Genomic DNA, 72,089 nt, shown 5'->3' with positions numbered 1-72,089 from the left:
AGAACAGAGCAGTGGTTGTCAAGGGTTAGGTCTGAAGAAAGAGTTTGACAACTGTTGAGAGTTTAGTTAAACTACTCCATAATATTGCAGCCTCTGCATTCTTTTTGTGTGGCTAAGGGGCCTGCAGGGGCCTTGGGTGGACAGACACCTAACCTCAAGGGCATGCCCTGGATGACAGCCAGCAAAGTCACAAGAAAGTGTAACTGATATGAGTTCCCCAAAGCCCCTGGTGATAAAACAGTCTCTTCCGCCTCCCAGCTCCTTCCCCTTGTGGGTCCCTTAGATAGGACTCCCACAGAGCTTACCAAAACCCTGCTCTTTTTTTGGTTTTGAATTGCCAATCTGGCCTTATCCAGGGAACCTCAGAAACACGTCACCTATGGACCCTAATAAAGGCATAAGCCGCAGGTCCTGCTGCTTGCCCTCTGCCTGTACCCTGCCTTGACCTCCTGTGTGGCCCTCCAGGCGTGCTGTGTACCTCATCCAGGACCTGTGAGTACAGTAATAAACTTCTCTATTTCACTTTCCCTTGTGGTCTTTGTTGAATCTTGGCTCACCATCCAACTCCCCACCCAGGACTCTACTTAACAAACGTTATTTTAGCAAAAATCAAGCACTTAAACAGGGCCAGCAGTACCAGACCAGGGACTTTCCTGGGTTGCTGGAGCTGTTCCATGGCCTGAATGTGGTGGTGGATACACACATATATACATGTGCTAAATTCATAGAACTGGGCTCCAAAAGAGGGTGATTTTCTTGCATAATATATTAAAAAAAAAGAAATAACAGAGTGCCATGGACTGCATGCAGTACTATCCCCACTACTTGGTAAATTCTTATTTTAGCACAACTATATTTTTATATATTTTAAAAATATATTTTATGTTATATATTATATATCATGTATATATATCATATATATGTAATTTCTCTCTAACTCTTCTAATCACTATTCTGAAATGGTGGGCAGGTATTACACTCTCATTATTAAAAATGAAGAAATTAAATTTCATTAAAAGGCTAGTACCCTATCAGGGAAGCAGTAGGCATAAAGTTTCTTACTAATCAAAACTACGTAAGGCATAAAGAAATAGAATTAATTTAAAAACGTGGGTCTCAGACGTGGTTACTAGTCTAGCTTTCTATGCTAAACCGCCATTTCCACGGTGACATGCAAATTGAGTGATCGGAGGCGGAGCCTGGTCCAGCGAAAGTCACATATGCAAATTGAGAGGTTGGGAGAAAAGCCTTTCCAGTGGCAAGATTCATATGCAGGAATCTTGAGGGGAGGGGCCGTGCCTGGTGCAATCTTCGTATGCAAACCAGGGGTGCTGGGATGGGGCCTGGCCGAGCGCCCGCCCGCTGTTGCTAGGTGACAGCTTGTTTACGCAGGTTGCCAAGCAGGGCATCTCTTGGCATCTCTAGGGGAACACAACCAAAAACTCTTGACCCGGCGTGACCCTAATTCCGACTTTGCCTATGTGTTGACTGTGTCCCGCCCACCCCAATCCCCATCACGCCTCAATCTTCCCGGCAAAGCCCCTGCCCCATGGGAGTCCATGCCAAGCGCTCTGTCCACCCACCCCTGCATCCCGCACCCAGGGCGGTCGGTCGCCTTGGCACCTTCACCCTATCACGACGCCGCCCTCACGGTGTCGAGCGCCGCCGCAAGGAACCCCGTCCCTCTGGGGACTTTGGCCTGGCTCCGACTTGCTCAGAGCCAGCGGGGGAGCCTTCCGTTGTCCGGCCTCACCCCAGGCCCCAGTCCGCCCCCACCCCCGCCGCAGCCAGCCTCTCCCACCCAGGGCCACCCCATGCACTGTCACCGTGAGAGACCGCTCCTCTCTGTCTGTCACCCCCGACTCCACCCCACCCCCCAACTCCGGCCAGACCCCCGCCCTCCATCCCTCCGACGAGGGGTGTCCCACCACCAGCACCTCCCACGCCAAGTGAGTGACGCACGCGCAGGGCGTCTCTTGAAACACTTTATTGACTCGCAATGACTGTGCCCAAGGGGGCGGGCAGGCCGGGGCTGCCCGGGCTGTGCGGTCGGTCGGTGAGCGGGCCTGGCGCCTGACGGCCGCGCCCTCCCCCGCCCCCCCCCCGGGGGCCGGGGACCCAGGTGTCGTTGGGCAGCTAGTGCTGGGCCGGGGCCACCTGGGAGATGGTGCTGGTGCTGAAGAAGCCGCTGAGCAGCGCGTTGTTGCGGGCCGCCACGTCCACCAGCTCCGGAGTGAGGCGCCTCCTGCCGCTGTTCTGGGCCTCATGGCCCGCCGGCTCCAGGACCCTGGCCGTCAGGTACTGGATGATGGCCACTAGGGAGACGGGTGCGGACGAGCTCAGGCGCTGGGCGTAGTGGCCCTCCCGCAGGAGGCGCTCCATGTGGCTCACGGAGCAGGACCGCTCGGCTCGGGCGGTGCGGGAGCGGCGACCGGGTGACCCTCCACGGCCCCTCTTCCCCGGCATGCTGGCCGTTGGGCAGCTTTCTGCGGCGGCCTCGCTCTGCGGTGCGCTGGGATGAGGTGCGGCGGGATGAGGGGCGGTCGGTTGTGCCTGCTGGTCCCAACATCTCCAGACAACCGGTGTTCTCAGGCCCCTACTCCGTATCCTAGCGACCACAGGCCGGGCCCTCATTGGTGGGGGGGGAGCACGCCCCGTAACACGTAGACCCTGTGAGGTCACTGCTTTCCCATAACCCCTCCCCCACCCCACCTCACCCCGCCCCCACCCCCACCGCCGGGGTCCTGGGCCTGCAACGAAATGGCGCTGGCAGGACCCTGCTCGCCGTGCTCGCTGGACCCCGTCTTTGGTGGAACTCTCACTGTCCACCGCACGGGAACTTTGTACAGAGAAGGCAGCTAATGGCGGACCATCCAGGGGCACCAAGTATACACTGGCGGTGCTGGGCCACCATCACGACTATATATCTACTTCCAAGACGTTGGCACCAGCCCAAAGAGAAACCCCTGTACCCGCCAGGCAGTCACTCCCCACTGCCCCTCCTGCAGTGTCCCCCACCCCACCCCACCCCACCCCCCATAGTCCCCAGGCAACCACTCATCTGCTTCCTGTGCACAGACGTTTGCCTACTCTGGAGACTTCCTAGAGATGGAAGCAGACAATAAATAGGTGGCCTTTTGTGTCTGGCTGCTTTCACTTATGTTTGCATTAGGCTTCATCCACGCGGTAGCACCAATCAGCACTTCATGCCTTTTCCTGGCTGAATAATATTCCAATGCGTGGCTAGACCACACATGTTGTGTATCCGCTCAGCAGCTGATGTACATTTGGGTGACTTCCACCTTGTGCCTGTTGGGCATAGTGCTGTGGTGAACATTCCTGTGCAGGGTTCTGCTTGAACGCCTGTTTTCAACTCATTTGGGTTTACAACCCATGGGATAGATCTATGGGTTTATTTCTGGACTCGTAGTTCTACTCCACTGATCTATGTGTCTATCCTTATGCTAGTGCCACATAGTTTTGATAACTGTAGCTTTGGACTAAGTTTTGAAATAGGGAAGTGTGAGTCCTCCAACTTTTTTCTTCTTTTCCAAGATTATTTTGGCTATTCAAGGTCACTTGAAATTCCGTATGCATTTAGGATTGGCTTTTACCTTTCTGTAAAACAGAGCATTGCGATTTCCATAGGGATTGCATTAAATCTCTAGACAACTTTGGGTGGGATTGCCGTCTTAAAAATATTAAGTCTTCCAGTCCACAAAATCTGCTATCTTTCCTTTTTTTTTTTTTTTTTAAGGTCATCATTAACTTCTTTCAGCAGTGCTTTGTAGTTTTCGGTGCACAAGGCTTGCACCTCCTTGGCTAAATTTATCCCTGTGTATTTTATTCCTTTTGATGTTGTCTGAAATAGAACTGTTGTCAATTTCATTTTGGATTTTTTTTTTCATTGCTAGGATATGCAACAAAACAGTGCTAGGATATGCAACAATGAGATATCACATCACACTTGTCAGAATGGCTAACATCAAAAAGTCTACAAGTAACAAAATTATTGCTACTATGGAAAACAGTATGAAGTTCCTCAAAAAACTACAAATAGAACCATCATATAATCCAACAATTCCACTCCAGGGTATATATCCATAAAATATGCAAACACTAATTCAAAAAGATACATGCACCCCAATGTTTGTAGCAGCACTATTAACAATACCCAAGGTATGGAAGCAACCCAAACGCCCATCAATAGACAAATGGATTAAGAAGATATTAGGCATAAAAAAGAATGAAATTCTGCCATTTGCAGTTACATGGATGGACCTAGAGAATATTATGCTTAATGAAATGAGTCAAACAGAGAAAAAGACAAATACTGCATGATGTCACTTGTATGTGGAACCTAGAAAATAATACAAATGAGTGCATATGCAAAACCAGAACAGACTCATAGACATAGAAAACAGACCAGTGGTTACCAAAGGGGAGATGGAAGTGGGAGGGGCAAATTAAGGGTATGGGGTTAAGAGATACACACTACTATGTATAAAATAGATAAGCAACAAGGGTATATTGTATAGCACAGGTTATTATAGCTATTTCTTGTAGTAACTTTTAATGGAGTATAATCAGTAAAAATACTGAATCAGTATGCTGTACACCTGAAACTAATACAATATTGTAAATCAACTATACTTCAATAAAAAAGGAAACAAAAAGTATCTTGAGACAAATAAAAATAGGAACACAACCTACCAAAACTTATGGGCTACAACAGAAGCAGTTCTGAGATTGAAATTTATAGTAATAAATACATTAAGAAAAAAGAAAGTTCTCAAGTAAACAACTTAACTTGACACTTCAAGGAATTAAAAACAGAAGAACAAACTAGGCCCAAGGTTAGAAGAAAGGGAATAACAAAGATCTGAGCAGAAATAATGAAGTAGAGGCCAGAAAAACAGTAGAAAAGATCAATGAAACTCAGAGCTGTTTTTTTGAAAAGATAAACAAAATTGACAAACCTTTAGCTATACTTACCAAAAAAGAAAAAGAAAAGAAAGAGGACTCAAATAAATAAAATTAGAAGTGAAAAAGGAGGCATCACAACTTATACTTCAGAAGTAGAAAGCATAATAAGAGGCCACTAAGAACAATTATACTAGAACAAATTGGATAAATGAGAATAAATGTATAAATTCCTAGCAACATACAACCTACAAATGTATAAATTCCTAGCAACATACAACCTACCAATACTATATCATAAAGAAATAGAAAATCTAAACAGACAGGACTTCCCTGGTGGTCCAGTGGTTAAGAATCCACCTGCCAATGCAGGGGACATGGGTTCAATCCCTCATCCTGGAAGATCCCACATTCTGTGGAGCAACTAAGCCCACGTGCCACAACTATTGAGCCTGCATGCTGCAACTCCTGAAGCCCATGCTCTGCAACAAGAGATGTCACCGCAATGAGAAGCTTGTGCACTACAAAGAAGAGTAGCCCCTGCTTGCCACAACTATAGAAAAGCCCGAGCGCAGCTACGAAGACCCAGCACAGCCATAAATAAATAAATAAATAAATAAACACCATACTGTGATAAGTGCTATGAGAGGGGAAGTTAAATGTGCTATAGGAACACATGGGAGGAGTAACTTACACAGACTTGTGGGGTTGGGGAAATATTAAAAATAAAATAAAGTACACATTATCTTTTTAAAAAATCTAAACAGACAAATAATGAGTAAGAAGATTGAATCAGTAATCAAAAGCCTCCCAGTAGAGAAAAGCCCAGAACCAAATGGTTTCACTGATAAATTCAACCAAACACTAAGAAAAATTAATGATAATCTTTCTTAAACTCTTCCAAAAATTTGAAGAGGCAGAACACTCCCAGACTCATTTTACAAAGCCAGCATTACCCTGATATCAAAGCCAGATAAGAACACTAGAAGAAAAAAAACTCCAGGCCAACTTCCCTAATGAATATAAATGCAAAAATTCTCAGCAAAATACTAGCAAACTGAATTTAACAACACATTAAATGATCATATATCATGGTCAAGCGGGGTTTATTCCCAAGGTGCAAGGATGGTCCAACATATGCAAATAAATATATGTGATACACCACGTTAAGAGAATGAAGGATAAAAATCATATTATCAAGTCAAAAGAAAACATTTGACTAAATTTGACAATTTTTTAAAATAAAAACTCAACAAATTAGTTATTGAAGGAACATACTTCAACAAAATAGAGGCCATTTATGATGAGACCTCAGCTAATATCATACTTAATGGTAAAAGTTTGAAAGCTTTTCCTCTAAGATCAGGAACAAGACAAGGATGCCCCCTCACCACTCTTATTCACCATAGTTCTGAAAGTCCTATCAAAGCAATTGGGCAAGAAAAAGAAATAAAATGCATCCAATAAGAAAGTATGATGTAAAACTGTCTCCTTTTGCAAGTGATATGGTCTTATATATCAAAAATCCTAACGATTCCACCAAAAAACTATTAGAGTTAATAAACAAATTCAGTAAAGTTGCAGGGTACAAAGTCAACACAAAGAAATCAGTTGCATTTCTATACAAACCAGTGAAATATCTGAAAAAGTAATAAACAAAACAATTCCATTTATAATAGCATCAAAAATAATTAAATACTTAGGAATAAATTTAACCTAGGAAGTGAAAGATCTGTACATTGAAAACTACGAGACTGAAGAAAGAAATTGAAGACATAAATAAATGGACAGGTATTCTGCGTTCATGGATTGGAAAAATTAATGTTGTTAAAATGTTCATACTACCCAAAGCCATCAATAGATTCAACGCAATCCCTGTCAAAATTCCAATGGAATTTTTCACAGAAATAGAAAAAACAATTATAAAGTTCTTATGAAACCACAAAAGACCCTAAATAGTCAAAGTAATTCTGAGCACTAACAAAGCTGGAGGCATCAGACGTCCTGATTTCAAACTATACTACAAAACTATAGAAATTAAAACAGTATGGTACTGGAATAAAAATAGACACAGACCAATGAAACAAAATCAAGAGCCCAGAAATAAACCCACACACATATGGTCAGCTAATATTTGCCAAGGGAGCCAAGAATTCTCAATGAAGAAAAGGTACTCTCCTCAACAAATGGTTTTGGGGAAACTGGATATCCACATGCAAAACAATAAAATTGGGCTCTTGTCTTACACCACATACAAAAATTAACTCACAATGGATTGAAGACTTAAATACAAGACCTAAAACTATAAAACTCCTAGAAGAAAACGTAGGGAAAAATATCCTTGATATTGGTCTTGGCAATTATTTTTTGGCTATGACACCAAAATTACAAGCAACAAAGGCAAAAATAAACAAGTGACACTACATCAAACTAAAAATCTTCTCCACAGGCAAAGGAGAAATCAATAAAGTAAAATGGCAACTTATGGAATGGGAGAAAATACTCAGAAACTATCTATCTGATATGGGGTTAATATACAAAACACATAAGTAAAGTATATGTTATATACAAAACATATAACTCATACAACTCTGTAGCAAAAAAAATCCAATTTAAACATGGGCAAAGGACCTGAATATACAGCTTTTGTGAAGTGTCCTTGAATTATAAAAGAAATGACAATCTATACTCTATGTACAGAGGTACTCTTAGCCCTGTAAGAGTATATTACATTTAAGGATAAAGTCTCCTTATTAAGTGAAAAACAAAAGATTCTTGTATCAATCATAAAGGAAAATTTAACTTTTATCAGTTTAAAATATAAAGCTTCTGGGCATGTAGTTGTGTGATTTTTTTTCACTCTGACAGATTAACATATCAAAACCAGAATAGGTCATTTTTATCTTTTCCATATGTAGATAAACTTGGTATTTTCATCCTTAACATCATCTCTTCTTCTCATTTACAAAAATAAAAAAGATAAAGTAGTACTTAGAGGAAATTTATAGAATCTAATGCTTATATCAGAAAAGAAGAAAGATATAAAATCAATAACCTAAGCTACCACCTTAGGAAACTAGAGAAAAAAGAGAGAATTAATTTTAATTAGAGCAAAATTCAATTAAATTAAAGAGTAAAACAATAGAGAAATCAATAAAACCAAAACATGATTACTTGAATAAATGAATAAAATTGAAAAATCCCATGCCAATCAAGAAAAAAAGATGGAAGAGAGGAGACACAACTTACCAACAAGAGGACTGAAACAGGGTATATCACTATTCACCCCACAGACATTAAAACAATAATAAGTGGAATACTATAAACAATCTATGCCTATATATTTGATAACTGGCATTTGATAACTTATATGATATGGACCAAGTCCTTAAACTAAAAACTTAAAACAAGGAAAAATACATAACCCAAATACACCAACATCTACTGAAGAAATTGAATTTGTAGTTAAGAACATTTCAAAAATGAAAACTCTAAGTCAGGTGGTTTCAGTCATGAATTCTACCAAACGTATAAGTAAAACATACCAATTTCACACAATCTCTTTCCTAAAACAGAAGGGAGAACACTATCCTACTCATTTTATGAAGCCAGCATTATCCTAATACCAAAACCAGACAATGTTTAAAAAAAAAACTACAGACCAATATCTCTTATGAACAGATACAAACATTCCTACTAAAATATTAGCCAATCACATCTAGCAATATATAGAAAGGATAGTGATTACAGTCAAGTAGGTTTCATCCCAGGAATTCAAAGCTGGTTCAACATTCAAAAGTCAATCAATATAATTCACCATATTGTCTGACTAAATAAGAAAAAACAGATGATCATAGAAATAGATGCAGAAAAAACGTTCAACAAAATTCAATATCCAGGGACTTCCCTGGTGGCACAGCGGTAAAGAATCCACCTGCCAATTCAGGGGACACAGGCTCGAGCCCTGGTCCAGGAAGATCCCACATGCCGTGGAGCAACTAAGCCCACGCGGCACAACTACTGAAACCCGTGCACCTAGAGCCCGTGCCCCACAACAAGAGAAGCCACCACAATGAAGCCTGCACATCACAACGAAGAGTAGCCCCTGCTCGCTGCAACTAGAGAAAGCCCACGCACAGCAATGAAGACCAAACACAGCCAAAAGTAAATAAATAAAAATAAATAAATATATTTAAAAATTCAATATCCATCCATGATAAAAATTATCAACAATTTAGAAATAGAAGGGAACTCCCTTAACCTAATAAGTGCTACCCATGTAAACCTACAGTAGATTATTTTCCCCTAATATCAGGAACAAGTCAAGGGTGTTATGTTTTCAGAACTATTCAGTACTGCACTAGAAGTCCTAGCTAGTGCAATAAGACAAGACAAGAGAAAAAGGAAGGAAGGAAGGAAGGGAGGGAGGGAGGGAGGGAGGGAGGAAGGAAAGAGAGAGAGAGAGAGAAAGGGCATACATATTAGGGAAAAACCCTCTTTATGTAGAAAATCCCAAATAATCTACAATAAAACTCTTATAACTAATAAGTAAGTTCAGCAAGGTCATATAATACAAGGTCAACATACAAAAAACAATTACATTTTTATGTACTAATAATAAATTATTAGAATTTCAAATAAGAAAACAGTATTATTTATGATAGCACCAAAAAATGAAGTACTGAGGTAAAAATCTAAGAAAATATGTGCAGGGTATGTATGTGGCAAGCTATAAGACACTGATATAAAAAGTCAAAGAAGAGATTGAAGAGGAGGGAACACTCCCAAAGTCATTCTATGAAGCCACCCTCATCCTGATACCAAAACAAGACAAAGACACTACAAAAAAAAGAAAATTACAGGCCACTATCTTTGATGAATACAGACACAAAAATCCTCAACAAAATATTAGCAAATTGAATCCAACAATACATAAAAAATATCATACACCATGATCAAGTTGGATTCCTTTCAGGGTCACAAGGATGGTTCAACATATACAAATCAATCAATGTGATACATCACATCAACAAAAGAAAAGACAAAAACCATATGATCACCTCAACAGATGCAGAAAAAGCAGTTGACAATATTCAAAATCCACTTATGATAAAAACTCCCACCAAAGTGGGTATAGAGGGAACATATCTCAACATAATAAAAGCTATTTATGACAAACCCACAGCCAACATAACACTCAAAAATGAAACGCTGAAAGCGTTCCAGCTAAATTCATGAACAAGACAAAGATGCCTCTCTTACCCCTTCTATTCAACATAGTATTGGAAGTCCTAGCCACAGCAAGCAGATAAGAAAAAGAAATAAAAGATATCCAAATTGGAAGGGAAGAGGTAAAACTGTCATTATTTGCAGATGACAAGATACTCTATACAGAGAACCCTAAAGACTCCAAACAAAAACTATTAGAACTAATAAACGAATTCAGCAAGGTAGCAGGATACAAGATTAATATACAGAAATCTGTTGCATTTCTTTACACTAACAATAAAATATCAGAAAGTGAAAGTAAAAAAGCAATCCCACTTAAAATCATGTCAAAACAAATAAGAAAAAAACTTAGGAACAAACTTAATCAAGGAGGTGAAAGACCTGTACACTGAAAACTATAAAACATTGATAAAGGAAATTGAAGATGATTCAAAGAAATGGAAAGATATCTTGGATTGGAAGACTTAATATTGTGAAAATGGCCATACTACTCAGAGCAATCTACAGATTTAATGCAATCACTGTCAAAATATCCATGACATTTTCCACAGAACTAGAACAAATAATCTTAAAATTTATATGAAACCACAAAAGACCTCGAATTGCCAAAGCGATCCTGAGGAAAAAGAACAAAGCTGAAAGCATAACCCTCCCAGACTTTAGACAATACTACAAAGCTACAGTAATCAAAACAGCATGGTATTGGAACTATATTCAATATCTTTTTTAAAACTTTTTATTTTATATTGGAGTGTAGTTGATTAACAATGTTGTGTTAGTTTCAGGTGTACAACAAAGTGATTCGGTTATACATGTATCTATTCTTTTTCATATTCTTTTCCCAATTAGGTTGTTACAGAATATTGAGCAGAGTTCCCTGTTCTATACACTAGGTCCTTGTTGGTTATCCATGTTAAATATAGCAGTGTGTACATGTCAATCCCAAACTCCCTAACTATCCCTCCCCCCGACCCTTCCCCCCGGTAACCATAAGTTTGTTCTCTAAGTCTGTGAGTCTGTTTCTGTTTTGTAAATAAGCTCATTTGTATCATTCTTTTAGATTACGCATATAAGCGATATCATATGATATTTGCATTTTTTTGTCTGACTTACTTCACTCTGTCTGACAACCTCTAGGTCCATTGATGTTGCTGCACATGACATTATTTCATTCTTTTTAATGGCTGAGTAATATTCCATTGTATACATGTACCACACCTTCTTTATCCATTCTTCTGTCAATGGACATTTAGGTTGCTTCCATGTCTTGGCCATTGTAAACAGTGCTGCAGTGAATATTGGGGTGCATGTGTGCTTTCAGACCATGTTTTTCTTCAGGTATATGCCCAGGAGTGGGATTGCAGGATCATATGGTAGCTGTATTTTTAGTTTCTTAAGGAACCTCCATACTGTTCTCCATAGTGGTTGCACCAGTTTACATTCCCACCAACAGTGTAAGAGGGTTCCCTTCTCTCTACACCCTCTCCAGCATTTACTGTTTGTGAATTTTTTGATGATAGCCATTCTGAGTGGTGTGAAGTGATATCTCATTGTAGTTTTGACTTGCATTTCTAATAATTTGCATCGCTAATAATTAGCGATGTTGAACATCTTTTCATGTACCTCTTGGTACGTCTTCTTTGGAGAAATGTCTATTTAGGTCTTCTGCCCACTTTTTGATTGGGTTGTTTGCTTTGATGATATTAAGCTGCATGAGCTGTTCGTAAATTTTGGACACTAATCCCTTGTCGGACACATCATTTGCAAATATTTTCTCCCATTCTGTGGGCTGTCTTTTCGTTTTGTTTATGGTTTCCTTTGCTGTGCAAAAACTTTTGAGTTTAATTAGGTCCCATTTGTTTATTTTTGTTTTTATTTCCATTACTCTGGAAGATGGATCAAAAAATATATTGCTGCGATTTATGTCAGAGAGTGTTCTGCCTATGTCTTCCTCTAAGAGTTTTATAGTGTCCAGCCTCACATTTAGGTCTTTAATCAATTTTGAGTTTATTTTTGTGTATGGTGTTAGAGAATGTTCTAATTTCATTTTTTTACATGTAGTTGTCCAGTTTTCTCAGCTAGTAACTTATAATGGAAAATAATCTGAACATATATATATATATATATATATATATATATATGTATGTATACTGAATCACTTTGCTGTACACCTGAAACTAACACAATATTGTAAATCAACTATACTTCAATTTTAAAAAGTTATAAAAATCAAAGAAGGTCTAATTAAATTGAGAGTTAGGTAATGTTTATGGATTAGAAGATTCAATATTCTTAGGATGTCAGTTCTCCCTAATTTGATCTATAGTTTCAATAAAATTCCAACCAAAATCATAATGGTTTTGGTAGATATTAACAAGCTGATTTTAAAATTTCCATGGAAAGGCCAATGTACTAGAATAGCCAAAACAATTCTGAAAGGGAACAACAAAGTCAGAGGACTCAAGTTACTCGATTTCAAGATTAACTATAAAGCTACAGTAATCCAGACAGTGTAGTATTTGAGAAAGAATAAACATATACATCAATGGAACATAATAGAGACCTCAAAAAGGACCCATGCAAATATACTCAAATATTTTTTGCAAAGGTGCAAAAACAGTTCAATGGTGAAAGAATCATCATTTCAACAAATGGGGCTGGAACAATTGCAGGTTAATATGCAAAAAAAAAAAGATGAACCTCAACATTTACCTCATACCTTACACAAAAGTTACCTCAAAACTGATCACATGCCTTTATGTAAAATGTAAACTGTAACAGTTCTAAAAGAAAACATGAGAAAATATTCATTACCTTGAGTTAGACAAAGAATGTTTAGGTATGACATTACAATTTTAAAAGATAAAAAGACTTTAAATTGGACTTTATCAAAATTTAAAACTTTTGCTCTGTGAAACATATTGTTCAGAGAATGGAAAGACAAGCCACAGATAGAAAAAAATATTTTCATGTCACTTATCTGATAAATTACTCTTAAGATATAGATATCTTTAAACTTGCCAGTGAGTAACTGAACAACCTAATAAAAAAGCCCAATGGTCCCAGGAAGTTATTTTGTGGATAGCAACAAAATGGTTCTAAAATTTATATGAAGAGGCATAAGACCCAGAATAGCCAACACAATATTGAAGGAAAGGGACAAAGTTGGAGGACTGACATTATCCTATTGAAGACTTACTATAGAGCTACAGTAATCAAGATAGTGTGGTATTGGTGAAAGAATAAACAAATAGATCAATGGAATAGAACAGAGAGCCCAGAAATGGACCCACATAAATATAGTCAACTAATCAAATAAAGAGAAGTCTGGAGTGCACTGGGTCTCAATAAATATTTGTTGTTATTATACATAATATATATATTTTTTATATATATAGTTGACTGATCTTTGATAAAGGAGTAAAGAAAAGACAATGGAACAAAAATACTCTTTTAAACAAATGATGCTGAAACGACTGGACATCTACATGCAAAAAAATAAATAAATAAAGACACAGACATTACACCCAAAGGATGCACACCAAAGTATATACAGTTTGTATATGTTGGATAACAATCTTCTATCAGATGTGTCCTTTTCAAATATTTTTCTCTCAGTCTGTGGCTTGTCTTATTCTCTTGACAGGGTCTTTCACAGAGAAGTTTTAAATTTTAATGAAATCAAGCATATCACTTATTTCTTTCATGGGTCATCTTTGGTGTTTTATCTAAAAAGTCCTTACCATACCCAAAGTCATCTGGGTTTTCTCCTATGTTATATTCTAGGAGTTTTATAGTTTTGCATTTTATATTTATGTCTGTGATCCATTTTGAGAATGAGCTCCCCAAAATGGTTGCTGCCAGTGTCTATGTCTATGACTCTCCAAGATCAGCAAGTGGATCTATCCCAGGCTTTTCTTAAATTATTGTTTCTGCCTAGGGTCTCAGAGCATGTGAGATTTTGTGTTCACCCTTTAAGAGTGGAGTCTTTATTTCCTACAGATCTCTGGCTCTCCCAAAAGTAAGCCCCACTGGCCTTCAAAGCCAAATGCTCTGGGGTCTTGTCTTCCTGGCACAGGACCCTCGGGCTAAGGAGCCTGATGTGGGGCTCAGACCCCCTCAGTCCTTGGCGAGAAGCTGTGTAATTGTAAGTATCCTCCCACTTGTGGGTTGCCTACCACAAGGGTATGGGTTTTGACTATACCACATCTTCACCCCTTCTACCCGTGTTGTTGTGGTTCTTCCTTTCAGATCTTCTCTGCTAGTCTTCATGTCATTCTCATCAATAGTTGCTCTGTGAATAGTTGTAATTTTGGCGTGCTCAAATAATTTATGTAGTTAGAACCCCCTTCAGGAGGTAAATCTTTAACCTCCCCTCCCCAGCATTGAGTGTGGGCTGGATTTAGTGACTTGTTTCCAAAGAATAGAGTATGGAAAAGGTGGGGATAGTAACTTTACATAAAGTAACCTAGCAAACACTACCTTGGCCAGATGATGAAGTTTAACCTTACCAGTGAGAAGTCATGTTGATACCATGTACCCCATGATGATGTGATGAGAAGAGCATTTCATCTTTAGAGTATTCTTCCCCAAACCAATAACTTCAGTCTAATCATGATAAAAACATCAAACCCAAATAGAGGAGCATTCTACAAAATACTTGGCCAGTACTTGAAAACTTCCAATATCACAAGAAAAAAGGAAAGAGTGAGAACTCTCACAGATGAGAGGAGACTATAGAGAAATGGTGACGAAATGTGATGTCATTTCTTGGAAGGGATCCTGGAACAGAAATGGGACATTAGTGGGAATATGGTGAACTCCAAGTATGGAATTTAGTTAATAATGTAATAATGTGGGTTTCTTATTGTTTTCAACTGTACCATGTCCATATAAGATGTTAATGGTAAGAAAAACTGAGTGAGGAAAGTATGAGAACTCTCTGTACTATCTTTGCAACTTTTGTGTAAACCTGAAGTTATTTCAGAACAAAAATTTCTTTTTAAAAAATCAATTCTATTTCTATATACTAATGTGACCATTCCAAAAATGAAATTAAAATATTTTCATTCATAACAGCATCAAAAAATAAAATGCCTAGGAATAAATTTATCAAAAGGAGTGCAAGGGGGCTTCCCTGGTGGCTCAGTGGTTGAGAATCTGCCTGCCAATGCAGGGGACACGGGTTCGAGCCCTGGTCTGGGAAGATCCCACATGCCACGGAGCAACTAGGCCCGTGAGCCACAACTACTGAGCCTGCGCGTCTGGAGCCTGTGCCCTGCAACAAGAGAGGCCGCGACAGTGAAACGCCCGCGCACCGCGATGAAGAGTGGCCCCCGCTCGCTGCAACTAGAGAAAGCCCTCGCACAGAAACAAAGACCCAACACAGCCAAAAATAAATAAATAAATAAATAAATTTATTTTAAAAAAAAAAGGAGTGCAAGACTTGTACAGTGAAAACTATAAAATACTGTTGAGGAAAGATAAAAAATCTAAATAAATGGATAGTCATTTCACGTTCACGGATGTTAAAACTCAATACTGTTAAGATTAAATACTCTTCAAGTTGATGTATATATTCAACACATTCCTTAAAATGTCAGCAGACTTTTTTTGCAGAAATTTATAAGCTGATCCTAAAATTTATCTGGAAATGCAAAGACCCCAGAATAACCAAAACAACATTGAAAAGAAAGAAAAAAAAGTGGAAAGACTTTTACTTCCTGATTTTAAAACCAACTATAAAGCAGTTATTAAGTATGGTACCTGCATAAGGATAAACATATAAATCAGTGAAACAGAACAGAGAATCTAGAAATTAACCCTTATATTTATGGTCAATTTATTGTTGACAAAGATGCCAAGGACATCCAATGGGGGAAAGGATAGTCTTTTCAACAAATGGTGTTGGAACAATTGGATAGCCACATACAAAAAGAGGAATTTAGACCCTTACCTCACACCATACACAAAGATTAACTCAAAATGAATGAGACCTAAATGTAAGAGATATAAAGATTTTTGATCTGCAGTTGGTTGAATCCACAGCTTCTGCATCTGCAGATGTGGAGAGCCGACTGTACTATGCTACTTTATATAAGGGGCATGAGCATCTTCAGATTTTGGCATCCATGGGGACCCTGATCCCATGGATAACCCCATGGATACTGAGAGACAACTGTATTAAAGTCTCAGAAGACAATAGAGGAAAAAAATTTTCATGACCTTGGGTTAGGTAAAGAGTTCTTAAATACAACACCAAAAAACACAATTCATAAAAGAAAAGAACTGATAAATTAGACCTTATAAAAATTCTAAACCTTGGCTGTTCAAAAGATACTGTTAAGAAAATTGAAAGACAAGCCATAGACCAGGACAAAATGTTTGCAAATCATATATCTGATAAGGGTCTAGTCTCCAGAAGAACTCTTCCAACTCAATAACAAAAAGACAAAGAATCGAATTTAAAAATAGCAAAGGACATGAGTAGATATTTAGCAAAATAGATATACAAATGGCCAATAAGCACATGAAAATATGCTCAATATCATTAATCATTAGGGAAATGCAAATCAAAACCACAATGAGATACCACTTCCACACCCACTAGGCTGGCTACAATAAAAAAATAAATAAAAACAGAAAATAACAAGTATTGGCTAGGATGTGGAAAAACTGGAATTTTCATATGCTGCTGGTGGGAATGTAAAATGGTGCAGCCACTGTGAAAAATAGTTTGGCAGTTATTCAAAGAGTTCAACATAGAGTTACCACATGACCAGCAATTCCACTCCTAGGTACCTACCCAAGAAAATCGAAAACATACGTACACCCAAAATCTTGTGCGTGAATGTCCATACCAGCTTATTCACAATAGCCAAAAGGTGGAAATAACCCAAATGTCCATAAACAAAAGGTGGTATATACATATATTATATATTATTATTCGGCCATCAAAAGTAACGAAGTACCAATTCACACTACAACATGGATGAACCTTGAAAATGTCACACTAAGTAAAAAGAAGCAAGTCACAAAAGACTGCATACTATGTGATTCCATTTATATGAAATGTCCAGAATAGGAAAATCCATAGAGACAAGAAGCAGATTAGTGGTTCCCAGGGGTTAGGGTGGTAATGGGGACTGAGTGCACATGGGCAAGAGAGAGGTGCCATTGAGGTGATGGAAATATCTAATATTGGATTATAGTGATGGTTGCACCACTTGATAAATTTACTAAAAATCCTTGAATGTACACGTAAAATGAGTCAAATTTATGATGTGTAAATTATATCTCAAAACAAAAATTTAAAAACACTTTGGGAAGTAGAGAAAATTAAGTTTGTGTCAATTGACACAATTTATTAGGGGTCATACAGAGCTCATTGGGCTGTTGTATGTTGTTGATGCTGTCGTTGTTGCCGTGGTTATGGTGGCTTTCCCATGAGGGCTGAGGGTCAAGCAGGGATTTGGGTCTTTTACAATAAAAATTTTAAAACTTAATAGAAAAAGAATGTTGCTGGGTTGAAATTCTGAGTAGCCGTGGGGGCAAAGAGAAGTGGATGGGTTTAAAAAAATATTCAGGATGCGGAAGTGACAAGATTTTGTACTGATTAGATACTGGGAATGGGGAAGAGTGAGGACGCCTCAGACTTCACATGCTTCAAGTTGAACTCCTGTTGTCCTCTCAAACCTACTGTCCTCCTGTGCTGCTAACCTCTGGGAGTGGAGCAGCACCCTGGCACAGAGTAAGCGTTCATTGATTGTCTTTGGAGTGGAAGAATGAACGAACAGAGTAAACATATGGCCAACACATCCACCAGGTCCTGCCAAACAACCAGCCCTATACTCACCCACAAGGTCAGCTCAGCAGATGTCTATCAGAATTTCCCTCTCACTCTATTGACCATGTGGGAAATCAACAGGTCCCACGCCTTGAAGAACACTCACATTCATACCGGTGGCCACTCCTTGCCTAAACCCTGCAGCTGTGGCAGAGACCGGGTTTTGCCCAAAGCCTCTCATCCTGTAAATTCTTTACACATGGGCAATGGCAGGTACATGTACAGCCCATATGAGCATGGGGGACGTTTGGTGTTGTAGAAAGAGGGTCACAATGGTGCCCAACTGGTGGGTCTATGTTCACTTTGGCTCCAAGCAGAAAGAGACGTTTCCCATCCGAGGGGGTTTATTAATCCAGGGCCCACAGCTCCACCCACCCTCCATCCTGGCAGGCAGAAAACACAGCTGCCAAAAACACTGCAGACAGTGAGTGACCAATTTGGATGTTTTACTGCTGTTCCCAGGGTTGACAAGCAGAGATACAGAACCGCTTGCGGTTCCTGATACAGATACCAAAACCAGGAAGTGATCCCTCCCAATCCACCCTTCCCAGAAATAGAGAATGAGGTGGGACACGCAAAAGAAGCCCCCAGACTCAACCGACCCATCAGACATTCCCTGATTATAGAAGAGAAGTGAAATTTGCAACCCAGAAGGGAAATCTGGCTGTGTCAGCAGTAGAATTGAGGGTGTAGACATTTGATGAAGTGTACTTCTTTTTTTTTTTTTAATTTATTTTTGGCTGCATTGGGTCTTCGTTGCTGTGCGTGGGCTTTCTCTAGTTGCGGCGAGGGGGGCTACTCTTTGTTGTGGTGCGTGGGCTTCTCATTGCAGTGGCTTCTCTCGTTGCGGAGCACGGGCTCTAGGCGCGCGGGCTTCAGTAGTTGTGGCACGTGGGCTCAGTAGTTGTGGCTTGTGGGCTCTAGAGCGCAGGCTCAGTAGTTGTGGCGCACGGGCTTAGTTGCTCCGCGGCATGTGGGATCTTCCGGGACCAGGGCTTGAACCCGTGTCCCCTCTGCATTTGCAGGCGGATTCTTAACCACTGTGCCACCAGGGAAGCCCACTTTTTTTAAACCAACGTTTAGACAGTGTCATTAGATAAACATCCTTTTCAATGCTAAAACCCGAGTCATTTGTGGCCTTTCCCTGGAAGAGATTTTTGCTGCTGTCAGGTTATAAGAACAGCATAAGAGGCCATTTTCTGGGCATGGAGCCCAGGATTCAAAGGGAAGCTCTAGAGAACATCTGGTCTGCTTGATATATTGAAACTTCATGTGTGTGTTTGTGTGTATGTGTTTCTCTCTGCTGACTCATAGCATTGAAGCCTCTTTGGAAACACCCCCACCCTTCTAGCCAACCAGTTTATACACACGCCATCGGCTCCTCCTTGATTCAAATGTTAGGTCAAGAGGAAGAAAGAAAACGAATTCAAGAGTTACTCTCAAGCATCTAGAATTTTCTGCACCTCTTGAAGAGAGACTAGCCCAGCTCTGACTATTACAAGCTGGACTTTCCTCTTAAAGCACAACCTTCATTTAAGCCTTTGGATAAAACTGGAATTAAAGAATCTGTGAGTACTGTGGACTGCACAGAAGGCAGGGGGCTGAAAACTGGCAATAAAAACAGAAAGATGGCAGACCCGAGGCCCAGCAGTCAAGCAGACCCTGAAATTGAGCTTTTTGTGAAGGTAAGTTTTCTAGCTATAATGAGAGCATACAGAATGTATTATTCCTTGATACTGGACCTCAGCTTTTTTTTTTTTTAAGTCAACATTTCAGCTAGAGATAGGAAATAATTTTGTAATTTTATACTTACTCTGAGTCCTAGAAGAATACCTGGGTGTTTGGCTGCTCTTATATAACAATAGAAGAACATCCTATCTGAAAAAAGCAAGAAGATATGGTGGAAAGGCAACTAGACTTGCTGGTAGTTAGAACAAGTAAATTGTATTATTAGTGACTTCCTATGTAACCTTGGACAAATCCCTCTCTCCCTCTTTGTTTTTCCATCTGTACAATAAAGGAGCCTGACAAAATGATACTCAAGGGCTTTCCAGTTCTCATAATCTGTGTTTTATGAGATATGTTTTGGAAGGCCTGAATGTGGGGAGGAGAGGGCCAAGAATGGCCTGAGAGCCTCATTCCCACACATGGTCCAAATAGAGCTTTCTAAAATTCTCCCACAATGGATGAACATCACAGCAGGGTCCAATGGACACTAGAGGAGAAAAAAGCCAGGAGTCTGTGTGCCTGTTATATGAGTAGGAGGCATTTTGCCTTGGCTTTTTTTTTTTTTTAATGTCTTAACATTTCAGAAAAGCCCTTTGGAAAACCCCTAAAGCAGGAGAAAGGAACATGTGTTTCTAAATTAGCTCATCAAGAAAAAGAAACAATTTTGTACGGGTTATTCCAAGTAGAAATTACATAGTTTCCTAAATCCTTGCTTATATTAACTATTTTTCTCTATATTTTCATTGACTATTGGAAGTATTCAGTATGGTAATAATAATAACAAACTCTTATATCATGCTTAACCCTCTTCTAACACTTTATGTATATTATCTCATTTAGTCCTAACAACTTAGAAGATAGGTTAATAGTAGTAAAGTAGTATCATCAGTAGTAGTGGTGGTAATAGTACTCAAAACTTTAGTAATATTGTCCTCATGATTTCTAGGTAAGTAAGCTAAGGAAATAAGGTTTAAGTAACTTGCCTCTAAAACTACATTGCCTCTTGATGGCCTACAAAGACATAAAATAAGGTGTGCTTACCAAATTTTAGGTTAAACATCTGTTGGTCAAAGTAATACTTTTACAATAATTTTAAAATATTTGACAACTGGTCACATATATACAAGGACATAATTAACCAGCCTTTTCAAAATTATAGGAGACTCTTGAATTTCTGCATAGCAAAACAATCCAAGTAGGTGTTTGCTTGACTGTGGGGCATAAGAGCTACTTCTCCTATCTCTGGATTCTAGCAAAACATGTCACTGCTCAGACGCAACATAAGTAAGCCTTAACTTCCTAACTGACTTTTTATAACTACCAATTCCAAACCAGAGGTAATAAGTCTCTTCATAGGGTAACTAGTTTCTTTTGTCTAAACTTGTTTATTCAATCCAATCAAACTCCTCTAACCAGTTGTTGGCATTGATCTGTGTGTTTATCTTCATAGACTTCCCATAATTTGGGTGGTAATCTAGACAGGGGAATTTAGGAAATCACACGTTGGATGAGCAAATGTTAAATTAAATAATAACTTCCAGGTTAAAAACCTAATCATTTATTGAGTACTTTTGGCAGGAACTGTGCTAAGTGGTTTATTATTAACCCTATTTTATGGTTACAGAAACTAAAGCAAAAAGTAGCTAAGTAGCTTTGCTTAAGGTCACATAGCTAGTAAATGGCAGGGTCAAGATTCCAGTCCCTTAAAATAGCTGTGCATAATCTTAATTCATTGTTTTCAATTTGGCACACTTTTTAGTAACATTTCCCAGAATTTCATTAGATGAAATCCTCTAGATGTAAGCTTATCTAATGACATTGATACAAGTCACAGATTTTCTGGAAGAACCTTGAGTATCATCTGATCTGGGTTTTTGTTTTGCTTTGCTTTGAGATGGATTCCAAAGATCTCTAGAAGTTTCATAGAAGAGGGGGAATAGGGACTGAGAGGGGTGAAAATGTTAATGAGAAAATTTAAAAAGCGCTACTGTTTACCAGTTGTATCTCCCTTATAATGTGGTATCTTTCTAAAGATTAAATGAGTCTGTAATTTCCCCAGCTATGTCTGGGGACCCTACCACAATTTCCCAACTCCACTGATGGGATCCCTACAAGAAAGTAAGTCCTTTCCTGACACAATTAAGAATTTATATCACACACCCCCATGTGTTCCATGGAGTGAGTGAAAACATTGCCTTTCAACTCTGAATGATTTGGGCAAGATTTATATCCAGCAACTAAGAACAAAGGATTTTCTAAAAGAACACATTTTGTTTTCTCTAAATGCAGAGTTTATCTTATTGGTTTGTTGTTCATTGATAAATGGAGTTTTTGTGTTCTCTACCAGTCTAAAATTAAGTTTTCATAGATTTGTACATAACATTATAGACTCTAACATTTGGGCCAAAATCCTGAATGCAATATTTTTGTCTTTATTGATAAAAGTAAAATAGAAAAAGAGATGATACTCTTCTCTGAATGTTCAGACCATTTTCAAATTATCTTAGAACTATCATAAAGACTATTATAAAGACTGATTAATAAAAAATCCAATAAAACTATTAGATGGGAGAAATCAGTGTTTAAGGAGTGTGGATTGTGGAGTAGACAGTCCTGGATTAGCTACATGAGAAGAGTGTATGGGTCATCAACTCTTGTCTAGCTGAGTGTACTTGAGCAAGTCAGCTTCTCTGAGCTTCAATTTCCTCATCTGTAAAACAAGAGTAGTGACAGAACCTACCTCACAGGATCATCTTCATTGTAAGCATTAAATAAAATAAATTTGTAAGACACAGTAGTTGTTAACATAGTAAACATTCAATAAATGTCAGATGTTCCAGCCATTATTATTTTTCATGTTTAGAAACATAGATCACAAACGCAAAGAGAAAAAGTTGTTTTGGTGAATGACCGCATCGTGGTAGTTTTCATGTCCATTTCTCTAGGAGGTGGGTCAAAAACATCTTGCTGTGATTTATGTCATAGAGTGTTCTGCCTATGTTTCCTCTAAGAGTTTTATAGTGTCTGGCCTTACATTTAGGTCTTTAATCCATTTTGAGTTTATTTTTGTGTATGGTGTTAGGGAGTGTTCTAATTTCATTCTTTTACATGTAGCTGTCCAGTTTTCCCAGCACCACTTATGGAAGAGCCTGTCTTTTCTCCATTATATATTCATACATTTTGTGTAGTGGCACTTTAAATCAGCATTATTATAAACAGAAAAAAATTCAGTTTTCCTGTAAAATTGTGCTGCATTTCCCCCACACCTCACTGTTTTGCCTTTCCTTTTGCCAAAGGCAACCCACCCTTCCTGCTATATCTATTATCAGGCTTCATTCCTCTTCCTGCCTAATCAAGTTTCCATTCACTAACCCCAGTTATGATTGGATCTTTAGCCTGACTTCTGTTACAAAAGAAATTCAGCTGCCAAGGTGGTTGCCTCTTCCCATACCTCTTCACTCCCTGACGCCACAAAAGAGCAACAATAAACATTATTTCCTCTGTTGTACTCACTGCCAGGAAAAGGAAAATTTACCAAAAAATAAGAATTATGTCCAAGGTCAAGGTGTCAGCATGGTCAGTTTCTGGTGAGAACTCTCTTCCTGGTTTATTATAGATAGGTGCCTTCTTGCTGTGACCTTATATGCATGGTTGTTGGGGGAGATGAAGAAAGAGAGAAAGAAAAAGAGAGAGAGCTCTGGTTTCTTCTTATAAGGGCATTAATCCCATCGTAAGGGTTCTACCCTCATGACCTCATCTAAACCAATCACTTCCCAAACACCTCACCTCCAACTACCATCACATTGGGGGACAGGGATTCAACACTTTAATTTTGGGGGAACACAATTCACAAATCCAAAGTAGATAGCAGTGCAATTCACAGGATTAGGAACTCTAAAGAGTAGGTAAGTGTGTGGAGTAAAGAAAAGGGAAAGAATTCACTTTGGGACATGTTGAGATTGAGGTGTCTAAAACTTGGATCTCCCATCAGGAGACAACATCAGCTATAGCCCTCTCAAGGAGTGGCTCCCCTTTCTTCCTCATTTCTATTACCACTGAGGGTGGCGATGGGGTAAGTGTCTTTAGATATCCTTGCTCCTCATTCTTGTTTCCAGACCATTCTATCTCTCCCATCCAGAGAAATATCTAGGTTGTCTCATAAAATCAGACTAAACCAATCACTACCCCTCTTTATTATAGTAGTCTTCCCAATCCCAGGTCACTTTCCCTTACTTCTTAAGGATTTTATTTCCTGGATCATTGTCACACTCTTCAACACTATGCCTATCATAATTCTTGGTGATTTTAATATCTACACAAATGACCCTTCCAACACTCTGTCCTCTCACATCCTTGGCTTTCTCTCCTCCAGTGACCTTGTTCTTCATAATCTCTCAGGCACCCCCTTCCATGGTTATACCCTTACCTTTGTCATTGCAACGTCTGCAATCGCTGCATAATATCATTTATTTGAGGGGTTTTTTGTTCTTCTTTTTGAACTTTTCCATTTTAATACACTTTATTGAGGTGTAATTTACATAAAGTAAGATGTGCTCATTTTTTCACTGAAGTGTCTCTGATTTACAATGTTGTGTTAATTTCTGCTGTACAGCAAAGTGATTCAGTTATATATATATACACATCCTTTTTCATATTCTTTTCCATCATGGTTTATCACAGGATACTGAATATAGTTTCCTGTGCTATACAGTAGGACCTTGTTGTTTATCCATTCTATATATAATAGTTTTCATCTACTGATCCCAAACTCCCAATCCATGCCTCTCCCATCCCCTGACCCTCTTGGCAACCACAGTCTGCTCTCTATGTCTATGAGTCTGTTTCTGTTTCATAGATAAGTTCATTTGTGTCATATTTTAGATTCCACATATAAGCCATATCTATGATATTTGTCTTTCTCTGGTTTACTTCACTTAGTATGATAATCTCTAGGTACATCCATGTTGCTGCAAATGGCATTATTTCATTTTTTATGGCTGAGTAGTATTCCATCATATATATATATATTATATATAAATAATATATATATTATATATATACCATTCCATTATATATGTATATTATATTTACCATTCCATTGTATATATAATGGATATATATACATATATATATACATATACATTTATATATATATATCACATCTTCTTAATCCATTTGTCTGTCGATGGACACTTAAGTTGCTTCCATGTCTTGGCTATTCTAAATAGTGCTGCTACGAGCATACGGGTGCATGTATCTTTTCAAATTATAGTTTTGTCTGGATACATGCCCAGGAGTAGGATTGCTGGATCATATGGTAACTCTATTTTTATTTTTTTAAGGAACCTCCATACTGTTCTCCATAGTGGCTGCACCAATTTACGTTCCCACCAGCAGTGAAGGAGGGTTCCCTTTTCTCCACACCCTCTCCAGCATTTATTATTTGTAGACTTTTAATGATGGCCATTCTGACCAGTATGAGGTGGTACCTCATTGTAGTTTTGATTTGCCTTTCTCTAATAATTTGCTATGTTGAGCAAAAGATGAAGTTTTAAATGAGTGGTGTTAAGACAACTATTAACTATTTGTAAAATAATAAAATAAAAATAATAAAGCTGGAGTCCCAATACATTCCTTATGCCAAAATAAATTCTAAATAGATGAAACAAATGTAAAAATGAAACTGTAAAGTTACTAGAAGAAAACATGAGAGAACATCTTTATGGTAAAACAAAATAAGAAAGTAATTTTTTTCTTTGCAATCTTGATGTACATAACAGCTGTGTAAGCAGATCAGAAAAACCAGATTTCATAAAGGAAAACAATATAAGATTTTATGTAAAATTTCAATTTTACATAAGACATTGTTTAAAAATTACATGTAACATTATCAGAAAGAGTTAGTGTCTTTAGTATACAAGTAATTTTTCCAAAGTAATAAGGAAAAGGTCATCACCTTAATAGAAAAATATAAAATTGTCATGAACAAACAAGTCACAGAATAAGGAAATCAAAGGTCCAATGAAAATACTGAATATACCTTTCAAGAAGGAAATTTGGCAGGATCTATGAAAATGGAAAATGAACATAGTCTTTAGTCAGCATTCTGTTGTTATGTACTCATCACTCTGGTAATTTTACATACAATGAAATTATTTGCTTCATTATCTCTCTCTGCCCACAGATGGTAGAATTCATGAGATTAAGGACTTCCAACTTTGTCTCTAGCAACAAGCTTATTTCCCAGCAGGCACTCAATACATACTTGTTGAGCAAATGAATGAATGAAGCCTTTCTTTATCTTAATAGGCTGGAAGTGATGGGGAGAGTATTGGAAACTGTCCCTTTTGCCAACGCCTTTTTATGATCCTCTGGCTTAAAGGAGTTAAATTCAATGTGACTACTGTTGACATGACCAGGTAAGACAAATCAGGACATGTTTCATTCTGGGGATTAAAATCAGTAGACACCAATACAATGTTGGTGTTTGCATAATGTGTACTTTATCTAGAGGCCTAACTCTGCTTATTTTCAATAATCATAGAAAGCCTGAAGAGCTGAAGGACTTAGCCCCAGGCACCAATCCTCCCTTCCTGATATATAACAAGGAGTTGAAAACAGACTTCATTAAAATTGAGGAGTTCCTAGAGCACACACTGGCTCCTCCAAGGTACCACATTTTTACAGGATATTATTGTTCTTGAGATAATCTATTTTATTGGCTTATTTATTGCAGATTGAGGATTCTTCTAAACATCTAACTCTTTTTCAGTTTCAGACCTCTTTTTTGCTATCTTTCTAGAAAAGTTTGCAAAGATCCCCCGATCACTCCATGCATGATTAGAAAACTTTACTACATAATTATTTTTTTTAAACATCTTTATTGAAGTATAATTGCTTTACAATGGTGTGTTAGCTTCTGCTTTATAACAAAGTGAATCAGTTATACATATACATATGTTCCCATATCTCTTCCCTCTTGCATCTCCCTCCCTCCCACCCTCCCTATCCCACCCCTCTAGGTGGTCACAAAGCACCGAGCTGATCTCCCTGTGCTATGCGGCTGCTTCCCACTAGCTATCTATTTTACATTTGGTAGTGTATATATGTCCAAGACACTCTCTCACCCTGTCACATCTTACCCCTCCCCCTCCCCATATCCTCAAGTCCATTCTCTAGTAGGTCTGTGTCTTTATTCCCATCTTGCCACTAGGTTCTTCATGACCTTTTTTTTTTCCTTAGATTCCATATATATGTGTTAGCATACTGTATTTCTTTTTCTCTTTCTGACTAACTTCACTCTGTATGACAGACTCTAACTCCATCCACCTCATTACAAACACCTCCATTTCATTTCTTTTTATGGCTGAGTAATATTCCATTGTATATATGTGCCACATCTTCTTTATCCATTCATCCGATGATGGACATCTAGGTTGCTTCCATGTCCTGGCTATTGTAAACAGAGCTGCAATGAATATTTTGGTACATGACTCTTTCTGAATTATGGTTTTCTCAGGGTATATGCCCAGTCGTGGGATTGCTGGGTCGTATGGTAGTTCTATTTGTAGTTTTTTAAGGAACCTCCATACTGTTCTCCATAGTGGCTGTATCAATTTACATTCCCACCAACAGTGCAAGAGTGTTCCCTTTTCTCCACACCCTCTCCAGCATTTATTGTTTCTAGATTTTTTGATGATGGCCATTCTGACCGGTGTGAGATGATACCTCATTGTAGTTTTGATTTGCATTTCTCTAATGATTAATGATGTTGAGCATTCTTTCATGTGTCTGTTGGCAATCTGTATATCTTCTTTGGAAAAATGTCTATTTAGGTCTTCTGCCCATTTTTGGATTGGGTTGTTTGTTTTTTTGCTATTGAGCTGCATGAGCTGCTTGTAAATCTTGGAGATTAATCCTTTGTCAGTTGCTTCATTTGCAAATATTTTCTCCCATTCTGAGGGTTGTCTTTTGGTCTTGTTTATGGTTTCCTTTGCTGTGCAAAAGCTTTTAAGTTTCATTAGGTCCCATTTGTTTATTTGTGTTTTTATTTCGATTTCTCTAGGAGCTGGGTCAAAAAGGATCTTGCTGTGATTTATGTCATAGAGTGTTCTGCCTATGTTTTCCTCTAAGAGTTTGATAGTGTCTGGCCTTACACTTAGGTCTTTAATCCATTTTGAGTTTATTTTTGTGTATGGTGTCAGGGAGTGTTCTAATTTCATACTTTTACATGTAGCTGTCCAGTTTTCCCAGCACCACTTATTGAAGAGGCTGTCTTTTCTCCACTGTATATGCTTGCCTCCTTTATCAAAGATAAGGTGACCATATGTGCGTGGGCTTATCTCTGGGCTTTCTATCCTGTTCCATTGATCTATATTTCTGTTTTTGTGCCAGTACCAAACTGTCTTGATTACTGTAGCTTTGTAATATAGTCTGAAGTCAGGGAGCCTGATTCCTCCAGCTCCATTTTTCATTCTCAAGATTGCTTTGGCTATTCGGGGTCTTTTGTGTTTCCATACAAATTGTGAAATTTTTTGTTCTAGTTCTGTGAAAAATGCCAGTGGTAGTTTGATAGGGATTGCATTGAATCTGTAGATTGCTTTGGGTAGCAGAGTCATTTTCACAATGTTGATTCTTCCAATCCAAGAACATGGTATATCTGTCCATCTATTTGTATCATCTTTAATTTCTTTCATCAGTGTCCTATAATTTTCTGCATACAGGTCTTTTGTCTCCTTAGGTAGGTTTATTCCTAGATATTTTATTCTTTTTGTTGCAATGGTAAACGGGAGTGTTTTCTTAATTTCACTTTCAGATTTTTCATCATTAGTATACAGGAATGCAAGAGATTTCTGTGCATTAATTTTGTATCCTGCTACTTTACCAAATTCATTGATTAGCTCTAGTAGTTTTCTGGTAGCATCTTTTGGATTCTCTATGTATAGTATGTCATCTGCAAACAGTGACAGCTTTACTTCTTCTTTTCCGATTTGGATTCCTTTTATTTCTTTTTCTTCTCTGATTGCTGTGGCTAACACTTCCAAAACTATGTTGAATAATAGTGGTGAGAGTGGGCAACCTTGTCTTGTTCCTGATCTTAGTGGAAATGGTTTCAGTTTTTCACCATTGAGGACAATGTTGGCTGTGGGTTTGTCATATACGGCCTTTATTATGTTGAGGAAAGTTCCCTCTATGCCTACTTTCTGCAGGACTTTTATCATAAATGGGTGTTGAATTTTGTCGAAAGCTTTCTCTGCATCTATTGAGACGATCATATGGTTTTTCTCCTTCAATTTGTTAATATGATGTATCACGTTGATTGATTTGCGTATATTGAAGAATCCTTGCATTCCTGGAATAAACCCCACTTGATCATGGTGTATAATCCTTTTAATGTGCTGTTGGATTCTGTTTGCTAGTATTTTGTTGAGGATTTTTGCATCTATGTTCATCAGTGATATTGGCCTGTAGTTTTCTTTCTTTGTGACATCTTTGTCTGGTTTTGGTATCAGGGTGATGGTGGCCTCGTAGAATGAGTTGGGGAGTGTTCCTCCCTCTGCAATATTTTGGAAGAGTTTGAGAAGGATAGGTGTTAGCTCTTCTCTAAATGTTTGATAGAATTCGCCTGGGAAGCCATCTGGTCCTGGGCTTTTGTGTGTTGGAAGATTTTTAATCACAGTTTCAATTTCAGTGCTTGTGATTGGTCTGTTCATATTTTCTATTTCTTCCTGGTTCAGTCTCGGCAGGTTGTGCATTTCTAAGAATCTGTCCATTTCTTCCAGGTTGTCCATTTTATTGGCATAGAGTTGCTTGTAGTAATCTCTCATGATCGTTTGTATTTCTGCAGTGTCAGTGGTTACTTCTCCTTTTTCATTTCTAATTCTATTAATTTGAGTCTTCTCCCTTTTTCTCTTGATGAGTCTGGCTAATGGTTTATCAATTTTGTTTATCTTCTCAAAGAACCAGCTTTTAGTTTCATTGATTTTTGCTATTGTTTCCCTCATTTCTTTTTCATTTATTTCTGATCTGATCTTTATGATTTCTTTCCTTCTGCTAGCTTTGGGGTTTTTTTGTTCTTCTTTCTCTAATTGCTTTAGGTGCAAGGTTAGGTTGTTTATGCGAGATGTTTCCTGTTTCTTGATGTAGGCTTGTATTGCTATAAACTTCCCTCTTAGAACTGCTTTTGCTGCATCCCATAGGTTTTGGATCATCGTGTTTTCATTGTCATTTGTCTCTAGGTATTTTTTGATTTCCCCTTTGATTTCTTCAGTGATCACTTCGTTATTAAGTAGTGTATTGTGTAGCCTCCATGTGTTTGTATTTTTTACAGATCTTTTCCTGTAATTGATATCTAGTCTCATAGCGTTGTGGTCGGAAAAGATACTTGATACGATTTCAATTTTTTTAAATTTACCAAGGCTTGATTTGTGACCCAAGATATGATCTATCCTGGAGAATGTTCCATGAGCACTTGAGAAAAATGTGTATTCTGTTGTTTTTGGGTGGAATGTCCTATAAATATCAATTAAGTCCATCTTGTTTAATGTATCATTTAAAGCTTGTGTTTCCTTATTTATTTTCATTTTGGATGATCTGTCCATTGGTGAAAGTGGGGTGTTAAAGTCCCCTACTATGATTGTGTTACTGTCGATTTCCCCTTTTATGGCTGTTAGTATTTGCCTTATGTATTGAGGTGCTCCTATGTTGGGTGCATAAATATTTACAATTGTTATACCTTCCTCTTGGATCGATCCCTTGATCATTATATAGTGTCCTTCTTTGTCTCTTGTAATAGTCTTTATTTTAAAGTCTATTTTGTCTGATATGAGAATTGCTACTCCAGCTTTCTTTTGATTTCCATTTGCATGGGATATCTTTTTCCATCCCCTCACTTTCAGTCTGTATGTGTCTCTAGGTCTGAAGTGGGTCTCTTGTAGACAGCATATATATGGGTCTTGTTTTTGTATCCATTCAGCCAGTCTGTGTCCTTTGGTGGGAGCATTTAATCCATTTACATTTAAGGTAATTATCGATACGTATGTTCCTATTCCCATTTTCTTAAATGTTTTGGGTTTGTTATTGTAGGTGTTTTCCTTCTCTTGTGTTTCTTGCCTAGAGCAGTTCCTTTAGCATTTGTTGTAAAGCTGGTTTGGTGGTGCTGAACTCTCTCAGCTTTTGCTTGTCTGTAAAGGTTTTAATTTCTCCATCAAATCTGAATGAGATCCTTGCTGGGTAGAGTAATCTTGGTTGTAGGTTTTTCTCCTTCATCACTTTAAGTATATCCTGCCACTCCCTTCTGGCTTGCAGAGTTTCTGCTGAAAGATCAGCTGTTAACCTTATGGGGATGCCCTTGTGTGTTATTTGTTGTTTTTCCCTTGCTGCTTTTAATATGTTTTCTTTATATTTAATTTTTGATAGTTTGATTAATATGTGTCTTGGTGTGTTTCTCCTTGGATTTATCCTGTATGGGACTCTCTATGCTTCCAGGACTTGATTAACTATTTCCTTTCCCATATTAGGGAAGTTTTCAACTGTAATCTCTTCAAATATTTTCTCAGTCCCTTTCTTTTTCTCTTCTTCTTCTGGGACCCCTATAATTCGAATGTTGGTGCGTTTAATGTTGTCCCAGAGGTCTCTGAGACTGTCCTCAGTTCTTTTCATTCTTTTTTCTTTATTCTGCTCTGCAGTAGTTATTTCCACCATTTTATCTTCCAGGTCACTTATCCGTTCTTCTGCCTCAGTTATTCTGCTATTGATCCCATCTAGAGTATTTTTAATTTCATTTATTGTGCTTTTCATCGTTGCTTGGTTCCTCTTTAGTTCTTCTACGTCCTTGTTAAATGTTTCTTGCATTTTGTCTATTCTATTTCCAAGATTTTGGATCATCCTTACTATCATTATTCTGAATTCTTTTTCAGGTAGACTACCTATTTCCTCTTCATTTGTTAGGTCTGGTGTGTTTTGACCCTGCTCCTTCATCTGCTGTGTGTTTTTCTGTCTTCTCATTTTGCTTATCTTACTGTGTTTGGGGTCTCCTTTTCACAGGCTGCAGGTTCGTAGTTCCCATTGTTTTGGTATCTGTCCCCAGTGGCTAAGGTTGGTTCAGTGGGTTGTGTAGGTTTCCTGGTGGAGGGAACTAGTGCCTGTGTTCTGGTGGATGAGGCTGGATCTTGTCTTTCTGGTGGGCACGTCCACGTCTGGTGGTGTGTTTTGGGGTGTCTGTGGCCTTATTATGTTTTTAGGCAGCCTCTCTGTTAATGGATGGGGCTGTGTTCCTGTCTTGCTAGTTGTTTGGCATAGGGTGTCCAGCACTGTAGCTTGCTGGTCGTTGAGTGAAGCTGGGTCTTGATGTTGAGATGGAGATCTCTGAGAGATTTTCGCCATTTGGTATTACGTGGAGCTGGGAGGTCTCTTGTGGACCAGTGTCCTGAAGTTGGCTCTCCCACCTCAGAGGCACAGCCCTGATGCCTGGCTGGAGCACCAAGAGCCTTTCATCCACACGGCTCAGAATAAAAGGGAGAAAAAATGGAAAGAAAGAAAGAAAGAGGATAAAATAAAATAAAATAAAGCAATTATAATAAAAAATAAGAAAAAAATTATTAAGAATAAATTTATTAAGAAAAAAATTTTTTTAATTTTTTAAAATAAAAAATATGAAAAAACTTATTAAAAAATTTTTTTTAATTTTTTAAAAATAGAAAATAAGGAAAAAATTATTAAGAAAACATTTATTAGGGAAAAAAAATTTTTTTAAGTAAAAAAAAAAAACGGACGGACCTAACCCTAGGACTACCGGTGAGAGCAAAGCTATACAGACAAAATCTCACCCAGAAGCATACACATATACACTCACAAAAAAAGGAAAAGGGGAAAAGTTAATATATCCTGCTCCCAAAGTCCACCTCCTAAATTTGGGATGATTCGTTGTCTATTCAGGTATTCAACAGATGCAGGCACATCAAGTTGATTGTGGAGATTTAATCCGCTGCTCCTGAGGCTGCTGGGAGAGATTTCCCTTTCTCTTCTTTGTTCGTACAGCTCCCGGGGTTCAGCTTTGGATTTGGACCCGCCTCTGCATGTAGGTCGCCTGAGGGCGTCTGTTCCCCGCCCAGACAGAACGGGGTTAAAGGAGCAGCTGATTCGGGGGCTCTGGCTCAGTCAGGCCGGGGGGAGGGAGCGGTACGGAGGAGGCGGGGCGAGCCTGCGGCGGCAGAAGCCGGCGTGACGTTGCAGCAGCCTGAGGCGTGCCGTGCGCTCTCCCGGGGAAGTTGTCCCCGGATTACGGGAGCCTGGCCGTGGCGGGCTGCACAGGCTCCCGGGAGGGGCGGTGTGGAGAGTGACCTGTGCTCGCCCACAGGCTGTTTGGTGGCGGCAGCAGCAGCCTTAGCGTCTCATGCCCGTCTCTGGGGTCCGCGCTGATAGCCGCGGCTCGCGCCCGTCTGGAGTTCGTTTAAGTGGCGCTCTGAATCCCCTCTCCTTGCACGCCGTGAAACAAAGAGGCAAGAAAAAGTCTCTTGCCTCTTCGGCAGCTGCAGACTTTTTCTCGGGCACCCTCCCGGCTAGTTGTGGTGCGCTAGCCCCTTCAGGCTGTGTTCACGCCGCCAACCCCAGTCCTCTCCCTGCGATCAGACCGAAGCCCGCGCCTCAGCTCCCAGCCCCCGCCCGCCCCGGCGGGTGGGCAGACAAGCCTCTCGGGCTGGTGAGTGCTGCTCGGCACCGAGCCTCTGTGCGGGAATCTCTCCGTTTTTCCCTCTGTGCCCCTGTTGCTGTGGGATCCGCGCTGATAGCCGCGGCTCGCGCCCGTCTCTGGAGCTCGTTTAGGCGGCGCTCTGAATCCCCTCTCCTTGCGCGCCGCGAAACAAAGAGGCAAGAAAAAGTCTCTTGCCTCTTCGGCAGCTGCAGTCTTTTTCCCGGACTCCCTCCCGGCTAGCACCGAAGCCCGAGCCCCAGCTCCCAGCCCCCGCCCGCCCCGGCGGCTGAGCAGACAAGCCTCTCGGGCTGGTGAGTGCTGGTCGGCACCGCTCCTCTGTGCGGGAATCTCTCCGCTTTGCCCTCCGCACCAATGTGGGTGCGCTCTCCTCCGTGGCTCCGAAGCTTCCCCCCTCTGCCACCCGCAGTCTCCGCCCGCGAAGGGGCTCCTAGTGTGTGGAAACCTTTCCTCCTTCACAGCTCCCTCCCACTGGTGCAGGTCCCGTCCCTATTCTTTTGTCTCTGTTATTTCTTTTTTCTTGTGCCCTACCCAAGTACGTGGGGATTTTCTTGCCTTTTGGGAGGTCTGACGTCTTCTGCCAGCGTTCAGTGGGTGTTCTGTAGGAGCAGTTCCACGTGTAGATGTATTTCTCATGTATCTGTGGGGAGGAAGGTGATCTCCGCATCTTACTCTTCCGCCATCTTGCCCCTCCTACATAATTATTTATTTAACATATGTAAAGCTATTAAAACTTTATGTGATGCAAGTAGTATATTAGGAATGGGCAAAGGATAGACTTGGAAATTTAGGAAAGACAAGTAAATTTAGGCCACATTTAATTTTATCCATGTTATCTGATCCATAATGAGGTTTGGGGACATTTATACTGACAGAAATCAGACTTATTTTATTGTAGAGCCCTCAGAAGATCTACAATTTTGAAATAACCTTTAATTCAGTCTGATCTCTTAGCTCTACAGGTTGAGAAATATTATGTCTATCACACATAAACTTCCCCCCTTCAACTTCAAATACACAAAGACAGTCAATATAATATTTCAAATTATTTTTAAAATGCATAGGTTGCTTAAAATAAGAAAGTAAATTCTCTGTAGTCTAGAAATAGAGAAGAAACCTATGGTGGGTTAGGAGTGAGGGCATGGGGTAATAGCACTGTATAGTCCATGAGGACTGGTCAGGACTAGTCTGTCATACCACTGATGGCATGAAGATAGAACATACCCAACACAAGAAAACCAGGAAATAGGTCTCTCACATTTAGCCAAAGGCCATAACTGTACTGTCTACACTTGAATGACAGCTGTATGTCTCTGCCCACCCAGGATAGTATCTGGAAACAATAAGCCTACTGTATTCATTTTTTATTTCTGTGCAACAAACTCAGTGTCTTAAAATGTCACTCATTTATTATCCCACAGTTTTCACTGGTCAGAAGTCTGGCTGTAAACTTAAAACTGCTCTAAAAAATAACATCTTAATCGTTACACATACATATGATAAATAAAAGGTTCTATCGGTCCAAAATTCTTCCTACCTAAGAAATTAGGGCTACTATTTTAGATTCTTTTCTGTGTGCCTATACTATGTCTCTTTCATCCATTATTCTTATATTTTAAGCACTGGCTCCAAGTATTGAGTCTTATTTTGTTCTTTTCTCCTCATCCATCCTCCTCTACTACTGCCACCCCTCAAACCATCTGCTATCCAAACTTTTCTTGCTCGCAAAGATTAACTAGTGAAAAAATCCATTGTGTTATCTTTCCATACCCTTTTTTATGTTCATATAAGCACAATAACAAATTCCCTTTCCTTCCAGTTTTTTACCACTACAAACAGTGCTATAAATAACATCCTTGCTCATATGTCCTTATGTACTGGTGTTTTTATTCCTGTGGAATAGATTTCCAGGAGTAAAATTCAAATGGTATATATCTTTTAAAATTTTTACTGCTTTATCCATCAGTGTATAAGTATACACTTTTCCCACATATCTGTAGTACTATGCGTTATCACTTTTAAAATTTATGGCAACCTGACGGGTGTAGTGATATCTCATTGATACTTTAGTTTGCACTTCCCTGAATAATAGGTGAATTAGAACATCTTTACACGTTGGTTGAGCATTTGGTTTTGTTCTGTGAATTACCTTGTCAAATTCTTCTGATTTTCTATTAGCTTATGTATCATTTAGGGATTGCATTCAACTCTGATAACTAGAGACCCAAAAAGTAGTGGCTTAGATAAATATGGGTTTTATTTTTCTTACATAATAAGACACCAAGAATGAGGCATTGTAGGGGTAGAATGACAGCTCCATAATTTCACTGGGGACCCAGGCTCTATCTAATATTTCTTCTCTGCCATCCTTCAGGTGAGTTTTCCAGTCTTAAGTTTAATTCACGGTGACAATATGTCTGCTGGAATTCCAGGCAACAGATCTAACTCCCACACAGGAAGAAGGAAAAGGGCAAAAGATGCAAGTCAGCTTTAAGGAGCTTTCACAGAAGCCACATTCATCAATTTCCATTAACATCTCATTATTCAGAAGTAATTCACATAGTCATACCTAAGTACAAAGGGAAGCTAGGAAACATAGTTTTCATCCAGGTGTATTGCCATCCCTAACAAAATAAGATTCAGTTAATGAGAGACAGAGAGAGAGGGAGAGAGAGAGAGGGAGTAAGTGGTACATAACTGTGTTATCTTCCATATTCTGCCCCTCTGACCATCCAAATAAATGTGTGTATCCTTATTCCCATACATGGAACACACTTACTCCCAAGAGAGATAACTTCCAAGTCCTCTACAGTTACTGCATCCAGTTCAAAGTCCAGGATCTTTGAGTGATGCGCAACATCTCTCTTAGATATTAATGGTCGAACAATCAAATAAATTAAAAGACAAGTTCTTTCCACCTTCTGCTTGACACACGCAATAGTCAGTGGTGGAGCGGGAATTGGATAACTGGAATAAAATCTTCCATTTTTAAAAGGAAATATAGGATAACACATAAAAATCCCTGGTTCATAATAGTTACCATTGTTGGAGAAACAGCTGGAAGATTTTTTCCAAGTTTTGGTGTTACAAACAATGCTAAAATGAACTTTCTTTTGACAAGGTCCTCCAGAGTGGTTATTTAGTCTGCCACATTGCTAAATACAAGAGCTCTTCCATATAATCTTTGTTTCATCTAAAATTTTAAAACCTGTTAGATACCCACATCAATGAAAATGGTGGAGTAGGGAACTCCAAAATGTCATCCCTCCATAATAACAATTAGTAGCCCAGCAAAAGCTGTCAGAATCAACTTTGCCAGAACTCTGGAATCTAACCAAAAATTTACAAGCAGCCTGGGGTTTCTTAATGAAGAAGAAAGAAGCAAAATTTCAGTAAGAGAGCCCTGTGGCATTTTAGGTTACCCTGTTACTATCCTCCACTACTCAGCTCTTTAGAAGCCTTAAAGAGAGCAGTCCACATTGCAGAAACAGGTTGCTTGTACCAGAGGACATGATATGGACCTTATTCTCAAATAACTGTGGTTGTGTGGTTTGACCTGGTGGCACCTTGAGGGATTGGCTCAAGGGTTTGCCTTTTTTTTCACCTACTTTGGAGCTTCCTCAGGGCTGAGGCAGCTTCCCTGTTGGCACTCATGGAAGGTGTTTAGAAGCAAATGTATTAGCCACTGCCACAGGGGGCAAGGAATAAATCTTGGAGAAAGCAATAGACAAACTGACAAGTCTGCGAAGAAAGAGGCTGAGACAGGACTTCCCTCGTGGTGCAGTGGTTAAGAATCTGCCTGCCAATGCAGGGGCCACAGGTTCGAGCCCTGGTCCAGGAAGATCCCACATGCCACGGAGCAACTAAGCCCATGTGCCACAACTACTGAGCCCACGTGCCAAAACTACTGAGCCCGCGAGCCACAACTACTGAAGTCCACGCACCTAGAGCCCATGCTCCGCAACAAGAGAAGCCACTGCAATGAGAAGTCCGCGCACTGCAATGAAGAGTAGCCCCCGCTCGCTGCAACTAGAGAAAGCCTGCGTGCAGAAATGAAGACCCAATGCAGCCAAAAATAAATAAATAAATTTATTTAAAAAAAAAGAAAGAGGCTGAGACACTTGGAGATAGTGGAATAAGGGCTTTAAATTAATGTATTCTAGGGAATCTAGAAGTCCAAGCACATGCCCAAGTCTCGACCTATGCTCAGAAAAAAAAACCTGAGAAGACTTTAAGCTTTCACTTCTGGCTAAACTTCAGGCACCACACAAGTAGAAAGTGAAGGCTAAGGCAGAATTATAAACTGCATACCTAAGCATTGAAGGAGTACCCAAACACAGAGCCAGCTTACAAACACCGGGAGAGCTTTTTTTCCCTTGGTTTGTTGTTTGTTTGTTTGTCTCTTTGTTTGTTTTGCTTCCAGGAGTTTAAGGAAATCTCTGTCAAATCAATAACTGACCAAAGATAATGAGACAAAGATTTCAGTGGCCACACGCAAGAAAGAACAGACTTTACAAAAATACTTCAGAACATTCACTAAACAAATAAACAACAACACCCAAAAAAAGCAACAACAAACCCTATTTGTTGGAAGGGAAGGGAAGAATCTGTTTTCCAGAGTTTCCACATTATAATATTAAAGTGTCCTGTTTTCAAAATATATATATAAGACATGTCAAAAAAAACAAGAATGTATGGCCCATTCACAGAAAAAAAAGAAATTAATAGAAATTGTCCCTGAGGAAACCCAGACCCTGATTTAATAGACACAGACTTTAAATCAACTGTCTTAAATATGTTTAGATAGCTAAAGAAAACCATGGACAAAGAATTAAAGGAAACCAAGAAAACAATGTCTCAATAAAGAGAGAATATCAATAAAAAATAAAAATAATAAAAAGGAATCAAATAGACATTCTGGATTTGAAAAGTACAATAACTAAAATGAACAATTCACTAGAGGGTTTCAACAGCAGATTTGAACAGATAGAAGAAAGAATCAGCAAAACTGAACATAAGTTAATTGAGAGTATCCAGTCTAAGGAAAAGGAAGAAAATTAACAGAGCCTAACAGACCTGTTGGATGCCATAAAATGTACAAAGATACACATGATAAGGGAAGAGATGGCAGAGAGAAAGCGGCAGAAAGAATATTTGAAGAAACAATGGCTGAAAACTTCCCAAGTTTAATGAAAGACATAAACCTATACATCCAAGAAGGTCAACAAACTCCAAGTGGAATAAACTCAAAGAGATCAACACCAAGATACATTATTATAAAATTATCTAAAGCCAAAGCCAAAGATATAATCTTGAAAGCATCAAGAAATAAATGACTCATCATGTAGAGGGGATTCTCAATAAGATTAACAGATAATTTTTCATCAGAAATCATGGAGGCCAGAAGGCAGAGAGATGATATATTTAAAGTGCTGAGAGAAAAAAAGTCAACCAAGAATTCAATATCTGGCAAAAATATCCTTCAAAAATGAAAGAGAACTTAAGACATTCCACATGAATGAAAACTGAGGGATTTTGTTGCTAGTAGGCCTGCTCTGCAAGAAATGCTATCAGAAGTCCTTCAGGCAGAAATGAGAGGCCATTAGAAAGTAATTCAAAGTCATATAAGAAATAAAAGAGCACCAGTAAAGGAAAAATAACACACATGATCATCTCAGTTGGCGCAGAAAAAGCATTTGACAAAATCCAACACCATGTTATGATAATACTCAACAAACTAGGAATAAAAGGGAGCTTCCTTAACCTGATAAAGGGAATCTATGAAAAACCCACAGATAACATCATACTTAAAAGTGAAGGATTGAAAACTTTCTCCCTAAGATCAGAAACAAGACAAAGATGCCATTTTTGCCACTTCTATTCAACATTGTACTGAAAGTTCTAGCCAGAGCAATTATGCAAGAAAAAGAAATAAAAGACATCCAAATTGGAAAGGAAAAAGTAAAATAATATTGGCAGATATGATCTTTTATGTAGAAAATCCTTTAAAGTCCACTGAAATACTATTAGAACTAATAAAAATTCAGCACAGTTGCAAGATACAGATCAAAATACAAAAAATAATTTTATTTCTATATACTGTCAATGAATCATCCAAAAAGTAAATTAGGAAAACAATTCCATTTTCAGTAGCATCAAAAATAATAAACTACTTAGAAATAAATTTAACCAAGGAAGAGAAAGACTTGTACACGAAGACTACAAACAATTGCTAAAATAACTTCCTAGCTTCTCATGGTTTTCCAGCAATCATTACCTTATAGATACATAATTCCAACCCTCCATCTTCACATAGCATTCTCCCTGTGTCTCTGTCTCTTCACAAAGTGTTCTTTTTCAAGGACACCAGTCATATTGGATTAATGGGCCCACCTTACTCCATATGGCCTCATCTTAACTATTATAGCTGTAACAATCCTATTTCAAAATAAGGTTACATTATGAAGTATTGGAGTTTATGACTTCAACATACCTTTTTTGGGGGACACAATTCAACCCATACAAATATCCCATGTTCATGGATTAGAAGACCTAATATATTAATGTAGAAATATTCCCCAAAGTGATCTATTAATTCAATGCAATACCAACCAAAATTCCAATGGTGTTTTTACAGAAATGAAAAAGCCAATCCTCAAATTCATATGGAATTGCAAGAGATCACAAATAGCTAAAATAGTCTTTGATAAAGACAAAAAAATTGGAGGACTCATGCTTCCCGATTTCAAAACTTACTACACAGCTACAGTAATCAAAACAATCAGTACTTGCATAATAATATACCATTGGAATAGAATTGAAAGTCCAAAAATAAACCCATACATCTGTGGTCAATTGATTTTCAAGAGTGCCAAAACCATTCAATGGTGAAAGAATAGTCTCTCCAACAAGTGGTGCTGGGACAACTAGATATTCACATTGGCATGCCAAAGAATAAAGTTATACCCTTACCTCACATCATATACCAAAATCAACTTAAAATATATCAAACACCTAATGTGTGGATTAAAACTATAAAACTTTTAGAAGACAATATAGAGGTAAATCTTCAAGACCTTGTATTCGGCAATGGATTCTTAGATATAACACCAAAAGCACATACAGCAAAAGAAGAAAATAGAAAATAGAAAAATTAGATGATCTGGAAGATAGAATAATGGAAATAACCCAATCAGAACAGTAGAAAGAAAATTTTTTTTAAATGAGGAACGTTTAAGGGACCTCTGAGACAACATCAAGTGTACTAATATTCACATTATAGGGATCCCCAAAGGAGAAAAGAGAGAAAGGGATAGAAAGGTATTTGATGAAATCATGGCTGAAAATTTCCTGAAGCTGATGAAGGAAAAAGATTTCCAGGTACAGGAAGCACAGAGACTCCCAAACAAGATAAACCCAAAGAGACCCACACCAAGACATATCATAGTTAAAATGGCAAAATTTAAAGATAAAGAGAGAATTCTAAAGGCAGCAAGAGAAAAAGAATATTTTTTTCCACTTATAGAAGACCCTTTAACACTTCTTTTAGGGTTGGTTTAGTACTGATGAGCTTTTTTAGTTTTTTCTTGTCTGAGAAGTTCTTTACCTCTCCTTCAATTCTGAATGATAACTTTGCTGGGTAGAGTATCCTAGGTTGTAGGTTTTTCCCTTTCAGAACTTTAAATATATCATGTCACTCCCTTCTGGCCTGCAAAGTTTCTGCAGAAAAATAAGCTGATAGCCTTATGGCGGTTCCCTTGTATGTGACTAGTATCCAAAATATATAAAAGAACTCTTAAAATTCAACAACAGAAAGCAAACAACCTAATTTTAAAATGGAAAGAGGATTTGAGTAGACAATTCTCCAGAGAATATATACAAGTGGCTAATAAGTACTTGCAAAGATACTTAATGTCATTAGTCAATAGATAAATGCAAATCAAAACCACAATGCCCATTTTTTTTCACAGACACACACTGTATTTTATTTTTACAAGAGATAAATAAACTGACACCAAGCATTGTAAATGGACGACCACAACAAAAGCAACAATGATTGCAACACCAAACACAAAACACACTCATACCATGTCATAATATTGACATTCAGTCCAGTAATCCTCCACTGTAACAGCTCCTTTACTTTGCAGTGAAAATTGAATTGTATATTTGTTGCCTCTGAGTCCTTGTGTGATTTTTTTTTATTCAAACAGAAAGTCACAAAAATTATAATCATCCTCATCAGTTCACTCAGTCCCATGTAATTAATTTTTTTTTATCTTGATCTTTTGTTAGCACTTTTATGAATTCATCAGTTTTCCATTAGAGTTCTGAAAATGCTTATTCATTCAGTTCAGCAGTATAGTCAGTTACCAGAAATCTGTACTTGTCAGAGTCTTTTCCATGAATTCCTTGAAGATGAAACCCTTTTATAGGAACATTTTTGCAAAAGCATCAGAGTACACCCAGAACTGTCTGTAAATGACAAAAGACTTAAAAATGACCATGGTTAAAGATTTGATGAAAGTTCATAATAATGCAATTGACAAGGAAATTTAGTTACTTCTGAGATATACATTTTAAAGTAATACCTAGAATTATGACTTATAACATTATACCAGAACATATAAGATTTTTAGAAATTTCATGTAATGTCTGAAACATTTATGTTAACATATTTCCATACAAATAACCCAAAGAAAGTTTAGTGTTAGTTGTTTTTGTTTGTTTGTTTGTTTGTTTGTACTGCAGGTTCTTACCAGTCATCAATTTTATACACATCAGTGTATACATGTCAATCCCAATCGCCCAATTCAGCACACCACCATCCCCACACCACCACGGTTTTCCCCCCTTGGTGTCCATACGTTTGTTCTCTACATCTGTGTCTCAACTTCTGCCCTGCAAACCGCTTCATCTGTACCATTTTTCTAGGTTCCACATACATGCGTTAATATACGATATTTGTTTTTCTCTTTCTGACTTACTTCACTCTGTATGACAGTGTCTAGATCCATCCACGTCTCAACAAATGACTCAATTTCGTTCCTTTTTATGGCTGAGTAATATTCCATTGTATATATGTACCACATCTTCTTTATCCATTCGTCTGTCGATGGGCATTTAGGTTGCTTCCATGAACTGGCTATTGTAAGTAGTGCTGCAATGAACATTGGGGTGCATGTGTCTTTTTGAATTATGGTTTTCTCTGGGTATATGCCCAGTAGTGGGATTGCTGGATCATATGGTAATTCTATTTTTACTTTTTTAAGGGACCTCCATACTGTTCTCCATAGTGGCTGTATCAATTTACATTCCCACCAACAGTGCAAAAGGGTTCCCTTTTGTCCACACCCTCTCCAGCATTTGTCATTTGTAGATTTTCTGATGAGGCCCATTCTAACTGGTGTGAGGTGATACCTCATTGTAGTTTTGATTTGCATTTCTCTAATAATTAGTGATGTTGAGCAGCTTTTCATGTGCTTCTTGGCCATCTGTATGTCTTCTTTGGAGAAATGTCTATTTAGGTCTTCTGCCCATTTTTGGATTAGGTTTTTGTTTCTTTAATATTGAGCTGCATGAGCTGTTTATATATTTTGGACATTAATCCTTTGTCCATTGATTCATTTGCAAATATTTTCTCCCATTCTGAGGGTTGTCTTTTTGTCTTGTTTATGGTTTCCTTTGTTGTGCAAAAGCTTTGAAGTTTCATTAGGTCCCATTTGTTTATTTTTGTTTTTATTTCCATTACTCTAGGAGGTGGCTCAAAAAAGATCTTGTTGTGATTTATGTCAAAGACTGTTCTTCCTGTGTTTTCTTCTAAGAGTTTTATAGTGTCCGGTCTTACATTTAGGTCTCGAATCCATTTTGAGTTTATTTTTGTGTATGGTGTTAGAGAGTGTTCTAATTTCATTCTTTTACATGTAGCTGTCCAGTTTCCCAGCACCACTTACTGAAGAGACTGTCTTTTCTCCATTGTATATCTTTGCCTCCTTTGTCATAGATTAGTTGACCATAGGTGTGTGGGTTTATCTCTGGGCTTTCTATCTTGTTCCATTGATCTATGTTTCTGTTTTTGTGCCAGTACCATATTGTCTTGATTACTGTAGCTTTGTAGTATAGTCTGAAGTCAGGGAGTCTGATTCCTCCAGCTCCGTTTTTTTCCCTCAAGACTGCTTTGGCTATTCGGGGTCTTTTGTGTCTCCATACAAATTTTAAGATGATTTGTTCTAGTTCTGTAAAAAATGCCATTGGTAATTTCATAGGGATTGCATTGAATCTGTAGATTGCTTTGGGTAGTATAGTCATTTTTTCACAATATTGATTCTTCCAATCCAAGAACATGGTATATCTCTCCATCTGTTGGTATCATCTTTAATTTCTTTCATCAGTGTCTTATAGTTTTCTGCATACAGGTCTTTTGTCTCCCTAGGTAGGTTTATTCCTAGGTATTTTATTCTTCTTGTTGCAGTGGTAAATGGGAGTGTTTCCATAATTTCTCTTTCAGATTTTTCATCATTAGTGTATAGGAATGCAAGAGATTTCTGTGCATTAATTTTGTATCCTGCAACTTTACCAAATTCATTGATTAGCTCTAGTAGTTTTCTGGTGGCATTTTTACGATTCTGTATGCATAGTATCATGTCATCTGCAAACAGTGACAGTTTTACTTCTTGTTTTCCAATTTGTATTCCTTTTATTTCTTTTTCTTCTCTGATTGCCGTGGCTAGGACTTCCAAAACTATGTTGAATAATAGTGGTGAGTGTGGACATCCTTGTCTCGTTCCTGATCTTAGAGGAAATGCTTTCAGTTTTTCACCATTGAGAATGATGTTTGCTGTGGGTTTGTCGTATATGGCCTTTATTATGTTGAGGTAGGTTCCCTCTATGCCCACTTTCTGGAGAGTTTTGATCATAAATGGGTGTTGAATATTGTCAAAAGCTTTTTCTGCATCTATTGCGATGATCATATGGTTTTTATTCTTCAATTTGTTAATATGGTGTATCACATTGATTGATTTGCGTATATTGAAGAATCCTTGCATCCCTGGGATAAATCCCAGTTGATCGTGGTGTATGATCCTTTTAATGTGTTGTTGGATTCTGTTTGCTAGTATTTTGTTGAGGATTTTTGCATCTATATTCATCAGTGATATTGGTCTGTAATTCTCTTTTTTTGTAGTATCTTTGTCTGGTTTTGGTATCAGGGTGATGGTGGCCTCATAGAATGAGTTTGGGAGTGTTCCTTCTTCTGCAGTTTTTTGGAAGAGCTTGAGAAGGATGGGTGTTAGCTCTTCTCTAAATGTTTGATAGAATTCACCTGTGAAGCCATCTGGTCTTGGACTTTTGTTTGTTGGAAGATTTTTAATCACAGTTTCAATTTCATTACTTGTGATTGGTCTGTTCATATTTTCTGTTTCTTCCTGGTTCAGTCTTGGAAGGTTATACCTTTCTAAGAATTTGTCCATTTCTTCCAGGTTGTCCATTTTATTAGCATAGAGTTGCTTGTAGTAGTCTCTTAGGATGCTTTGTATTTCTGCAGTGTCTGTTGTAACTTCTCCTTTTTCATTTCTAATTTTATTGATTTGAGTCCTCTCCCTCTTTTTCTTGATGAGTCTGGCTAAAGGTTTATCAATTTTGTTTATCTTCTCAAAGAGCCAGCTTTTAGTTTTATTGATCTTTGCTATTGTTTTCTTTGTTTCTATTTCATTTATTTCTACTCTGATCTTTATGATTTCTTTCCTTCTGCTAACTTTGGGTTTTGTTTGTTCTTCTTTCTCTAGTTCCTTTATGTGTAAGGTTAGATTATTTACTTGAGATTTTTCTTGTTTCTTGAGGTAGGCTTGTACAGCTATAAATTTCCCTCTTAGAATTGCTTTTGCTGCATCCCATAGGTTTTGGATCATCGTGTTTTCATTGTCATTTGTCTCTAGGTATTTTTTGATTTCCTCTTTGATTTCTTCAGTGATCTCTTGGTTATTTAGTAACGTATTGTTTAGCCTCCATGTGTTTGTGTTTTTTACATTGTTTTCCCTGTAATTCATTTCTAATCTCATAGCGTTGTGGTCAGAAAAGATGCTTGATATGATTTCAATTTTCTTAAATTTACTGAGGCTTGATTTGTGACCCAAGATGTGGTCTATCCTGGAGAATGTTCCATGCGCACTTGAGAAGAAAGTGTAATCTGCAGTTTTTGGATGGAATGTCCTATAAATATCAATTAAATCTATCTGGTCTATTGTGTCATTTAAAGCTTCTGTTTCCTTATTTATTTTCATTTTGGATGATCTGTCCATTGGTTTAAGTGAGGTGTTAAAGTCCCCCACTATTATTGTGTTACTGTTGATTTCTTGTTTTATAGCTGTTAGCAGTTGCCTTATATGTTGAGGTGCTCCTATATTGGGTGCATATATATTTATAATTGTTATATCTTCTTCTTGGATTGATCCCTTGAGCATTATGTAGTGTCCTTCCTTGTCTCTTGTAACATTCTTTATTTTAAAGTCTATTTTATCTGATATGAGTATAGCTACTCCAGCTTTCTTTTGATTTCCATTTGCATGGAATATCTTTTTCCATCCCCTCAATTTCAGTCTGTATGTGTCCCTAGGTCTGAAGTGGGTCTCTTGTAGACAGCATATATATGGGTCTTGTTTTTGTATCCATTCAGCAAGCCTGTGTCTTTTGGTTGAAGCATTTAATCCATTCACGTTTAAGGTAATTATCGATATGTACGTTCCTATGACCATTTTCTTAATTGTTTTGGGTTTGTTTTTGTAGGTCCTTTTCTTCTCTTGTGTTTCCCACTTAGAGAAGTTCCTTTAGCATTTGTTGTAGAGCTGGTTTGGTGGTGCTGAATTCTCTTAGCTTTTGCTTGTCTGTAAAGCTTTTGATTTCTCCATTGAATCTGAATGAGATCCTTGCTGCGTAGAGTAATCTTGGTTGTAGGTTCTTCCCTTTCATCACTTTAAGTATATCATGCCACTTCCTTCTGGCTTGTAGAGTTTCTGCTGAGAAATCAGCTGTTAACCTTATGGGAGTTCCCTTGTATGTTATTTGTCATTTTTCCCTTGCTGCTTTCAATAATTTTTCTTTGTCTTTAATTTTTGCCAATTTGATTACTATGTGTCTCGGCGTGTTTCTCCTTGGGTTTATCCTGTATGGGACTCTCTTCACTTTCTGCACTTGGGTGGCTATTTCCTTTCCCATGTTTGGGAAATTTTCGACTATAATCTCTTCAAATATTTTCTCTGGTCCTTTCTCTCTCTCTTCTCCTTCTGGGACCCCTATAATGCGAACGTTGTTGCGTTTAATATTGTCCCAGAGGTCTCTTAGGCTGTCTTCATTTCTTTTCATTCTTTTTTCTTTAGTCTGTTCTGCAGCAGTGAATTCCACCATTCTGTCTTCCAGGTCACTTATCCGTTCTTCTGCCTCAGTTATTCTGCTATTGATTCCTTCTAGTGTAGTTTTCATTTCAGTTATTGTATTGGTCATCTCTGTTTGTTTGTTCTTTAATTCTTCTAGGTCTTTGTTAAACATTTCTTGCATCTTCTCGATCTTTGCCTCCATTCTTTTTCCGAGGTCCTGGATCATCTTCACTATCATTATTCTGAATTCTTTTTCTGGAAGGTTGCCTATCTCCACTTCATTTAGTTGTTTTTCTGGGGTTTTATCTTGTTCCTTCATCTTGTATATAGCCCTCTGCCTTTTCATCTTGTCTCTCTTTCTGTGAATGTGTTTTTTGTTCCACAGGCTGCAGGATTGTAGTTTTTCTTGCTTTTGCTGTCTGCCCTCTGGTGGATGAGGCTATCTAAGAGGCTTGATGGGAGGGACTGGTGGTGGGTAGAGCTGACTGTTGCTCTGGTGGGCAGAGCTCAGTAAACTTTAATCCACTTGACTGTTGATGGGTGGGGCTGGGTTCCCTCCCTGTTGGTTGTTTGGCCTGAGGCAACCCGACACTGGAGCCTAAGTGGGCTCTTTTGTGGGGCTAATGACAGACTCTGGGAGGGCTCACGCCGCAGAGTACTTCCCAGAACTTCTGCTGCCAGTGTCCCTGTCTCCACGGTGAAACAGAGCCACCCCCCGCCTCTGCAGGAGACCTTCCAACATTAGCAGGTAGATCTGGTTCAGTCTCCCCTGGGGTCACTGCTCCTTCCCCTGGGTCCCGATGCACACACTACTTTGTGTGTGCCCTCCAAGAGTGGAGTCTCTGTTTCCCCCAGTCCTATCTAAGTCCTGCAATCAATTCCCACTAGGCTTCAAAGTCTGATTCTCTAGGAATTCCTCCTCCCGTTGCCGGACCCCCAGGTTGGGAAGCCTGGCGTGGGGCTCAGAACCTTCACTCCAGTGGGTGGACTTCCGTGGTATAAGTGTTCACCAGTCTGTGAGTCACCAACCCACCAGTTATGCGATTTGATTTTACTGTGATTGCGCCCCTCCTACCGTCTCATTGTGGCTTCTCCTTTGTCTTTGGATGTGGGGTATCTTTTTTGGTGAGTTCCAGTGTCTTCCTGTCAATGATTGTCCAGCAGCTAGTTGTGATTCTGGTGTTCTCGCAAGAGGGAGTGAGAGCACGTCCTTCTACTCCGCCATCTTGGTTCCTCCTCTCCACAATGCCCATTTTTTAATTGGGTTCTTTGTTTTTTTGAGATTGAGTTGTATGAGCTGTTTATAAATTTTGGATATTAGCACATTATTTGTCATATCATTTGCAAATATTTCCTCCCATTCAATAGGTTGTGTTTGCATTTTGTCAATGGTTTCCTTTTCTGCACAAAAGTTTTAAGTTTAATTAGGTCACATTTGTTTATTTTTGCTTTTATATCTTTTGCCTTAGGAGACAGATCTAAAAAAATATTGCTGTGATTTATGTCAAAGAGTTCTTCTGACTAGGTTCTTTTCTAGGAGTTTTATGGTTTCAGGTCTTACATTTAGGTGTTTAATCCATTTTCAGTTAATTTTTTTGTTTCTGGTGTGAGAAAATTTTGTAATCACATTCTTTTACATGTAGCTGTCCAGTTTTCCGAGAACCACTTTTTTTTTTTACATCTTTATTGGAGTATAATTGCTTTACAATGGTGTGCTAGTTTCTGCTTTATAACAAAGTGAATCAGTTATACCTATACATATATCCCCATCTCTCTTCCCTCTTGCGTCTCCCTCCCTCCCACCCCTCTAGGTGGCCACAAAGCACCGAGCTGATCTACCTGTGCTATGTGGCTGCTTCCCACTAGCTATCTATTTTACATTTGGTAGTGTATATATGTCCATGCCACTCTCTCACTTTGTCCCAGCTTACCCCTCCCCCTCCGCATATCCTCAAGTCCATTCTCTAGTAGGTCTGTGTCTTTATTCCCGTCTTGCCACTAGGTTCTTCATGACCTTTATTTTCCCTTAGATTCCATATATATGTGTTAGCATACTGTATTTGTTTTTCTCTTTCTGACTTACTTCACTCTGTATGACAGACTCTAACTCCATCCACCTCACTACAAATACCTCCATTTCATTTCTTTTTATGGCTGAGTAATATTCCATTGTATATATGTGCCACATCTTCTTTATCCATTCATCCGATGATGGACACTTAGGTTGCTTCCATGTCCTGGCTATTGTAAATAGAGCTGCAATGAACATTTTGGTACATGACTCTTTTTGAATTATGGTTTTCTCAGGGTATATGCCCAGTAGTGGGATTGCTGGGTCGTATGGTAGTTCTATTTTTAGTTTTTTAAGGAACCTCCATACTGTTCTCCATAGTGGCTGTATCAATTTACATTCCCACCAACAGTGCAAGAGGGTTCCCTTTTCTCCACACCCTCTCCAGCATTTATTGTTTCTAGATTTTTGGATGATGGCCATTCTGACTGGTGTGAGATGATATCTCATTGTAGTTTTGATTTGCATTTCTGTAATGATTAATGATGTTGAGCATTCTTTCATGTGTTTGTTGGCAATCTGTATATGTTCTTTGGAGAAATGTCTATTTAGGTCTTCTGCCCATTTTTGGATTGGGTTTTTTTTTTTGATATTGAGCTGCATGAGCTGCTTGTAAATTTTGGAGACTAACGCTTTGTCAGTTGCTTCATTTGCAAATATTTTCTACCATTCTGAGGGTTGTCTTTTTGTCTTGTTTATGGTTTCCTTTGCTGTGCAAAAGCTTTTAAGTTTCATTAGGTCCCATTTGTTTATTTTTGTTTTTATTTCCATTTCTCTAGGAGGTGGGTCAAAAAGGATCTTGCTGTGATTTATGTCATAGAGTGTTCTGCCTAGGTTTTCCTCTAAGAGTTTGATAGTGTCTGGCCTTATATTTAGGTCTTTAATCCATTTTGAGTTTATTTTTGTGTATGGTGTTAGGGATTGTTCTAATTTCAGTCTTTTACATGTAGCTGTCCAGTTTTCCCAGCACCACTTATTGAAGAGGCTGTGTTTTCTCCATTGTATATTCTTGCCTCTTTTATCAAAGATAAGGTGACCATATGTGCGTGGGTTTATCTCTGGGCTTTGAATCCTGTTCCATTGATCTATATTTCTGTTTTTGTGCCAGTACCATACTGTCTTGATTAGTGTAGCTTTGTAGTATAGTCTGAAGTCCGGGAGCCTGATTCCTCCAGCTCCGTTTTTCTTTCTCAAGATTGCTTTGGCTGTTCAGGGTCTTTTGTGTTTCCATATAAATTGTGAAATTTTTTGTTCTAGTTCTGTGAAAAATGCCATTGGTAATTTGATAGGGATTGCATTGAATCTGTAGATTGCTTTGGGTAGTAGAGTCATTTTCACAATGTTGATTATTCCAATCCAAGAACATGGTATATCTCTCCATCTATTTGTATCATCTTTAATTTCATTCATCAGTGTCCTATAATTTTCTGCATACAGGTCTTTTGTCTCCCTAGGTAGGTTTATTCCTAGGTATTTTATTCTTTTTGTTGCAATGGGAAATGGGAGTGTTTCTTAATTTCACTTTCAGATTTTTCATCATTAGTGTATAGGAATGCAAGGGATTTCTGTGCATTAATTTTGTATCCTGCTACTTTACCAAATTCATTGATTAGCTCTATTAGTTTTCTGGTAGCATCTTTAGGATTATCTATGTATAGTGTCATGTCATCTGCAAACAGTGATGGCTTTACTTCTTTTCCGATTTGGATTCCTTTTATTTCTTTTTCTTCTCTGATTGCTGTGGCTAAGACTTCCAAAACTATGGTTAATAATAGTGGTGAGAGTGGGCAACCTTGTCTTGTTCCTGATCTTAGTGGAAATGGTTTCAGTTTTTCACCATTGAGGACGATGTTGGCTGTGGGTTTGTCATATATGGCCTTTATCATGTTGAGATAAGTTTCCTCTATGTCTACTTTCTGGAGGGTTTTTATCAAAAATGGGTGTTGAATTTTGTCAAAAGCTTTCTCTGCATCTATTGAGATGATCATATGGTTTTTCTTCTTCAATTTTTTAATATGGTGTATCACATTGCTTGATTTGTGTATATTGAAGAATCCTTGCATTCCTGGGATAAACCCCACTTGATCATGGTGTATGATCCTTTTAATGTGCTGTTGGATTCTGTTTGCTAGTATTTTGTTGAGGATTTTTGCATCTATGTTCATCAGTGATATTGGCCTGTCATTTTCTTTCTTTGTGACCACTTATTGAAGACCCTGTCTTTTCTCCATTGTATATTTTTGTCTCCTTTGTTGTAGATTAATTGACCATAAGTGCGTGGGTTTATTTCTTGGTTCTCTATTCTATTCCACTGATTTATGTCTGTTTTTGTTCCAGTTCCACGCTGTTTTGATTACTGTAGCTTTGTAGTATAGTCTGATGTCAGAGACTGTGATACCGCCAGCTTTGTTCTTTCTTTTCCTCAAGATTGCTTTGGTATTTGGGGGTCTTTTGTGGTTCCATATAAATGTTACGATTATTTGTTCTTAGTTCTGTGGAAAATGTCAGGGTATTTTGATAGGGATTGCATTAAATCTGTAGATTGCTTTGGGTAGTGTGGACATTTTAACAATAGTAATTCTTCCAATCCAAGAACACAAGATGTTTTTCCATTTCTTTGTATCATTTTCAAATTCTCTCATCAATGTTTATAGTTTTTAGAGTATAGGTGTTTCACCTCCTTGGTTAATTTTTTCCGAGGTATTTTATTCTTTTTGACATACTTGTAAGTGGGATTGTTTCCTTAATTTCTCTTTCTAATAGTTCTTTATTAGAGTATAGAAAATCAACAGATTTCTGTATATTAATCATGTATCCTGCAACTTTACTGTATTCATTTCTTAGTTCTAATATGTATTCAAACAGAAACACGTGCACAAATGTTCATAGCAACAGTATTCACACTAGCTAAGAGCTGAAAACAACACGAATGTCCGTCAACTGATTATCAGATAAACAAAATGTGGTATATCCATACAATGAAATATTATTCATCCATAAAAAGGAATGAAGTGCTGATACATACTAGAATAAGGATGAACCTCGAAGCATTATACTAAGTGAAAGAAGCCAAACACAAAAGGCCATGCATTTTATGATTCCATTTACATGAAATGTCCAGTGTAAACAAGTCCATAGTGACAGAAATATTAGTGATTCTAGGAGTGAATGGGGAGTAACTGCTTAATAGGAACACAGTTTCCTTTTTGAGTGATGAAAATGTTCTGGAACTAGATAGGGGTGATGGGTGCACAACACTGTGAATGTACTAAAAATCTCAATGAATTGTACACTTTAAAATGGTTTAAATGGTGAGTTTCATGTTATGTGAATTTTACCTCAATTTTAAAAATACTATTGGATTTTAATTGAAATTACATTTAATTTGTATTTATACAAATTTCATTTCTATGATGTGAATTCTTCCCATCAGAGGACATGATTTGAGTATTTGGGTATCATCTTATGTTCTTTTTTTTAAATTGAGGTATAATTGTCATATAACATTGTGTAAGTTTAAGGTATACAACAAATTGATTCGATACATTTATATAGTGCAAAATGATTACCACCATAGCATCAGCTAACACCTCTATTCCATCACATAATTATCATTTATTTTTAGTCGTGATAATGGTTCAGATCTAGTCTATTAGCAAGTTTGAAGTTTATAATATTGTTGACTATAATCACTATGCAGCAGATTCGACTTCTTGGACTTCTTATTTATTTAGTAGTTGAAAGTTTTTATTCTTAAACATCTCCCCAATTCCTCCAGCCCCCAGCATTCTACTCTCTATCTTTATGAGTTTGGCTTTTTTAGATTGTACATATAAGTGATTCATACAGTATTTGTCTTTGTCTGACTTCACTTACTATAATGCTCTCAAGATCCATTCATGTTGGCACAAATGTCAGGATTTCCTTCTTTCTCATGGCTAATATTCCATTTTGTGTGTGTGTGTGTGTGTGTGTGTGTGTGTGTGTCAAACCACATCTTTATCTATTCATCCACTGATGGACACTTAGGTTATGAACCTAAATGTCTGTTTTATGTTCTTTGATGAGATTTTGTAGTGTTTTGTTTTTATACTGATTCTATACCTTTTGTATTAAATTATTTCTAAATATTTTATACTTTTGTCACTATTGTAAGTGGAATATGCTACTAATATCCATTTCGTTCTGGTTATTGCTAACATAGAAAAGCTATTTCTTTAATGTTTGATTTGTATTTAGCCATCTTACCAAAATAGCTCATTAATTCTAGTAATTGTTTTTCTATACTTTCTTGGTATTTCTAAGTATACAATTGCATTGTTACTTCTCTTCCAATAATTATACTGATTGCTTTATGTTGTTGTCTTCCTCCACTTGCTAAAACCTCAAAAAAATGTCAACTATAATAGTAATTGTAGGCATTTCTGTCTTGTTCCTAAACTTAATGTAAAAAATGTAGAGTCACCATTTAGAATGGTGTTTTTTCTTGTCTTACTGATCAGTACATTCAGCACAATGTTGAAGTGCAGTAGTGATCATGATTATCTTCATCCTTTACTGATTTTAAAGGAAATAGTGCTAACATTTCACCATTTAAAATGATGCTTGCTGAAAGTTTTTGATGGATACTTTTGACCAAGTTAAAGAAATTAATAAATTCATTTAATCATTTAACAAATATTTACTGAATACTTACTAAGTGTCAGGTACTATTCTAGGCACTTGGGACACATCAGTGAATAAAATGGGCAAAAGCTCTCTGCCCTAGCAGAGCTTACATTTTACTTAAGGAAGACAGCAAATAAGCAAGATAAAAAGCAAAATATAAACTATTTTAGATGATGATAAATACTAAGAAAAAGTAAAGCAAAGGAGGGAAGTAGTGAGTGTTAGGGCCAGGGGAGAGGTTGCAATGTCCGATAAGGTGGCCAGAGAAAGGCCTCACTTAGGAGGATATGTCAGATTAAAATACCTGAAAGAAGAGTGGGAGAGGGCCATGTGCATAAATGAGGGAAAGCACTTTATTTAAGGGCAGACCAAGTGAAAAAGACCTGGGGTGGGAGCTTGTCAGGCCTATTTGAAGAAGAGCAAGGAGGTCAGTGTGAAGTGAAGTAAGGAAGAGAGTAGGGAGAGATGAGAGCAGAAGGTAAGGTTGGCTCAGATCACACTGGCCCTTGTAGACCACTGTGAAGACTTGGGCTCTGAGTCTGAATGAGATGGGGACATTGCAAGGTAATGAGTAGGAAAGAGACATAATATGACTTACGTTTTAACATGACTGCTCTGGCAGCAGGTGGAGAATATCCTGGGAGTGTGAGGGATAAGGATGGGAGAGGGGGCATAATCAAAAAGTGTTTCAGTAATATAGGCTTTGGACCAGGCAGGGAGCAGTGGAGGTGGTGAGTAGTGGACAGATTCTGGATACATTTTGAAAGGTAGTCTGGCTGGAGTTGCTAATGGATCAAATGTGGGCATGGAGAGAAAGAGGGATCAAGGAAGATGGCTAAGTGTTTGGCTCAACCATTTCTAGTTGCTAGTGTGAGGTTTTATGAATAGGAATTGATTTTCACTGAACACTTTTTGGGCATCTATTCATGATCATATGGTTTTCCTTATTTAATTTGTTAATGTGGTAAATTACAGTATTACATTAATTTAATTTATTATGCTAAATTAACTTTGTATTACTAAGAGGAGGACATCTTGGCTATTTTTCCCCCATCCTCTCCATCCTCTTTATTCTTTTATGTATTTTGTTATTTGAAGCCATGTTTTTTCCTACTACTTATCTTTGAAAATGTATTACCACCATATCTTCTGCCAAACAGGCTTTTAGGAGCAAGTATGGGGACCCAACAGCCATTTGAAACATTGTTTCTATAGATAAATGAGCTTTGAATTCCAAACAGGTGGTTTCCCTGTGAACTTTAGAAGCTAAAGTATTCTCAGAGTGGGAAAAAAACATATTTCCAATGAAAGGTTTCTCAGCACCTTCAGTTTCCAGCACAATTTTCCAAAACTTCTCTCAGTAGAGTGCAACTAAGACACCAGGTCTATGTCTTGTTATGGGTGAATGTTATGTGCAGTGATGTTTCTTTTTAAGGTATCCTCACCTGAGTCCCAAGAACAAGGAGTCTTTTGACGTGGGCTGTAACCTCTTTGCCAAGTTTTCTGCATACATTAAGAATGCACAAAAGGAGGCAAATAAGAGTAAGATACCTTTCTTTAAGTCTTTTTGTTTTTCTCACTCTCATATTCTGACTCAACTGAAATAGGACTTTCCTGAATATAGAGTATATATTGGGGAATACTCTTCATCTCACTCTCTGTTCTCTCTTCCGAAATTCCTTCCATGAACTTTTATTGGATTTAGAATCTAATATTCAATATAGCAATCACCAACTTAGCTCTATTAGAACATTGACATGCCAGGGGTGAACTAACTGCTGGACTGTATTTCTTAACCCCCCAACTTTCCCAGTCTTGTGTACCTTTAAGGTTTCTTAAACCATAGCACCTACCATTTCCCACAATCTCGAATAGGTTTACTATTCTCTGAATCATGAGAGCTATTAGTCTCTGATTCGCTTTCTGACTCTTCTTGAGTGATAATATATATTACCTTTCTTTTTCTTTGACTCTCCTCCCAATTTGCCTCCTCAAGAAGAGTCCAAAAATATGTCTACTCACCATTTGATTAAACATCTGATTCTGTCTTATCAGTGGGTAGTTGAGCATTCTAGTTAAGTATATAGAGATGTCTAAATGTGTGAAAAGCATATTGGGAATGTATTTAGTCATGAAGACTGCACATTTATAAGTAACCCTTTGACTTCATTGCCTCAGATTTTGAAAAATCTCTGCTCAAAGAATTTAAGCGTCTGGATGACTACTTGAACACCCCACTTCTAGATGAAATTGATGCAGACAGTGCTGAGGAACTCACAGTTTCCAGAAGATTGTTCTTGGATGGGGATCAGCTGACACTGGCTGACTGCAGTTTGTTACCCAAACTGAACATTATTAAAGTAAGTCTTCATGGGGCAGGCTGAATGATTGAGGGGAGTTTGGGAGTTGCCAACAGGAAGCACAGTGACCATTCAGTGTGAGTTTTTATATGAGGGCTTTGTCATCATCATTATGCATAGGGTATGTCTCCTTTTTCTCCTCAGAGGAAAAATCCATAATGATCTTCTCTGGGAAGCATAAAAACTTCTTGTCTCTTTCTTCCTAAATCAGAAGGTGTTTTCCACTGTCTTGTCTATAAAACAAGGGTAATAGTACCCATTTCACAGAACTGTTGAGAAAATTAAATTAAGGCATATGAAATACTTAGAAAAGTGTCTGGATCATAACAAGTGATAATAAAGTGAGCTATTAATATTATTATTATTATTATCTAATCATTAATTTAACAAATTTTTATTGAACAGACCTTATTCTATCTCAGGTCCCATGCCAGACACAAAGAATACATAAAGAAGCAAGACACTGTCGGACCCTAAACAGTGAAAAGATCTGTGCTCTTTTTCTGTGCTTCCTTCTTCTAAACATTCATAATTAAATACACCATAAATATAAAAATGATTACAAGCATGGAGTTTTGTCTACATTTGTAGACAAAACATTAAAGTAGTAAATCCAAGATTCTTTAGGTTTATTTTGTAGTACTTTTTGTGTAGGTAACATGTCTTCAATGATCCTGATTTTTGACATATGTTTTTACACACTAGGCATTTTACTGATGCCCCTCACTACCAATTGCTTTTTCCTCTTTTTTTCCAAAACCCTAGGTTGCTGCAAAGAAATACCGTGATTTCGACATTCCAGGAGAATTCTCAGGAGTCTGGCGCTATCTCCACAATGCCTATGCCCGTGAAGAATTTACCCACACGTGTCCTGAAGACAAAGAAATTGAAAATACCTATGCAAGTGTGGCTAAGCAAAAGAGTTAGGACAGCTCTTTCAGTAGAAAAACCTCTCTTTTCACTTGTTATCATATTAGAAAATCTTTTGGAAATAAGAATATGGAAAATATGGTTTCCTCTATCCAACTTTCTTATGAAAAAGAATGCTATATTTTCTGTATCTAGTTAATCCAAACTATCTGCTCACTGTGTATTTTAAAGGTCTTTACATTTTCATTTCACTTTTTAATTCCCATGGCACAACCACTGCAATCTTAAATGATATGGAAAGTATCAATATCTTTTGCTAGAATGCATCATGTGTGCAAGCTCAACAGATGGCTGAAGTTACAAATGACATACAGTCACAGTCTCAAACTGTTCCTTAGAAATATTTACATCTAAATCATTAAAACAATTTTACTAAGAAATTTGACTGACCAAAAGGTCTTGTTGCTGTCCATTAAAGGGTAAAGTAAACCGTTCATAAAGGATAATCACAAATCTTTCTACAGAATTTAAAATGTTCCATTACTATATGTACTCAAATATACATGTTAAAATACAATCAAATCACTCAAATCTGAAAACAAAAACTGAACTTTACATTTGCTCCTTCAAAAGAGAAACAAAGTTCAGCCTCAAAAAAGAGAGATAGGTGTTATTAGAGGTCTTGGTGGGATTTACATAAAATTTATTTATTTATTTTTTGGCCATGCTGTGGGGCATGTGGGTCTTAGTTCCCCAACCAGGGATGGAACCCATGCCCCCTGCAGTGGAAGCTCAGAGTCTTAACCACTGGACGACCAGGGAAGTCCCTAGATAAAATTTAAATAAAGCAGTGTTTTCGTAGGTTCAAAGAAAAGTAAGGCAATGAGTAAAGAGTTAACAGGCCTGGAACAGGCACATGAAAAAATGCTCATCATCGCTAATTATTAGAGAAATGCAAATCAAAACTACAATGAGGTACCAGCTCACACCGGTCAGGATGGCCATCATTAAAGAGTCTACAAATAATAAATGCTGGAGAGGGTGTGGAGGAAAGGGAACTCTCCTACACTGTTGGTGGGAATATAAGTTGGTGCAGCCACTATGGAAAACAGTATGGAGGTTCCTCAAAAAAACTAAAAACAGGGCTTCCCTGGTGGCGCAGTGGTTGAGAATCTGCCTGCCAATGCAGGGGACACGGGTTCGAGCCCTGGTCTGGGAAGATCCCACATGCCGCGGAGCACCTAGGCCCGTGAGCCACAATTACTGAGCCTGCGCGTCTGGAGCCTGTGCTCCGCAACAAGAGAGGCCGCAATAGTGAGAGGCCCGCGCACCGTGATGAAGAGTGGCCCCCACTTGCCGCAACTAGAGAAAGCCCTCGCACAGAAATGAAGACCTAACACAGCCATAAATAAATAAATAAATAAATAAAAATTAAAAACAAACAAACAAACAAACAAAAAACTAAAAACAGAGTTGCCATATGATCCAGCAATCCCACTGCTGGGCATATACCCAGACAGAACTTTAATTTGAAAAGACACATGCATCCCTATTTTCATAGCAAGACTATTCACAATAGCCAAGACATGGAAACAACCTAAATGTCCATCAACAGATGAATGGATAAAGAAGATGTGGTGTGTGTGTGTATATAGATATAGATATAGATAGATAGATATAGTGGAATATTACTCAGCCATAAAAAAGAATGAACTAATGTCACTTGCAGCAATGTGGATGGACCTAGAGATTGTCATACTAAGCGAAGTAAGTCAGAAAGAGAAAGACAAATATCATATGATATCACTTATATGTGGAATCTAAAATACGACATAAATCAACATATCTACGAAACAGACTCACAGACATAGAGAACAGACTTGTGGTTGCCAAAGGGGGTTTGGGAGGGAATGATTGGGAGTGTGAGATTAGCAGAGGCAAACTATTATATATCGGATGGATGGATAAACAACAAGGTCCTACTGTATATAGCTCAGGGAAGTATATTCAATATCCTTTGATAAACCATAATGGAAAAGAATATGTATATATATGTATGTATAACTGAGTCACTATGCTGTCCAGCAGAAATTAGCACAGCATTGTAAATCAACTATACTTCAATAAAATTAAAAAACAAAAAGAGTTAACAGGCCTGGGTATAGAAAGGGCTCAATGCACTGATAGGATTTCAAAGAGTCACGTTTTTTAAGATCTATGATTTTAAAGAACAAAGTTTCTCGGGACTTCCCTGGCGGTCCAATGGCTAAGACTCCCTGCTTCTCAGTACCAAAATTTGTCTTAGTCTGCTCAGGCTGCCATAACAAAATACCATAAACTGGCTGGCTTAAATAACAGACATTTATTTTTCATAATTCTGGAGGCAGAAGTCTGAGATCAGAGTGCCAACATGGTCAGATTCTGGCAAGAACTCTCGCCCTGGTTTGCAGACAGCTGCCTTCTCACTGTATCCTCACATGGTGGAGAGAGAGAGGAAGCAAGCTCTGTTGTCTCCACCTTCATGACCTCATCTAACCCTAATTATCTCCCAAAGGCCCCATCTCCAGATACAGTCACATTGGGGGGTTAGTGTTTCAACATATGAGTTCTGGTGGAGGGGGCACAATTTTAAAACAAGGCTGCCATTTATAATAAAGAAGTAGGTAAGTGTATAGCAGCCAAGTGTCTGGGGATAGGCTTTCTTTTATACAAGTTACAAACCTAAGATCACCTCCAAGATCTGCTTTGTGATCAACACAGCTGGAAGGGCCTTGAGGTAAGGAACAAAATACCTTGTGAATTCAGTGGAGTAGGGGATGGTAGATTTGGTTTTCATAAGTTAGGAAACTTCAAAAAGACTATTCAATAAGACTTCCAGTTGCTGAAGACAATGGTGGCTGCCTTGGTCTGTGTCTCCCAATATTTCCTCCAAAAACAATACAGAATAACAAGAACACATTTTAAAAGGCACTAAAACCACATGGTAAACATAACTTGAAGACAGAAAAATACCCAAACCTCAGTATAACTCTAAGTTAAAAAAAAAGAAAAAGAAAAAAATACCAAATCCCAGTAAGGACTTGATTCAGACTTTCAAAAAATCAAGAAAAAAATGGAGAAAATTACTCAAACTATGAAAATAAATGGAAGAAAAAGATAAAATGATCTCAGAACTGAGGATAAATTAAAAGGTTCCCAAGCAAAAATGGACTCAAGAAAATTTAATAAGATGCGTGGAAAAAGGCAGAAAAATAACTGAGAGAATGAAAATGACATTTAGAACGAAGTAAAAAGGATCAGAAAGACAAGCAAAAAAGGAATAGCAGTTGTAAAATTCGAATCACTGGGAAAGAAAAACAAAACAATGGAACAGAACTAATATTTAAAAGATTTAAACCTATAATCCAAGAAAATTTTCCAAAATTAAAGACCTCAGTCCACACATTGAAAGGTCTCACTGGGTTCCAGGAAAATTAACCAAACTGATCAATTCAAGGCATATCCTAGTAAAACTATTAGACATGAAAAATAAAGAAAATATATCCTCAAGACCTCTAAGCAAAAAGATCAAATAACCTGTGAAGGTAAATTAATTAACCTGGTGCCAGGCTTCCCAAAACAACATAAAAAGCAAGGAAGGCAACAATGAAGTAGCATTTTCAAGAAACTTAGGAAAGAGAGTGTGAGCCAAGAATTTTATATCCAGTGAAACTAGTCTTTAAATATCAAGGTTACGGAAAAAGAAAAAGTTTTAAACAAACCAGGACTTAGAAAATTCTGTGCCAATGTGCCCATAAGCAATTTTTAAAAGGTATAGGTACTAACATTATGCAAACATTACTGTTGGGGGAAGTTATGTGATGGGTAAAATACTGTACTGTTTTTGAAACTTCTTTTGATTCTGTAATTACTTCAAAATAAAAAGTTTCAAAAAGGTATAAGGACAAAGGTAACCGCTAGAAAAAATACAAACCTCTTTGAATGCTAAAATAAATAAGTAAATTAAAAAAAATAAGCATAGAAAGCACATCTTGTAGAGAAGGAAACATAAAATATAACATTGTATACATAATTGTAAGATATGATGACTAAATTGAGGCGAGCATGTCAGTTAGATCAATAAATGTGAATGGGCTTAATTTATCCATTAAAAGAAGAAACTTTTCAATTTGACTCACAAAGCAAGAACCAATCATATGCTGCAGGCAACAGACCACAGAGAGCAAAATGATTGAGAAAAGCCAAATATAAAAGAAGGGATAAAGACGTACAAGGCAAATGGAAACAATAAGAAATCAGGGGTAGTGTTTCTTATATCAGACAAAGCAGAATTCAAGCCAGAAACATTGAATGTGACAAAGAAGGGTGCTTTTTGACACTAAAATCTGCAATTCAATATGAATCATATAACACAGTAACTAGTTTTATGAAGCAAAAAATATAGAAGATGTATAGAATCAGAGATTAAAAACACACTAAAGATAGGAGACTTGAATATACCACTCTAAGACAGCTCAAGTAGGCAAAAATTAAGTAATAATGTAGAGGACCTAGACAACATAAAAATGTTGATCTTATGCATTACACACTAGTATTAAAGAATACATCTTCTCAGGTGTCCACATCACAGAAATTGATTATATGTTAGGTCACAAAGAAAAGATCAATAATTTCATAAAGTATAAATATTGCAAACAACACTGTCTGATTGATCACAATAAAATAAAACTAGAAAGTATTAAAACATTTTTAAAAGGGCCTTCTGCCTAGGAATTTTATTTATTTATTTATTTATTTATTTTTGATGTGGACCATTTTTATTTTTAATTAATTAATTAATTAATTAATTAATTATTTTTTGTTGCATTGGGTCTTCGTTGCTGTGCGCAGACTTTCTCTAGTTGCGGTGCGCGGGCTTCTCATTGCGGTGGCTTCTCTTGTTGCAGAGCACGGGCTCTAGGCATGCGGGCTTCAGTAGTTGTGGCATATGGGCTCAGTAGTTATGGCTCGCGGGCTCTAGAGCGCAGGCTCAGTAGTTGTGGCGCACGGGCTTAGTTGCTCCGTGGCATGTGGGATCTTCCCAGACCAGGGCTCGAACCTGTGTCCCCTGTATTGGCAGGTGGATTCTTAACCACTGCACCACCAGGGAAGTCCCTGGAAATTATTTTTAAGACCTTTAGTTAAACAACTCTTGGTTGAAAGAAAAAATGCAAACTAAAACTACGGAATTTCTAAAACAAATGATGATATAAACATATCAGAATCTATGGGATGCATTTAAAGCAGTGATCAGAGGAAATGTTATAGCACTAATCACTGTTATCAGTAAAAATGAAAGATTGAAAATAAATTAATTAAATACCAGTTCAACCCCCCCAAAATTTGCACAACAATGTGAGTATACTTAATAGCCCTGAACTGTACATTTAAAGATAGTCAAAATGGTGCGTTTTGTATTATGTTTTTTATTACAATTTTTTTTAAAAAGGTCTCCAAAGTGATCTGAGTGATGCCTCCTCAAAAAACACTAGAAAATGTACAACAAAGTAAATAAAAGAGAACACGAGAAATGAAATAATGAAGATAAAAGTAGACATTAATAACATAGAGAATAGAAAAATAATAGATGTAATTAATGAATCGAAATCCTATTTTTTAAGATGAACAACATAAACAACTGGCTGAATTGATCAAAATAAAATAGAGAAAGCAACAATATACAAAATAAATAATGGGGAAATAACAGTTAAACAGAAGAAATTTAAGGCATAATAAGAGATTACTGACATTTCTCCAAAGAAGACATACAGATGGCCAAGAGGCACATGAAAAGACTCAGCATCACTAATTATCAGAGAAATGCAAATCAAAACTACAATGAGGTATCACCTCACACCGGTCAGAAGGGCCATCTTCAAAAGATCTACAAACAATAAGTGCTGGAGAGGGTGTGGGGAAAAGGGAACCCTCCTGCACTGTTGGTGGGAATGTAAATTGGTGCAGCCGCTATGGAGAACAGTATGGAAGTTCCTCAGAAAACTAAAAATAGAACTACCATACGACCCAGCAATCCCATTCCTGGGAATATACCTGGACAAAACTATAATTCTAAAAGATATGCTATGTTCGTAGCAGCACTACTTACAATAGCCAAAACATGGAAACTACCTAAGTGTCCATCGACAGATGAATGGATAAAGAAGATGTACATATACACAATGGAATATTACTCAGCCATTAAAAGAATGAAATGATGCCATTTGCAGCAACATGGATGGACCTAGAGATTATCATACTAAGTGAAGTAAGTCAGACAAAGACAAATATCATATGATATCACTTATATGTGGAAGCTTAAAAAAACGGTACAAATGAACATATTTACAGAAGAGAAATAGAATCACAGATGTAGAAAATAAACTTATGGTTTCCAGGGAGTAACGGCAGGGGAGGGATAAATTGGGAGATTGGGATTGACATATACGCACTACTATATATAAAGTAGATAACTAATAAGGAACTACTGTATAGCACAGGGAACTCTACTCAATACTCTGTAATGGCCTATACAGGAAAAGAATCTGAAAAGGTATGGATATATGTATATGTATAACTGAATCACTTTGCTGTACACCTGAAACTAATACATTGTAAATCAACTATACTCCAATAAAAATTAATTATAAAAAAAGAGACTACTTTGCAGACCTCTATGCAAATAAATTTCAAAATCTAGGTGATAGGGATAATTTCCTAGGAAAGCAAAGATTATGAAAAACAACTCCATTAGAGATGAAAAGAATTTTAAAGACCAATTTCATAGAAGAAATAGAAATAATTATTAAGGAACTACCCACAGAAAGTACCAACCCCAGATGGTTTTACAGGGAAATTCCACCACACTTTCAAAGACAACATAGTCCTAATGTTTCATAAATTGTTCCAGTACATTGAAAATGGAGGAAAATGATGATAGGCTGATATGCAGTTTCTCCAATTACGAGAAAGGTATACTGTACAGTAATGCAATTCTTTGAAAGCAAAGTTATAAAAAGGTAAGAAAACTAACAGATTAATTTTATATTAAATATCACTCACCTTATGCCTAGGTTGGGATAGGCTATCCACTTCAATACAAGTCTTGCACACACTGTTCTACACGATGAACCCTTAGGTGATGATAATGATGATGATGACAGAAAAACGTTGACACAGTTCTTGACCTACAGTTATTAGATTTTCACACGAAGACACATACTCCCAGAAGATAAGTTTATTAACTGTGTGGCATGATGCTTATTTACTAGTGGAAGCGGATCTACATCCTCATGTCTCCACACTGAGTGACCTGAGGAGGAGGAGGTGGCATTGGTAACTTTATGGAAATACGTATTTTTGCCTTTTCATTTCTCTAATAATGTTTGTACGCCGTAATCCTTCCACTGATTGCTTTAGTTTCAGTGCCCATATCATAGAAGGATCCATGTTGTAAAAATAGTCAAAAGCAATCTTGAAAAATCGGAACCCTTCTGTGGGATCGTCTGATGTCAATTTGTTTTCTGGCAGTGTTTTTTCTTCATTTTCTTCCTCATTGTCTGGCACTGGTTCAGAAGCACTCATCTATATCAATTCCTCTGGTGTGGTGTCAATTAGCTTTTGAATCTCTCTAAGATCCATATCTTGAAACCCTTCACTCCCAAGGGTTTTTGTGGTTTGGTTTTGTTTTTTGTTTGCTGTTGTTCTTGTTGCCACATCCACAATCTCTTTCATGACTTCCTTGGTTGCCTTTGTCATAAATCCTGTGATGTCATGCACATCTGGTCACACTTTTCTCCAGCAGGAATTTGCTGTTTCAGGCTTGATGGCTTTCACAGCTTTTTCTATAGCAACAATCGCATCTTCAATGGTGTGATCCTTCCAGACTTTGATGATGTTCTCTCTGGAAGGATTCTCCTCCATAGCGTTGACAATCCTTTCCATAGAGTGTCATGTGTAATGAGCCTCAAAGGTCCTTATGACTCCCTCATCTAAAGGCTGAATTAGAGACATTGTGTCTGGGGCCAAGTAGACCACTATGAAACCTTCGGTATTGAACTCATGTGGTTCTGGGCCAGGGACATTGTCCAATATGAAAAGAAATTTAAAAGGCAGTCCTTTACTGGCAAGGTACTTCCTGACTTCAGGGACAAAGCAACAATGGAATTAACAGGAAAGGTCTTATTGTCCAGGCCTCCTTGCTATACCAACCCAAAGACTAGCAGCTGGTGTTTCTTTTTTCCTTTTAGGCTCAGCAGTTAGCAGCTTTATGTAAAAGAGCAGTCCTGATCATAAACCCGACTGCACTTGCACAAAACAGTAGAGTTAGCCCATCCCTTCCTGCCTTAAATCCTGGTGCTTACTTCTCTTCCTTACTAACAAATGTCCTTTATGGCATTGTTTTTCCAGAATAGGGCATTTTTGTCTGCATTAAAAACCTGTTCAGGTTTCTCCTCAATGATTTTTTAAGTGGCATTTGGGAGCTCGTCTGTTGCCTCTTGGACGGCAGAAGCTGCTTCTCCTCTTCTCTTGACATTTTTAAATCTTTCTAAATTATCAAACCATCCTTTGTTGGCATTAAATGCTCCAGCTTTAGATCCTTCACTTTCCTTTTGCTTTAAGTTGTCATGTAATGAGTTTGCTTTTTCTTAAATCATATTAGAGTCCATAGGTATGCTTTTCTTATTGCAATCCTGCACCCACTTAAAAGCTGCATTTTCAATACAAGAGAAAAAGGTGTTTTGCAAAAAGTGCAAGGTTGTTGTGCCGGATGACATAGCTGCAGTGACAGCTTCACGAATTTCCGTTTCTTTTTTTACAGTGGTCCTTAACTCTGGATTCATTTACCTTGAAATGGCAGCAACTGCAGCTGCAGACGTCAATCTACGGTACATATCAAGCAATTCAACTTTTTCTTGTAATGTCACGACTTTTCTCTGCTTCTTGGGAGCATTTCCAGCATCACCAGTGGTGCTTCGTGTGGGTCCCATGGTGCTATTCAAGGTTTATGGTGTTGCACTAAACATGATGAAAAATACCTGAGAACCAGAGTGATCACTTTTTATGGTGATATGCAATTTACTGGGGAGATGAACTGTTCACATGGAGATGATTAGTGTCACACGGCATTTGAAGTGGATACTCACAACAGCAACAGGAGGTGGCTATGAAATTATTAGAGCAGCACAGTATGTGCTACAGTTAATTTATGCAGTTATGACTTAATACTACATCTCTTCTTTTGTTTATGTTTCTCTGGATTGTGAATGGTGCCACATATGTTCTGTTAGTGTTTGTGTGTGTAAGTTTTGATCAATTTTAACATTTTGTAGTAGATTCGCGTATGTGATATGGTGGTAAATGACAAAATAGACTAGTATCTACATATAGTCTATGAATTCAGGATATACCTAACTTTTTCTTAATTTTCCCGATATTTCTAGGCTACATGGTTTGGCTGCAAGTTTTTACAAGTTGTTGCAAATCTCCAAAAAATTTTTCCAATAAATTTATTGAAAAAAATCCAATTATAAGTGGACGCATGCAGTGCAAACCTGTGTTGTTCAAGGATCAACTGTACTTCAGTCCTAAAACCAGCATCTTACTTAATGGGGAAAAACTATAAATGTTTTCACTAAGATGAGCAACAAGGCATCAATGTTCTCTATCTACTTCCACTACCATTAAACTTTGTACTAGAAGGGTTAGCCAATGAAATTATACAAGAGAAACAAATTAGAGGCACGAGAACTGGAAAAGAAGCAAAATGACCTCTATTTACACGTGATATGATAGTATACCTTTAAAATCTTAGAGTAGGGGTCAGCAAACGGTGGCCCACAAGCCAAATTCAGCCACTGCCAATATTTGCATTTTTTTAATAGTTGGAAAAAATAAAAATAAAAGAATATTTTGCGAAATGTGAAAATTTTACAAAATTAAAATTTAAGTACACATAAATAAAGTTTTATTGGAACAAAGCCACACTGATATGTTTACATTTTGCTTATAGCTGCTTTCCTGCTACAATAGCAGAGTTAAGTAGCTGTAACAGATACCACATTTGATGCTCTCATTACTTTGCACTGCAGCACAGCACACTACAAACCACAGTGACACAGTTATAACTCTACAGTATTTCAAGTGCCACACATATTGCTATGTCACACCATTTTATTTTATTTTTTTAACACTAGTGCATACCCATCATGTCAAACTCAAAACAAAATGAAAAAAGAAAAGTGGATTTCAAATGTTGCATTCTTAAGGCACAGTGGAGTGTGGGTTACTTTGTTATCAAAATAGATGGCAAAGTAGTGTGTTTATTATGTAATGAGACTATGGCTGTGTTAAAAGAATCCAACATACATTGACATCACCAGACTAAGCACTCATCACAATATTCCTAACTCATGGGAAAGCAACAGTCAGAAAACTTAGAAGATTTAAATACAAATATCACAACATAATTTCTTCACAAAAATAAAAAATGAAAAGAGGCTGCAATCAAAATAAACTATTGAGTGGCTCATTTGTTAGCCAAACGAGGTGGAGGAAAAAAGGAATTGGCAAAAGTAACTCTGGAAAATCGTGTTTTCACTGGAAAATATAAAACTAAAGACAAAAGAAACTGTACATAAACAGTGTGTCTAAATGGCAAAGTTGTTTCTCAAGAGGATATGGGTAAAGAATTTTGAAACAGCCGTATATGAATATGAGGATTGAAAAATAAGTAAATGGATGGTGGATGGAAGAAACCAGGGTTTCTCATTGTCTGAAAGAAGTTACAAATAAGGAAGGGGGAAGGGAAGGCTACAATGAACCATGTGGTACTGGATTAGATTCAGAGACATCAGTATGTACTTATATTTAACTTAATATATATATATAGAGAGAGAGAGAGATGAATAAATACAAAAATTAGATATGTGTATATACCTGAGTCAATATACACAAGTAAATTTCCTAGCTCTGACAGCTGAGGGGGTCCAGAAGCAATGGTACTCTACTAACAACAAACACACCCAGTACCAAGATACTGGTTTCACACCATTCTCCAAAGAAAAGAACCAGGGTTCACTGGAGAAGTAGCTTATTTTAGTGTTGGGGCAGGGACAAATACAAAATGAGCCTGGAGCATTTTGAAGCATCAGAAAGTGAAGAAGTGCTCAAAAAACAAAAGTATGGGTGCATGGCAAACGGACAGAGGAGCCAACCTGAAAGAACTCCCAAAGTTGGAACAATTTGAGCAACAAAAACAAATACTGTTGGATTATAACCCAAAGTATAAAATAAATATACATGAGTCCATATGGATATAAATAAATAAAAAGTAGAGAAGAGGCAAATCTCCCATACAGAAGAGTTCCAAATAATTTAGGAGATACTCCCTTAACTCTAGGGCTTAACTCCTAGAGTGTGGGCTGCACTTAGTGACTTGCTTCCAAAGAGTATGAAAGTGGGGGTGGGGTGGGAGTATTTGTGAGGGTTCTCCAGAAAAACACAACCAATTAGATAAATATAGATATATATGAGAGGAGATTTATTATTGGAATTGGCTCACACAGTTTATGGAGGCTGAGAAATTCCACAACCTGCCCTCTGCAATCTGGAGAACCAGGAAAGCTGGTGGTACAATTAAGTCTGAGTCCGAAGTAGGAGGCACTGACTGGTGTAACAGAGTCTGAAGGCCCTAGAACCATGACCTCCAATGTCCAAAGGCAGGAAAAGATAGATGTCCCAGCTCAAGAAGAGAGGAAATTGGCCCTTCTTTTGCCTTTTTATTCTATTTGGGCCCTCAAAGGAATGAATGATGCCACCCACATCACTGAGGGCGAATCTTCTTTATTCAGTTTGCCATTCAAGTGCGAGCGAAACATCTTCACAGACACACCCAGAAATAATGTTTTACCACCTATTTTGGCATCCCTTAGCCCAGTCAACTTGACACATAGAGGGAGGGGCAAGATGGCGGAAGAGTAAGACGCGGAGATCACCTTCCTCCCCACAGATACATGAGAAATACATCTACACGTGGAACTGCTCCTACAGAACACCCACTGAACGCTGGCAGAAGACGTCAGACCTCCCAAAAGGCAAGAAAATCCCCACGTACTTGGGTAGGGCACAAGAAAAAAGAAATAACAGAGACAAAAGAATAGGGACGGGACCTGCACCAGTGGGAGGGAGCTGTGAAGGAGGAAAGGTGTCCACACACTAGGAAGCCCCTTCGTGGGCAGAGACTGCGGGTAGCAGAGGGGGGAAGCTTCGGAGCCACGGAGGAGAGCGCACCCACATTGGTGCGGAGGGCAAAGCGGAGATTCCCGCACAGAGGAGCGGTGCCGACCAGCACTCACCAGCCCGAGAGGCTTGTCTGCTCAGCCGCCGGGGCGGGCGGGGCCTGGGAGCTGGGGCTCGGGCTTCGGTGCTAGCCGGGAGGGAGTCCGGGAAAAAGACTGCAGCTGCCAAAGAGGCAAAAGAATTTTTCTTGCCTCTTTGTTTTGCGGCGCGCAAGGAGAGGGGATTCAGAGCGCCGCCTAAACGAGCTCCAGAGACGGGCGCGAGCCGCGGCTATCAGCGCGGATCCCACAGCAACAGGGACGCAGAGGGAAAAACGGAGAGATTCCCGCACAGAGGCTCGGCGCTGAGCAGCACTCACCAGCCCGAGAGGCTTGTCTGCTCACCCGCCGGGACGGGCGGGGGCTGGGAGCTGAGGCGCGGGCTTCGGTCGGATCCCAGGGAGAGGACTGGGGTTGGCTGCGTGAACACAGCCTGAAGGGTCTAGCGCACCACAACTAGCCGGGAGGGTGCACGAGAAAAAGTCTGCAGCTGCCGAAGAGGCAGGAGACTTTTTCTTGCCTCTTTGTTTCACGGCGTGCAAGGAGAGGGGATTCAGAGCGCCACTTGAACGAGCTCCAGAGACGGGCGCGGGCCGCGGCTGTCGGCGCGGACCCCAGAGACGGGCGTGGGACGCTAGGGCTGCTGCTGCCGCCACCAAACAGCCTGTGGGCGAGCGCGGGTCATTCTCCACACCGCCCCTCCCGGGAGCCTGCGCAGCCCGCCACGGCCAGGCTCCCGTAATCCGGGGACAACTTCCCCGGGAGAGCGCACGGCGCGCCTCAGGCTGCTGCAACGTCACGCCGGCTTCTGCCGCCGCAGGCTCGCCCCGCCTCCTCCGTACCGCTCCCTCCCCCCGGCCTGACTGAGCCAGAGCCCCCGAATCAGCTGCTCCTTTAACCCCGTTCTGTCTGGGCGGGGAACAGACGCCCTCAGGGGACCTACATGCAGAGGCGGGTCCCAATCCAAAGCTGAACCCCGGGAGCTGTACGAACAAAGAAGAGAAAGGGAAATCTCTCCCAGCAGCCTCAGAAGCAGCGGATTAAAGCTCCACAAACAACTTGATGTGCCTGCATCTGTTGAATACCTGAATAGACAACGAATCATCCCAAATTTAGGAGATGGACTTTGGGAGCAGGATATATTAACTTTTCCCCTTTTCCTTTTTTTTGTGAGTGTAGATGTGTATGCTTCTGGGTGAGATTTTGTCTGTATAGCTTTGCTCTCACCGTTAGTCCTAGGGTTAGGTCCGTCCGTTTTTTTTTTTTTTTTTTTTTTGGCTTAAAAAATTTTTTTTTCCCTAATAAATATTTTCTTAATAATTTTTTCCTTATTTTCTATTTTTAAAAAAATTTTTAATAAGTTTTTTCATATTTTTTATTTTAAAAAATTAAAAGATTTTTTTTCTTAATAAATTTTTTCTAAATAATTTTTTTCTTATTTTTAGTATAAAAAATTAATAAATCTATTTTTAAAAATAAAAAAAATTTTTTTTCTTAATAAATTTACTCTTAATTTTTTTTTCTTTTTTTTCTTATTTTTTATTATAATTGCTTTATTTTATTTTATTTTATCCTCTTTTTTTCTTTCTTTCCATTTTTTCTCCCTTTTATTCTGAGCCGTGTGGATGAAAGGCTCTTGGTGCTCCAGCCAGGCATCAGGGCTGTGCCTCTGAGGTGGGAGAGCCAACTTCAGGACACTGGTCCACAAGAGACCTCCCAGCTCCACGTAATACCAAACGGCGAAAATCTCTCACAGATCTCCATCTCAACATCAAGACCCAGCTTCACTCAACGACCAGCAAGCTACAGTGCTGGACACCCTATGCCAAACAACTAGCAAGAGAGGAACACAGCCCCATCCATTAACAGAGAGGCTGCCTAAAATCATAATAAGGCCACAGACACCCCAAAACACACCACCAGACGTGGACGAACCCACCAGAAAGACAACATCCAGCCTCATCCACCAGAACACAGGCACTAGTTCCCTCCACCAGGAAACCTACACAACCCACTGAACCAACCTTAGCCACTGGAGACAGATACCAAAAACAACGGGAACTACGAACGTGCAGCCTGTGAAAAGGAGACCCCAAACACAGTAAGATAAGCAAAATGAGAAGACAGAAAAACACACAGCAGATGAAGGAGCAGGGTCAAAACACACCAGACCTAACAAATGAAGAGGAAATAGGTAGTCTACCTGAAAAAGAATTCAGAATAATGATAGTAAGGATGATCCAAAGTCTTGGAAATAGAATAGACAAAATGCAAGAAACATTTAACAAGGACGTAGAAGAACTAAAGAGGAATCAAGAAACGATGACAAGCACAATAAATGAAATTAAAAATACTCTAGATGGGATCAATAGCAGAATAACTGAGGCAGAAGAACGGATAAGTGACCTGGAAGATAAAATGGTGGAAATAACTACTGCAGAGCAGAATAAAGAAAAAAGAATGAAAAGAACTGAGGACAGTCTCAGAGACCTCTGAGACAACATTAAACGCACCAACATTCGAATTATAGGGGTCCCAGAAGAAGAAGAGAAAAAGAAAGGGACTGAGAAAATATTTGAAGAGATTATAGTTGAAAACTTCCCTAATATGGGAAAGGAAATAGTTAATCAAGTCCTGGAAGCACAGAGAGTCCCATACAGGATAAATCCAAGGAGAAACACACCAAGACACATATTAATCAAACTATCAAAAATTAAATATAAAGAAAACATATTAAAAGCAGCAAGGGAAAAACAACAGATAACACACAAGGGCATCCCCATAAGGTTAACAGCTGATCTTTCAGCAGAAACGCTGCAAGCCAGAAGGGAGTGGCAGGATATACTTAAAGTGATGAAGGAGAAAAACCTACAACCAAGATTACTCTACCCAGCAAGGATCTCATTCAGATTTGATGGAGAAATTAAAACCTTTACAGACAAGCA

General features: G+C 38.3%; 2 protein-coding genes across 2 annotated transcripts; one reads left to right on the top strand and one right to left on the bottom strand.

Moving 5' to 3' along the window:
- Nucleotides 1-2,001: 2,001 nt before the first annotated feature.
- Nucleotides 2,002-2,584, bottom strand: LOC133082462 (histone H2A-Bbd type 2/3-like). The gene has a single exon (XM_061179060.1). It carries the CDS (start codon nt 2,464-2,466, stop codon nt 2,137-2,139), a length of 330 nt encoding a protein of 109 aa, XP_061035043.1. The 5' UTR covers nt 2,467-2,584; the 3' UTR covers nt 2,002-2,136.
- A 16,802-nt stretch (nt 2,585-19,386) lies between these two features.
- CLIC2 (chloride intracellular channel 2) lies at nt 19,387-57,378 on the top strand. The gene is made up of 6 exons (XM_061179554.1): nt 19,387-19,683; nt 26,036-26,145; nt 26,271-26,396; nt 54,976-55,082; nt 55,719-55,900; nt 56,666-57,378. The coding sequence occupies exons 1-6, from the start codon at nt 19,627-19,629 to the stop codon at nt 56,825-56,827; spliced, it is 744 nt and encodes a 247-aa protein (XP_061035537.1). The 5' UTR covers nt 19,387-19,626; the 3' UTR covers nt 56,828-57,378.
- Nucleotides 57,379-72,089: the final 14,711 nt, after the last annotated feature.

The sequence above is a fragment of the Eubalaena glacialis genome, chromosome X, assembly GCF_028564815.1.
Source record: "Eubalaena glacialis isolate mEubGla1 chromosome X, mEubGla1.1.hap2.+ XY, whole genome shotgun sequence".
Lineage (NCBI taxonomy): Eukaryota > Metazoa > Chordata > Mammalia > Artiodactyla > Balaenidae > Eubalaena > Eubalaena glacialis.
Note: the sequence above shows the minus strand (reverse complement) of the source record. Positions and strands in the feature narration are given on the sequence as shown.

Coding starts and splice junctions, on each gene's coding strand:
- LOC133082462 (XM_061179060.1), bottom strand. CDS start 2,466: ATGCCGGGGAAGAGGGGCCGTGGAGGGTCACCCGGTCGCCGCTCCCGC.
- CLIC2 (XM_061179554.1), top strand. CDS start 19,627: ATGGCAGACCCGAGGCCCAGCAGTCAAGCAGACCCTGAAATTGAGCTT. Junction 19,684..26,035: donor AAATTGAGCTTTTTGTGAAG/GTAAGTTTTCTA, acceptor TTATCTTAATAG/GCTGGAAGTGATGGGGAGAG. Junction 55,083..55,718: donor ACAAAAGGAGGCAAATAAGA/GTAAGATACCTT, acceptor TCATTGCCTCAG/ATTTTGAAAAATCTCTGCTC.